Source organism: Nycticebus coucang, chromosome 14 (genome assembly GCF_027406575.1).
Source record: "Nycticebus coucang isolate mNycCou1 chromosome 14, mNycCou1.pri, whole genome shotgun sequence".
In the NCBI taxonomy this organism is placed as follows: Eukaryota; Metazoa; Chordata; class Mammalia; order Primates; family Lorisidae; genus Nycticebus; species Nycticebus coucang.
This window is the reverse complement of record NC_069793.1, coordinates 612,138-676,331: the sequence shown is the minus strand read 5'-3', so window position 1 is coordinate 676,331 and position 64,194 is coordinate 612,138. Positions and strand designations below refer to the sequence as shown.

At 57.2% G+C, this 64,194-nt stretch overlaps 2 protein-coding genes across 2 annotated transcripts in view; one reads left to right on the top strand and one right to left on the bottom strand.

Annotated features, from left to right (window-relative positions):
* Positions 1-16,368: 16,368 nt before the first annotated feature.
* On the top strand, positions 16,369-50,769 carry MUC5B (mucin 5B, oligomeric mucus/gel-forming). Its single transcript, XM_053561615.1, has 48 exons — positions 16,369-16,424; positions 18,352-18,408; positions 18,801-18,872; positions 19,200-19,461; positions 19,570-19,684; positions 19,813-19,903; positions 20,003-20,109; positions 20,657-20,858; positions 21,222-21,347; positions 21,727-21,844; positions 21,933-22,071; positions 22,331-22,441; positions 22,611-22,680; positions 22,888-23,028; positions 23,112-23,276; positions 23,536-23,630; positions 24,187-24,313; positions 24,559-24,814; positions 25,295-25,350; positions 25,604-25,704; positions 25,985-26,136; positions 26,408-26,657; positions 27,412-27,591; positions 27,940-28,179; positions 30,213-30,369; positions 30,518-30,646; positions 30,819-30,963; positions 31,068-31,111; positions 31,197-31,394; positions 31,708-43,200; positions 43,420-43,601; positions 43,811-43,982; positions 44,883-45,136; positions 45,342-45,528; positions 45,643-45,868; positions 45,950-46,119; positions 46,187-46,256; positions 46,566-46,666; positions 46,871-46,902; positions 47,204-47,384; positions 47,732-47,836; positions 47,924-47,961; positions 48,279-48,395; positions 48,660-48,746; positions 48,861-48,983; positions 49,160-49,205; positions 49,440-49,548; positions 50,117-50,769. Exons 1-48 carry the CDS (start codon positions 16,370-16,372, stop codon positions 50,316-50,318), a joined length of 17,856 nt encoding a protein of 5,951 aa, XP_053417590.1. The 5' UTR covers position 16,369; the 3' UTR covers positions 50,319-50,769.
* Positions 50,770-62,894: 12,125 nt separating this feature from the next.
* TOLLIP (toll interacting protein) overlaps positions 62,895-64,194 on the bottom strand; it is a 22,230-nt gene continuing 20,930 nt past the window's right edge. Inside the window, exon 6 of the mRNA XM_053560890.1 lies at positions 62,895-64,108. Within this exon, the coding sequence (XP_053416865.1) occupies positions 63,894-64,108 (215 nt within the window). The 3' untranslated portion in view covers positions 62,895-63,893. The remainder of the gene's footprint in view (positions 64,109-64,194) is intronic.

The window sequence follows — 64,194 nt, the reverse complement described above, 5'->3', positions numbered from 1 at the left end:
CATGACCCTTACTCTCCAACCTTCACCTTCCTAAGGCCTGGCCCACTCTCCTGTGGAGGTGGGTGTGGAGGCAGACACCCCCAGCAGCACTCTGGGCCTTGGCCAGAGGGCAGTGCTGGCTCTGCGTCCCAAGAGCTGGCAGAGGCATCTGGAGGACAGGCTACACCGGGGGGGTGGGGCTGGGAAGGCTGTGGTCAGCTGCCATCAGCCCAGGGCCAGGTTGGCATCTCACACTCAAATGCCATGGGGTTCAAGGGCTCCCTAGCCCCTTTCTGGGGTGGGCAGGTGGAGAAGTGGCAGTTCAGATGGACAGTGCTGGCCACCTAGGGACACACTTGGTCCTGCCTGGTCCCCATGCACCTCTGTCTGTGGTAGTGGGTGTAGAGCAGCCAGGAGGATGTTGGTGGTCAGCATGGTGGATATAGTAAGCTGGCCTCTTGTTCCCTGCCTGAGTATGCAGTTCCCAGCCTGGAATTTGATGGTGCCCACTGCTTCAGCTGCTTGCTCCCCCTCCTCTGTTACAGGAACCAGGCCAGGCGGGGTTGGGTCGGGGGCCACTTTGGGGGCAGCACCAACCTCCCACTTCCAGGAGCCCAGCCACACTCCCTGCAGCCGTCACCAGGGGGCAGCACCTGAGCTGCTGGGGGATCAGTGAAGGTCCTGGCTCTCTGCCTACCTTCTCCAAGGCTGGCCCTTGCCTCAGCCAAGGCAGAACTGAGGCCCCGAGTGAGGAAGGGGTTTGGGGCACCCAGGTCCCCGGCCAAGGGTAGGGACAGCACCCACAGGCTGGAAGGGGTGGGGCTGGGCCAGAGGACTTGGCTTCCCGCCCAAGCCCCATGTAGCAAGTCCCGCAAGTAGGGGACAGTGTTGGCCCCAAAGGCACCCGGGTCCCGCCTGCCTGAGAGTCACGTCAGAGTCCTCAGGCACTGCAGATCGGAGGGCACAGATGGACACTGGTTTTTGAGGGTTTCTCCAGTCACAGGCTGGCCTCTTGGCATGGTAACTCCAGCTTGGGCTCAGGTCTGGGAGCTGCAGGCTACCCCTAGACAGCCCCCAGCTGCCCCGCCTGGCCTGCTCCTGGGCACAGAGTTGACCTCAGAGCCTGTTGTGACCAGGGGGCAGAGGCAGCTCTTGGGCTGTGACCTGCATTCCCCTGGTGGCTGGGTGGGAAACACGGCCTGGGAGCTCCTGCTCCGTGTAGTCAGTTGACCCCACTGACCCCACAGCCTTTGCCAGTGTTCTAATCAGCACCATTGCCCCCCCCAGGCGGATCTGGTGTCTGAGCAAGATGCCTCCCCTCTCAGCATGGGGTAGATGCTGCTGACTAATCCCCCACCCCCCAGGGTGAGCACAGGCTGCCCAGAGGGCTGGGGCGGGCATGGTTCTACAGCAGGAAGTAACTGGATAGCAAGTCCCTAGTGGAGCAGCCGCCTCACCCCCCATTCCTCTCCCAGCCCCTCACAACCCCTGTGCAGGTTACATAAGCCACAGCTTCCGGAAAGTGCTGTGCAGCTGGGCACAGAGCCAGACTTGGGCAGCTCCTACTGTGTCCCTGCTGCCCAGTCCTTCTGGACACCAGGAACCTCTGAGGGTGTCAGGAGAAGCTGGGGACCAAGGTTGGCTCCAGAACTTGGCCAGGATGGAGGGCTGGACGTGCACATTTTGGGCCCTGCCCCCAAGGAGCCAGAATTGCCTGTCCAATGGGACAAGGTGTCTGCCCTCATGCTTGGGGCCATACTAGGGCCGGCAATGGGGAGCATCCTGGACAAGGGAGCAAGATGGACAGAGATGAGGCCTGGGGAGCCCATGGCCATGAGCTCAGGTCAACTCAGCCTCCTCCCTTCTTGTCCCTGGATACCCCCACCCAGAGCTATGGGATCCTGGTGTCCTCCATCTGCTCCTGACCACAGGAGAAGGCTGCTTGGTCTTAGGTCAGAGCCAGGTACTGGGCTCCAGTGGTCAGCCTGGTCCTAGGTCACAGGCAGGTGGGTGCTTGGAGCTCTTTGGCCACAGACCTGGGCCCTGGGCAGCAGTTTGACTTCCTTAGAGCAACAGGGATCTCGGGTACAGAGACCGAGATCCCTGTTGGGGACAGGGACACACGGGCTGGGACACACGGGACACACGGGCTGCAACCACCTCTGGTGGCCAGCTAAGCCCTGGGGACAGAGAGACCTGAGGACAACTTTAAGGAACCTTAGGTTTCTGTGAGGACTGCTCACCCTGAGCACAGCTCCAACTGGACACTGGACACACAGCCCTGCCCCAATCTATGCCTGTTGAATGGAGGCTTCCAGGGAGGGCAATGTGCTCACAGTGGGCAAGACTAGACACATTTAGCCAGTGACAAAACCTAGTAGAGACAGAAAACTGCAGAAGAAACAACTACCTAGGTGGAAAACCCAACCGGGTCCACAGATGAGCCCCTTGCACCAGAGAGGCAGTCTAGCAAGGTGGCCGGACACAAGGGCAGCCATCTGTCCACACTCTTGAATGCCACTGGAAAACATAATACAAAACACATCTCCAGTTGCGTCAAAGCTGAGGGTGAGTGACTGGCCTAGAAGAGAATGCCCACGCCTTGGACAGAGGGACCAGGGGACACGGGAGCGGGAAGGACGCCGCACACACAGGTGTGGCTCTCAGCTACCTGTAGCTGGTGAGACTTCAGAGGAAGTTGGCAACGCACATGGAGTCTGCACGGACTGACAAAGGTCCTCAAATATCCGGGTCAGCTTAGAAAGGGAAGAGTCGGGAGCTCACTGCCTGCCAGCTGGAGGGCTCCCCCCACCCATGGGGGTCCTGAAGCCCTGTGCACAGATGGCTGCCCACTGCGGCCAACTAAACCCTGGGGACAAAGAGACCCAAGAAGGACAACTTTAAAGAACCTTGGGTTTCTGTGAGGACTGGGTTTGAGGACCCAGAAAAGCCCTGGGTGTCTCTGTCCCCAGGGCTTAGCTGGCCACAGTGGGCAGCCATCTGTCCACATCCTTGAATGCCACCAGAAAACATACAAAACACATTTGGAACATAGGCTGGGAGCTGTGTGTGGGCCGCTTCCCTCCGCGTCTCTGAGTCTATGTGGCAGCCCCAGCAGGCTTCTGGGTGCTGCAGACTCAGGCCTGAGCCAGGTGGGATCCTGATCCCACCCTCAGGTGAGATTAACTGGTTAGAGTTTGCCCTCCATTTCCACAGGCAAAATAAAGCAGAAAAGACAATTCGGAGAAGCTGGGGTGTGGGGGACTGTGGGTACAGCAGCCACAGCCTGACAGACGGGGTACACAGATGGCTAGGGCTGTGAGGCTGGACCAGAGAAGGGCAGAGGCCCAGCCAGGTGCATCGAGGTCTCCCACAGGAGAGGGGCTGGAGTCCCATAAAACCCACCTAGTGGGCCACGCACAGATTTCTGTGTTTTCACAAAATAGAATAAAAAATAAATCATCGGAGGTGACTGTGAGGAAGCTCATGTGTCCTGGGCCCTGAGAAAAATGCATATATGGCTGAGTTTTCAAAAGTGTGGTCGCTGTGCCACCGAGTTCCCAGAGAACTGCAAACCAAGAACAGAAAACCCAAACCCAGCCCACAGTAGAGACTCAGGCAGCTTTGTGGGATGGAGCCCAGGAATGGGGGATCCATGGGGTGAGAGTGGGGCTCACGGTGTGGGAATAGCAGCTCACTGGGTAAGGCCCAGGCAGAAAGGACCCACTGGCCTCTCACTCCCTCTGGTCTTCCACTGTCACCCAGAATGACTCCATTTACCTGACCTGTACCCCACACTGTGGTCTCTCTGGCCCTGTCCTTCCCCTCAGAAGCAGAGGGCGATCCGCCCAGCCGGGCAGGACCCCCCGCACCAAGGGACTCCACCAGTTTCTGTAGAGGGGCAGGGGTGGGGCCCGCTGTCCTCCTGGCCCTGAGCCCTCAGGAGCCTGGTGGCTGTGGCGAGGCAGGGCTGTTTCCCTGCCCTCAGCGGAGCTGGGTCCCTTGCCTGATGGTCTTCCCCTGTCCCACCGGGGGCCTTTCAGATGACCCTGACCCTTGACACCTGCTACACAGGGTCCTCTCTGAACTGGCTTTCAGTCCAGAGTTCAGAATTCACTGACCACTGGCCTCAGGGCAGCTCTGACTTGCGCTGACCTGGATTGTGGTTGAATTCATGGTGGTCTGCTCAGGCCATGCAGGCCTTCTGGGTATCTGCCCCATCCCAGAGCCAGGTGGGTCCTGAAGAGGCAGGCTGCACAGAGGGACAGTGCCTGGCTAGGTGTCATGCCTGAGCCTGGGTCTGCCAGTCATGCAGGGCCCAGCTGGCAGGGGTGGGCAGGGGCCAGGTGTGGGTGCCTGGCCAGGCTTGGTCCCAGGTGCTCCGCTCAGCTCTAGGCTGCTGGAGAAGGTGGCCCAGCATGTGGGGCTGCGCTGGGTTCCTCTGCCACCCTATGGGCACCAAGTCAACACTGGGGTTCCTGGAGGGAAGGGAGGGCCTATTTGCCCGCTAACACTAGGCAATCTTTGGCCGGGTCCAGGCATTGTGGCCCCCTCCTATTTGTTCTTCCTCATGTTGTCTTAATCCTGAGCAAATATGGACCCGGGGGCCTGGCTCGTCCTCTGCCCACACCCGCCCCACATCCTCCCCTGCCTGCCTGCCCAGGCCACTCCTGCCCCACCCCTGTGAGCTTCCCCAAGACCCTGGCCCTCCATGGGTGTGGAAGACTCACCAGAGCTGGACTAAGGCCCTTCCAGCACCTGCCTTTGGCCTGGCCCCGGCGTCCTGGCCTTCAGCCCCTGCTGCCCACTCAGGCTGGCCCTGCCTGGAGACAGGTGCCTCCCCTCCACCCCCACCTCCCTCATGTCTCCCCTTTCCTCTTGCCCCTCCCTGCTCCATACCTTGCTGCTGTGTCCAGGATCACTGGGGCCATTGCAGGTCCCTTCTCTGGTCTTTTCTGCAAACTTCAACCAGCATGGAGCTTTCTGAGAAACTCTGCACTTTGAAATAGTTTTGAACTTTCAGGTATGCTGCAAAAGTAGGACAGAGGTCTCTGCGTGCCCTTTCCCCAGACTCACCAGGGTTCATATTTTGTTCCATGTGTTTTACTATTTGCTCTCTCTCTATCTATGTATTTTTTTTCTGAGCCACTTGAGTTTAGGAAGCATGCCCCTTCACCCCATATATGTGGGCATTTCCTAGAAGCAGAGCAGGGGCCGCAGCCAGATGAGTTAACAGCAGCACGACATGCAGCCCGGATTCAGGTGGCCCGTCCTGGCCATGTACATGCAGCTGCTCACCTTTCAGGGACACAGTCCCATGAATGCCCCTCTGTTTTTTTTAATCTGGAATCAGTGCTCAGCTTCTTTGTGTGTCTTCACCTTGAATCCTGTGTGGTGTGTAGGCTGACTACGCTGCACACAGCCCACCTGAGACCTGAGGAACCTCTGCCTGTTCTTGAACAACCCCTCTCCAGTGCATTGGTGGTTTTGGTCTTCAAGAGGCAGAGGTTCCTCAGGGGTCTCAGGTGGGGTGCGCTTTGGCAGGAGTCCCACAGAATAAAGCTATGTATATCCAGAAGACATGATGTCCAAGGGTCCCATTGCTGGGATGTCAACCTTTATCACTTGGTCCAGGGGTGTCGTCCAGGTTTCTCCACTGGAAAGTTACCAGACCCCCATTGGAATTAGTGAGTGCCTGTGGGAGATGCTTGGGGCCCACGTGGGTCCCTTCCTCTTGACCTGTGTGGCCTCTGCACAGTTAGCACCCATCAATGATGTTTTAATTCCTTCTACTTTTATTAGTTGGCATGAGCTATAGAAAGAGCTTTTTTCTCTTCCTTCCCATTTATTAATTTTTCACTTATCTTGGTATAGATTCATGAAGTCCTATTTCCAGAATAAGTCATTAAAAAGTAAACCAACCAATAAAATTCTGGCTCTAATTTTATACAGAAACATTGAAAAAATAAGCAGAAACTCTCGGAACCAATTCTGTCAGAGCACCAGAAAGCAGCCGAAGGTTTACAGACATCACGCTAATGTCTAATGGAGAAAAATCCATTTTCAAAATGGTAAGAATATTTTAGAATTTTCACTCATCCTCGAACCACCCCTCCCCAGTGCATTGGTGGTTTTGGTCTTTAAGAAGCAGTCCATTCCTTCTCCACCTGAACTCAGAAAAAGGAGAGAAGGCTATACTTGCAAACACTGTGTACATCTCTCTGCCCTATTTGGTGGGTATCTGAAGGGTGGTGCATACACAGAGAAAAAACAGCAAAATGACAATGGTGATTCCACCCTTATCCATAATCACTTTAAGTATAAGATTAAAACTCTCCATTTTAATGCAGTAGTGCATGCCTGTAACCCCAGCTACTTGGGAGGTGAGAATGGGAAGATATCCTAAGCTCAGGAGTTTGAAAACATCCTGTGGCAAGAAAACATCTGTAAAAAAATAAAATAAAGTAAAATGCAGAGATTGGCAGAATTTTAAAACCCAGCATCTAACTGTATGCTGTCTATAAGAGACTCATTTTGGAATTAAGGATACAAACAGGTCAAAAGTGAAAAGATTAAAAAGCTATCTGATACAAATAGTAATCAAAAATGAGCTGGGTGGCTATACTAGCAGACAAAACAATTAAGAGACTTTACAAGGGACAAGAAAGACATTATATATTGATAAAAGAGTCAATTCAGGGTGGCACCTGTGGCTCAGTGAGTGGGGCGCTGGCCCCATATACCGAGGGTGGTGGGTTCAAACCCAGCCCCAGCCAAACTGCAACAAAATAATAGCCAGGTGTTGTGGTGGGCGCCTGTAGTCCCAGCTGCTTGGGAGGCTGAGGCAGGAGAATCGTGGAAGCCCAAGAGCTGGAGGTTGCTGTGAGTCCTGTGACATCATGGCACTCTACTGAGGGTGGTAAAGTAAGACTCTGTCTCTACAAAAAAAAAAAAAAAGAGTCAATTCAAGGGCAGCACCTGTGGCTTAGAGGGTAAGGTGCTGGTACCATATACCAAGGGTGGCAGGTTCAAACTGCAACAAAAGAAACAGCCAGGTGTTGTGATGGGCTCCTGTAGTCCCAGCTACTCAGGAGGCTGAGGCAAGAGAATTGCTTAAGCCCAGGAGTTGGAGGTTTCTGTGAGCTGTGACAGCATGGAATTCTACCAAGGGCAATAAAGTGAGACTCTGTCTCTAAAAAAAAAAAAAGAGTCAATTCAACAAGAAGATATAATAACCATAAACATATATATACCAAGCAACAAAGCCTCTGAATACATGAAGCAAACATTGGCAGAATTAAGAGATAGAAAATTCTATAGTAATAGTTGGAGACTTCAATTCCACATGTTCAATAATGGATAGAAAAACCAGACAGAAGATCAATAAGAAAATAGAGGACCCAAACAAGATATATGAGGTCTGACAATTAAGTTCAGGAACACATCCTAGAAAAAGTGCTACATACCTCATTGTTGAATATCACTGCCATCATCTTGGAAATACTGCCCTTGGGAAGCTCTGCACTGAGGCCAGTGTCTAGTCTACCCTTCAGAGCAATTTTAGAACTCTTTTTCTGGAATGGCCATCAGAGCTGTTGTCATATTACCCTTGACATTCTGAATGTCATCCAGATGTCTTCTTTCATGGAAAAGCAAATATTCAATGTGCTTGATACTAATATGAAGCCAGAGTAGACAATATAATACATGCCCACATAGGAGTAAAAGTCAATTCAATTTAAGTTGGGGGGAGGGGGATTTGAGAGATTGGTGTGCTCCCACTTAATGGGTGCAATGTAGGGATGTATGGTACACCTTTTGGGTGTGGGACACAACTACAAAATGGACTCTACCTAACACATTCAAATACTGTGACCTAGTTGTTTGTACCCTCACATTAACCTGAACTTATTAAAAATAATAATAATAAAAGAAAGGAAGAAAATACAGATATGAATAAAGCTGAAAAAAAGTATTCTTTCAATATTTCCTTTATCTTCAGGTAAAGAAAAATGTCACTGGGGCCCAGATCAGGTGAGTAGGGAGGGTGTTCCAACACATTTATTTGTTTACTGACTAAAAGTTCCCTCACAGGTGGTGCTGTGTGAGCTGGTGCACTGTTGTGATGCAAGAGCCATAAGCTGCTAGGCAAGGTTTTCAGCGAAGGTTTTCCTAACCACTTTTCTATTGATGTTTACTTCGTCTGCTGTGTTTCTCACAGTCAGCCAATGATTTTGATACATAATTTAATGAATTTTTGCAATGTTTTAATCAGTTATGCTCAGTACTGGCAGCCCTGACCTCTCTTCATCGTGACTCTGTCTTTCCCCTCAGAAAAGTATTTAATCCATTTGTACACTGCCATTTTCTTCATGGCATTATCCACATAAGCTTGGACTAACGAGTTCCTGACTTCACTACACACTTGCCAAGTTCAATATGAAGTTTATGAATGTTTGTTACTCTAATTCAAGCTCCATCACTCTTGTGACAAGACGCAAGAACACAAAACAATAATGAGCACCACTCAGCAAACACCCCACACATCAACAGGAACACAGCGGTGAGACACTGTGAGTGCATGGTGGCAAGTTCACAGACTTAATTATCAGACCTCATAACAGACCACTCCCCCTATCAATAGCAGAATACGCGTTTTTCTTAAATGCACATGGAACATTCTCTGGGATAAATGATATTATTAGGATAAAAAAAAAGTCACAATAAGTTTTAAAAGTTCAAAATCATATGAAGTATTTTTTTCCAACCAAAAAGCAACAAAGGCATAATCAGTCATAGAAGGAAACTAAAATCTACAAATATGCGGAAATTAAAGATCACATTCTTTTTTTAAGTTTTCTTGACAGTTTATTTTAGGTCATTTAAAAACAAAGTTAAAGACTATCTGGGGAAAATGCACAGAATGCATTCATTAAACAACTAGGACAATTAAATCACAATAAGGGAAATGTGCTCTCTGCAACTATGGAAATAACTTCTGTTGTCCTGAAGGCTCTTATACTTCCAAATGGAGAAATAATCATGACAATTAAAGCTGCCTCTTAATAATGTAATTCTACAGCAGCAACCAAGTTTTTCTGTTCTTTCTAGTAAGTCTGTTTCTATCTTCAAACTGTGCCTTGTTTTCTAAAAGATAAGATGCTAGACATTTGGTGGGATTGGCAGTCTTTTCTTCACAAGCACAGCAGGTCCTTGTAGTCAGATGGGCACAATGGTCTGATCTGGGCAGGCATGAGTTGACAAAGGCTATAGACCCAGTCCATTTTGATGACTTTTCTGCATTAATCTTCTCATTCCTCCTATGCTTTCATCATTGTCTATGAGACTGTACTCAGAGTGAGGATCTTCTGCAACATGCATCTATGCCTCCAGCATCTGCTCCAGTTCTGTGGCAGAACCCCCAAGTCACATCCCTCAGATACTAGCCCAGGCTCAAGCCATCAGAGCCCTTCCTATCACCACAAACTCCCCACAAGATCACACTCCTGAACAACACCAGCGGGTCAAAGAAGAAATCTCAGTGAAAGTTAGACCAGACTTAATACTAAATGCAAACAAAACCCAATACACTGAAATGTATGGGATTACAACATAAGCAAAGGCAGTGACAGGAGGGAAAATTGTGGCTGTGAATGCCCACATCAAAGCAGAAGAACTATCTCAAATCAAGTCTGACCACACACTTTAAAGAACTGGAAAAGAAGAGAAAATTAAACCCAAAGCTAGCAAAAGGGAGGAAATATTATGGGTACAGTAGAGATAAATAAAATAGAGAATGTAAAAAACGGAAACTAATAAAACCGAAAGTTGATTCTTTGAAAAAGATCCATAAAATTGAGAAATATTTAGACAGATTACCAAAATCAGAAACAAAAGGGACATTACTACTAATTTTACAGAAACAAGAATGATCATAAGAGAATACTATGAAAAATTATTTGCCAACAAATTTGATACCTTAGAATAAACACACAAATTCCTAAAAACCACATGACCTAACAAAACTGACACATAAAGAAACAGACAAACTGAATAGATATGGACCCACTCAGGATGGTGAGCTGATGATCCAAATCTTCCCAGCCAAGAAACCCCAGGATCTGACAGATTTACTGGTGAATTCTACCAAACACTTAAAGAAGAATTAAGACCAATATTTCTCAAATTCTTCAGAAAAACTGAAAAGGGAGTGCTTCCTAACCCATTCTATGAATTCAGCATTATCCTGACACCAAAGCCAGACAAACACTACATAAAGAATGATAACTAGAGACCAATATCCCTTATAAATACTAATACAAAAAAAATCAATGAAATACTGCTGAACTGTCAGCAGCATATTAAAAGGATTACATACCATGATCGACTAGGTTTTATTCCTGGGATGCCAGGGTGGTTTAAGATACAGAAAAAAAAAATTGGTGAAATACACCATATTAACAGAATGAAGAGAAAGAAAAAAAAAACATGATTGGTTGGGCAGCACCTGTGGCTCAAAGGGGTAGTGTGCCAGCCCCATATACTGGAGGTGGCAGGTTCAAATCCCAGCCCTGGCCAAAAAAATAAAATAAAATAAACCATGATTGGCATGTATCAAACTTCAACACCCTTTCATGATTAAAAAATAAGGTAAGTAAAATAGGAATAGGAGAAAACTACTACTTTTCATATATGTGTCCACATATGAAAAACCCACAGGTAACCTCATACTGAAAACCTTTCCTCTAAGATCAGAACAAGACAATGATGCTTTCACCAAGCATGATTCACCACTTTTATTCAGCATAGTGTTAGAAGTTCTAGCCAGAGCAATAAGGCAAGAAAAATAAATAAATGACACCCAAATTGCAAAGGATGAAGTATCATAGATAACATTATCTTATACATACTGGTAGAATTCCACCCAAGAACTGTTAAAGCTAATTAAAGGATTCATATATTACCATAAACTAGCAATAAATAATCAGAAAAGAAAATGCAGAAAACAATTCCATTTATGTAGCATCAAAAAGAATAAAATACTTAGAAATAAACTTAACCAAGGAGACAAAAACTCAAAAGTACGAAATATTGCTGAAAAAAACGTAAATGTTCATGTGTCTGAAGACTTGATAAGGTAACAATATTACCCGAAGGTATCTGGAGAGTCCATGCAATCTCCACTAAAATCCCAGTGATATATTTGTAGAAATAGAAAAATCCATGCTAAAATTCATATAGAATACCAAGGGACCCTGAATAGCCAATATATTCTTGAAAAAGAACAAAACTGGAGAACTTAACACTTCTTGATTTCAAGACTGAGCACAAAGCTCCAGGAATCAGAACACTGTGCTCCTTGCATAAGAACAGACATATAGACCGATGGGCTAGAGCAGAGAGCCCAGAAATAAACCCTGGCATATATGGTCAATTGATTTTTGACTTGTAAAAGACTTCATCAAGATGAAAACCTTTTATGCAGCAAAAGAGAGTGAAAAGACAAACACTGGTCAGAAGAAAATGCCTGCAAATCATGTACCTGGTAAGCGATTAATATCCAGAATATTTTAAAACTCCCCAAAGTCAACAACAAAAGCCCTAAACAACCCAACTCAAAAACAGACAAAGGGGCTGGGCATGGTGGCTCATACCTGTAATCCCCACACTCTGGGAAGCTGGGAAGAGTGGATCGCCTGAGCTCAGGAGTTCAAGACCAGCCTGAGCAAGAGTGAGACCCTGTCTCTACTAAAAATAGAAAACCTAGCCTAGCATTGTGGGAGATGCCTGTAGTCCTAGCTACTCAGGAGGCTGAGGCAAGAAGATCGCTTGAGCCTAGGAGTTTGAGGTTGCTGTGAGCTGTGACATCACAGCACTCTACCGAGGGTGACACAAGTAGACATTTTCCCAAGAAGACACACGAGTCAGCACGTGGGAGGATGCTCAGCTCAGGAAGTGCTAACAGGGACCACAGTGAGATGCCACCTTCCACCTGCCATGTGGCTGAAGAGCAGGAGAAACTGGAGCCTGCGCACTGTGGGTGGGGCTGTGCAATGTGGTGGCTCCTCACCCCGTGGCCCATCAACTCCACTCTCAGCCCCAGGAATTCTTCCACAAAGCGTCTGAAAGCAGGACAGGCTCAGACACTGCTTGCCCGTGTCCATGCAGCGTGGATCACAGCCACCAGACCAGGCTCCGCCAGCACATGAGGGCGTAGAGTAAAGTCCATCCCACAATGGGGCACGACTCAGCCTCCGAAAGGAAGGAAATTTTGATGCAGCTACGACGCGACGCAGATGGGCCCTGAGAATGCAACGCTGAGCAAACGAGCCTGAGCCTGACGCAGACAGAACTCGAACCCATGTGCCTCAGCTCCCCAAAGGGGTCAGGCCATGGAGACAGGGGGCAGACGGGTGCTAGTGCTTCACAGGGGCAGAGCTTCCGTTTGGGACCATGAGGAAGTTCTGGAGGTGGACGGAGGCAATGGTCACACAAAATGGGAATGTGCTCATGTCCTTTTATGAATACTATAAATGGCTAAAATAGTAGATTTCTAATCATATACCTTTTACCACAGTAAAAAAATAAGCCCTATTGTTTTCCTGCTTAAAATGCTCTAATTGGTACCTCTCAGAGCCCCGCACTTGCCTTGCTGCCCCCAGCCCCAGTGCCTGCTCTGCTTGGCACCTCGGGACCCCCCACTGGGCCGGGTGCACGCTGCCCCGGGGCCTTTGCCCACCTGCCCTGGTTTGCTTCTTTTCTACTCCCTGGAAGCTCTTACGCTGCCCAGGCAGGTTGAGCTGTGGGCCTGTATAGGGCAGGCCCCACCACACAGTGCAATGCCAGGACAGCTGGAGGGAGGGACGGAATAGGCAGAGAACTGGGTCTGTGTGAAGACCAGAAAAAGGCAGAGACACGGGGTGGGTCACAGTGTGCACACAGGGCAGGGGCTGTCCTGGGGCAGGGTCTTTGTGTTCTCACAGCCCAGGTGCAGGGTTGAAGAGGGGGCACAGTCTTCCTCACAGCTGGGGCATCTGTTGCTGGACAAGCCAGGAGTCTGGGCCCATGATGGCCACCCATCCACTCCTGTTTCTTCTGGACACCAGGTACCAGCCCCATGTCCAGATCCTATGAGACCCTGGGTATGTCAGGAGAGGGCAGGGTCTGGTGGATCACCACACATGGGCCGGGGGGGCCAGACCATCCTCCCTATGGGGCTCAAGCCTGCCCACAGTCCTCTAGTCATGCACTGAGCCCCTCAGTCCACCCTGGGAGTGTGGGCCAGCTCACTAAGACCCTGCCTCAGGAAGGGTGCCTCTGGAGAGCAGGAGGGAATAGGTCCTGGTCCCCAGCACAGTCCAGGGCCTGGCTCCAAGCAGGCCAGAGCCCAGCTGGGCCACGACCCCCTAGGGGCATGTCCTGAGCATTCTGGATGCTCTCTGGTGCCAAGTGTGGAGCTGTGCAGACGGCCAGCACTCAGTAAATGCTTGGGGGCCAATGGACCGCGGGGCTCTGTCCTCAATCCTGCACTGCTAAGGTGGAGGAAGAGGGCTGGGTGGGGGCCAGTAGTGTCAATGGCCTCTGGAGGGGTCTGGGGGTCCTTGGCAGTTCCTTTCTCTGGTCTGCCCATGGCCAGAGTGAGGGACAATGGATGGTCCCACCTAAGTCTGGGCCATCCCAGGCAAAGCCGCAGGGCAGTTTCTCAGCACAGAGCAGGCTGGCTGCACCCCACGCCCCGGGAGGCTGCGGACCAGCCCCCCTTCCTGGCAGGAACCACTGTACCCACCTCCCCTTCCCTCACCTTCTGTCTCCAGCGCCTTCAACTGTGAAGAGGCGAACTCTGCAAACAGGCTGAGCAAACAGGCCGGACTCCCCAGGCCACATCCGGGATGTCTCAATAGCCGCGACCCTGACAGGCCACGGTGGCGGCCAGCTCCGCCGCCTCGGGGGCCCTGCCGACCCAGCCCTGCTCTGCTTGGGAAGCACTTGGCAGTGGGTGTGGGTAGAGGCCACACCAGGCTTCAGCTACCCCCACTGGGTGGTGCTGAGGGCCAGGTGGACCAGCCCCGACTCCATCCAGACAAGAGGTGGCCTCTGAATGGGCCGGCCATGTTCAGGGTGGGCTGGGGACTGGGCACCACATCATTACTGAGCACCAGCTTTTTTTCCCAGCCTGTGCCTGGGGCAGTCAGGCAGGTGGCACAGAGTGGGTGGGCTGGGGGCTGTGGCTGTGCCCAGGCATACAGTGCAGAAGTACCACGCAAACTGTCCCTTGAAATCCCTACTCTCTTTGATGCTAGAAATGACACAGTGGCAGGAGGAGCTGGTGCAACCTGAGCACAGCCCCTGGCTGGGTCGTTAGCCGGGAGCAGGGTCAGTAGTGGCGCTGAGACCTGGGGGCCCTGCAGTGCAGGAGGGCCGGCTTCCACCACGGTATCCACTGAGCTCTCAGCCATGGGGAAGGGTGACATTTGGCAAACCATGTCAAAAACTTTTTGAAATTGTTGCTGTGGTAAAAAACACACAACATGGTTGGGTGTGGTGGCTGACGCTTCAGTCCCAGCACTCTGAGAGGCTGAAGGAGGAGGATCCCTGGAGCCCAGGAATTGGAGGCCGCAGTGATCTGTTACAGGGACACTGTACTCCAGCCTGGGCAACAGAGAGAGACTGTCTCAAAAAAACACAACATTTACCACCTAACCCATCTGATGTGTACGGCTCCGCGGAACATCTCAGTGCTGTGTGGCCATCACCACCCTGTCTCCAAAACTTTCTGCTCGTCCCAATCCGAAGCTCTGTCCCCATTCAACACCAGCTCCCCAGCCCCTCTGGACCCCTGGCACCCAGCTGCTGTCTATCTCTGTCTCTGTGGGTGTGACATCTCTGGGGCCTTCATGGAATGCCCTTTAGTGACAATCGCACCTCACTGAGCACTACTGGGGCCTGTATCAGAATCTGCTTCCTTTCCAAGGCAGAGGGAGTGAGGCCTTGCTGTGAGGGTTGCCTGCGTTTCACCCACCCAGCTCCAGGTTTCTGTGAGAATGGGGCTGTGAGCCTAGTCTGCAGACATGTGGGATCCCTGGGGCGGAGGGGGAAGGGCCGGGTCACAGGCTCTGCTCAGGGGGTCGCTCACAGTGGCCATGCCCTTCACACTCCTGCCAGCGGCCTACCCGCTCCAGGTTCCCCTCGTCCTCACCAGCCTCTTTTTTTTGTTTCTTGGGTAACGGCTGTCCTGGTGGGCGTGAGGTGCATCAAAGCTGTAGGGCTGGCTTTCTCTTTGCCACAGCAATTTCACTTTAAAGAATTTGTCCTCTGAGAGACAAATGCAGGCAGAGTCCAAGCCGGGGCTGCAGTGACAGGGGATTGTCATGGGTGATGGGGACACACACCTGCTGCCATGCAGCTGGCACTTCCCTGCTGGAGTCCACCTGGACGCTCTCAGGCAAACCTGCTAAGGGCTGGGCAAGAAGGAGCCAGAGCAGAAACATCTCACACGCACGTCAAGTGGGTGAAGAAGCATTTGGGACAGAGCGTCCTGCTCACTCAGAGGGTGCACGGTGGGGGATGGCACTGTGGGGATCTCCCCTGGGAATCCCTGCCAGGGTCCCCATCGTCATGTGTGCATGTCACCCCGTGCGGTCAGCTGAGAAGCCCAGGGAGGTCCAGACCCCAGGAGCGGCTGCTTCCTTTGCCCCAGCTCAGAAAAGACAAGGCCAGATCGGGATCAGGAGCACCACTACCACTTAGGCCTGTTTCTCTGGGTCTTGAACCTCCAAGGGGGAGGAGCTGGAGCCCTCCTGCTTAGTTGGGCAGTAGTCTCTGGGAATAGAGCCTCCTTCTGGAACCCCACATGACACAAAGACTGGTACCTGCCTTGACACATGGCCACTCACGACCCTGAGTCAGCAGTGCCCCAGGGCTGCCCACTGCCGGGCTGGGCAGTGGTCATTAGTGCTGGCACAGTGCGCCATGGCCCCCTACTCTGGAATGCAGCAATGAGCACCTCAGCTCAGCCCTCCAGGTCCCCTGGGCTGAGGTCCCCTCTTCAGCCCACACCCAGCCAGACACTCCCATGGCTTTGTCACTCAGGGTGGCGCCAGCACCACCTTCAGGCAGCAGGTTGGACGGCCCCCCCTTCTGACTGTCAGAGCTGTGGAGGTGGGGGGGGGTCATCCCGCAAACCCTTCCTCCTCCGGGCCTCCCTGCCACGGCCCCTCCCTAACAGCAAACATACGTGGTGACTCTGGGGTGAGTAGGGCCCTGCATGGCCCAGGGGCCGGCGCCAGGCCAAGGCTTCCTGCTACTTAAGCCGGAGGCCCCCAGGGGAGCTGGCACCCGCCACTCTCTCCTCGCCCGCCTGCCTAGTCAGCCCAGCATGGGCAGCAGGGGCATGTGCCGGGCGCTGGCCTGGGCTCTCACAGCCCTGCTCACAGCACGGCCGGCAGGTAAGGTCCCCGTCCATTCCTGACCACATTCACGGCAGGTCCCCCAGAGCATCTCAAATACCACGGCCCTGGCATCAGGCCTTCATCCACTTGGGGAAATGTGGTGTCAGCAGACACGGAGCCCAGCAAGACACGAAGAGAGCAAGGCCAGGCCCGGACCAGGGGTCCACACCTGACCACAGGGCAGGGCCCTGAGAAACCACAAGCCAGCCAAGGGGGCTGGGGCTAGGGTTTCTGTGGCCGAGGGAGGGAGCAGGGCCTCCCCCAGCACAGGCTCTGCAGGAGACGGTCCACCCTCTGGGGGGTGTCACAGCCAGCAGGGCAGCCCCCATAGGGCAGAGACAGTGCAATGCCTGCTGCACAGAGCCCCTGCCTGGGCCAAGGCTGACTCCACAGGGCTGTCCTGCCATTTCAGCCACTAGCCCTCTGGGTCATACCTGCCATGCCCTTCTTGTGGTGGTTTCTCTTGTCTGTTGTTCAGGAAGAGCTGGGAGTGCTAATACTTGCTGTCAAGAGTAAAGATGTGGCCCCAGAGGAGGTGTCCCTGCCCTGCCTCTGCTCAGGGTCTGGGCTGGGCTGCTGGGGCCTCAACTCTTCCCCTGGGGAAGGGAGGCTGTGGAGGAGGTCCCCAGAGCCCCTGCCACAAGCCCCATTCTTGGTCTCTATCAGTGGTGCTGGGGGCAGGACGCTAGACTGCTAGACTCATGGGTACAGCCGTGTCCCTGCACCTGGCTCCTCCAGGATGGTGGCCAGGGCTCTGTCCACCACGGGGGTTGCCTGGAGGTGTTGGCCCCACCTGGTCCTCCCACTTTGCTCTTGTTGGCTAACGGAGCCCTGGGCAGAGGGTCCTTTTGTCACAAGGAGACAGGTACTGTGGCCCCTGGGGACTTGGCCAGGCCCCCACAGAACAGCTTTACATCGGCATGGGACATGTGGGTTTGCGTCCAGGGTATACACACCCAGACTGAGGGGTGGTGGGGGGTTGGCAGTGGGCCTTTCTCTGGCCAGGTGATGGAGCCTGACTTGCCTGGCCCCAGGTGCAGGAGGTACCCATAGGAGCAGCTGGGAGGGGCTGCAGGGGCGGCGGGATGGGGTGGGAGGAGAAGCTGTGTCCTAGGAAATGCCGTCAATGGGGCATCCAGGAGTGGCCAGGAGAGCCAAATGGAGAGCCAAGCAGCCCAGGTGCCAGCTGTCCCAGATCTTAGCTGAGTAGGGGATGAAGCTGGCCGCCATAGGCTGGTGTCCCCCAGTCCCCCTGCGCCATAACAACACCAGCCCCCAACTCCTCACAAAGTGTAGGGGTCCAGGGTCACAGGAAGGCCTGGCCTTGCAGAGAGTGGCCTGGGGGGCCCAGGGGTAGAGCTGCCCTGAGCCTAGAACCTAGCCCAGTCAGGCTGTGGGCAAGGCTTTGCCCTAAGACCCTGGCCGCCCCCAGCACCAACCACCTGCTCAACCTAGCCACAGCCCTGCTTAGCCGTCCTGACCTGAGTCTGCAGCTGGCCCTACTCTCAGGCTTCTGCTAGGTCATGCCTGGAAGCTGCTGCGTCCTCCCCAACAAAGCCCATCTTTGTCCTTTTCTGAGGGACATGTGGGTAGGGCTGAACACTTCCCCACTTGAGGTAGCTGCTGTGATAGCTTTTCCCAATTCAATTTTCCTGGTTCCCCACCCTGGAGACATCTGCAGATGGTCCAGGCGGGGCACAGAGCTGTGAGGGCCTCACCTAGAGGCCATGCCAAGCTCCCTCCTGGAAGCTTCTATCCTGAGAGGCCTGGTTTTCTATCTGGTGCAGGTGGGGGTTGGACCCAGGAGGGATTGTCAGGGCTCAGGTCAAGCTGGTGCCTGTTGTGACAACACTGGTAGTGTTGTCACAGGTAGTGCCCAACAAGGGCTGTGGGCTCCTCACCTCTCCCACCCCTTCTCCTGCAGAGACCCAGGATGGTGCAGAGCTGAACTGGAGCAGTGCAGGGCCCACTGCGGACAGTGGTATGCAGCCCAGGCCTGGGTGGTGGTTTCCTGACAAGTCAGAAGGGGCTGGACACTGAGTGGGATGGGGATTCCACATGGCCTCAAGCCACACAAAGAATCCCAGGCCCCCTGTGGGGACAGCGTAGGCGTCCACGGGGACAGGGTGTCCACAGGGTACAAAGGTGCGCAGCAGAGACTCACACCTGCGTGCGCACACACTGCCTGTGCAGATGGAAATGCCCAGGGCGGGAAGGTCCAGCAGTGACCAAGGGAGAACAGGGTGGCTCTACCTCAGGCCAGCTCACTAGTCCTGAGCTCCCTGTGGTCCCAGAGTGGCCAGTGAGGGTGGGGCCTGGGAAGGGGTGCCCTGGGCTGGCCAGGGCCCCAGGTGACCCAGCCCTTACCTACAGCCCACCTGATGTCCTCGTCCACCAGGCACATGAGCTTTGTGCCCCCCATCACTGTCCTCCCGGGCAGCTATGGTAAGTGGACGCCAGCCCTGCCTGCCAGAGAGGGGGTGCTCACCAGGCCCAGGAGTGGAGGGCCAGACCTGGAAGTGAAGCTGGCACAGTGTGGGCCATCCAGGCAGGCAAGGCCTTGTGCCTTCCCTGTAGGCAGTTCTGTGGGCAGTTTCCCACCCAGTGTGGGGAGGGCAGCTAGGCGGGGCGCTGCCCACATAGACAGTGGCCAGTCACCACTGGCTTCCTCGCACCAAACGTGGGTGCCTTGGCCTGGCAGGTGTCTGGGCACGGGGCGGGAGTGTGTGAATCTGGCATCCAGCAAGGGCCCCTTCATGCCCCTCCCCACAGCCCTGCATGCGGCACACAACGGGCGTGTCTGCAGCACCTGGGGTGACTTCCACTATAAGACCTTCGATGGTGACGTCTTCCACTTCCCCGGCCTCTGCAACTACGTGTTCTCCGCGCACTGTGGGGCTGCCTATGAGGACTTCAACATCCAGGTGCGCCGTGGCCTGGTGGGCTCCAGGCCCACCATCATTCACATCGTGCTCAAGGCCCAGGGGCTGGTGCTGGAGATGGCCAATGGCTCTGTCCTTGTCGATGGACAGCGGTGAGCGAGCACTGCCAGGACCAGGCTGGGTCAGGGTCAGGGGTAGCGGAAGCTCTCTGGGTCCTGGCTGATGGCCCGGCCCAAGAAGAACCAGAACTTATTGCCCAGGGAGGAGCTGCCCTATAGCCGTGCCGGCCTCCTGGTGCAGAGGGGCAATGACTACATCTCCATCAGCCTTCGGCTGGGGCTGACCTTGCTGTGGAACAGAGAGGATGGAGCCCTGGTGAGGAAGCTCCCAGCCCCCAGCCCCTCCTAGCCTAACCAGAGATGCCCCTGTGTGGTTAAAACTGGCAGGGGCCGTGAGGCCCGGCGGGCAGAATCTGAGCTGGCGCTGCCCCTGCCCTGCCCTAGCTGGAGCTGGACCCCAAGTATGCCAACCAGACCTGTGGCCTGTGTGGGGACTTCAACGGCCTTCCAGCCTTCAATGAGTTCTACACCCACAGTGAGTGGTGCCCAGAGGCCCTGGTGGTGTTGGGGTCCCGCTATGGCTGGAGGGGTGGTGGTGCCCTGGTGGTCATGCTGGGTGCTTTCCTTCCGGCAGACACCAAGGTGACCCCTCTCCAGTTTGGAAACCTGCAGAAGCTGGATGGGCCCACAGAGCAGTGCCCAGACCCCCTACCCTCACCAGCCAACAACTGCACAGACAAGGTGAGTCCTGCTTCCAGGCACAGCTGAGGACAGAGGCACATCCCCAGGTGCCTAGCAAGACAGAGTCAGGTGGGCCAAGGGCAGTGCTGCAGGAGCCCTGGACCAGAAGCCCCTCCTGTGGGCTGGGAATGCCAGTGGCCCAGAAACTCCAGGACACCTGGACCTGCAGAATCCTGAGACTCAGACCTTGATGTGACTGACAGCAAAGCCCTGGGAGCTCCTTCCCCACATGCAGCCTATCAGGGCCCTGGGGAGGTGGATACTCCCCAACAGCCGGGGGCCCAAGGCTGGGTGGCTACCTCCCACCGCCCTCCTCTGAGCCACCTCCCAAGCTGGAATCTGCACCCTTCTTGGGTGCTCATGCCATGGGCAGGGGTGTCCTGGAGCCCTGAGGGTTTAGGCAGCCCCAGAGCTAAGTGGAGCCCACAGCCATAGCAGCAAGTTCACATGGTTGGGGAGGAGGATGGGTAGGTGAGTGGGGGCGAGGCTGGGGATAGGAGGAACCCTGCAGGGAAGAAAGAGGTGGCCATCCAGCTGTGCTCCCCAGGAGGGTATCTGCCACCGCGTCCTGTCTGGACTGGCCTTTGAGGAATGCCATGAGCTGGTGGATGCCTCTGTGTATGTGGACGCCTGTGCCCAGGACCTGTGCCGCTGCCCCTCCTGCCCATGTGCCACTTTCGCGGAGTACTCCCGCCAGTGTGCCCATGCAGGGGGCCAGCCGCAGAACTGGAGGGGTCCTGGCCTCTGCCGTGAGTGTCCCTGCCAAGGCCCGAGTCAGGGTCTGCTGGGGAGACAGGGCAGGGGCTGACCCTCAGGGCCACAGCCAGAGGGTGCACAGGGAGAGGTCACGTAAGGTGAGTGTGGGCAGGGGAGAGGACCCCCTCTCCTCACCTCAGACTCCACCCAGGACCATCGGGGGACTGGGGCAGGTAGGGCAGGGGCTATCCAAGACCAGGGGTGTCTGGGCCGTCCTGGGCCTGGGACTGCCTTCCAGAGACCCCAGAGTCATGTGGAAGGTAGGATGCAGGTGGCTCCAGCTATCCAGGCTGAGCCCTGGGAGCGGGTGTGGGGTCTGGCCACCGTGGGTCCAGCTCTGCCTCCTACTGCTGCAGCCCGGACTTGCCCCCTCAACATGGAGCACCAGGAGTGCGGCTCGCCCTGCATGGACACCTGCTCCAATCCCCAGCGCTCCCAGCTCTGCGAGGACCACTGTGTGGACGGCTGCTTCTGCCCCCCAGGCAGGTCCCTGCATGTGCCCTTTGTTCCCATTTCCACAGCTTTTGCCGTCCCCAGCACCCAGCCCTGGCCAAGAAACTAAGGATCCTCTCAAGAGTCCAGGCAGGGTGGACACTGACTGCCATGCCTGCCCATCCATGGAGGCAAACAGGGCAAATGCTGGGGACCAGGTGGGGAAACCAAGCCCAGGAGTGCCCTGCGTCCTCCACAGCAGGAGCAGGTCTCAGGGCAAGGGCAGTGGCCTGGTCCAGGGCCCTTCCCATGGGAGGCAGCTTGTCCCCAAGGCTGGGTTTTCTCAGGGGCCAGGCAGGGGCCCCCTCTGTGCCTCAGTGTCCTCACCTGCTCATGGGTCAGCCCTGTTCTCATGCCCCTACCCTACAGGCACTGTGCTGGACGACATCACCAACTCAGGCTGCCTGCCCCTGGGGCAATGCCCCTGCACCCATGGCGGCCGCACCTATGCCCCTGGGGCCTCTTTCACCACCAGCTGCAGCTCTTGGTAGGTCCCAGACAGCCTCCCTCTGCGTGAGCCATAGGGAGTGAGTCCCACCTCACCTCCAACCGCCCTCTACTCTCATCTCCCCCAGCACCTGCTCCGGGGGGCTGTGGCAGTGCCGGGACCAGCCATGCCCCAGCACCTGCTCCGTGCAGGGTGGTGCACACATCTCCACCTTTGACGAGAAGCTCTATGATCTTCATGGAGACTGTAGCTACGTGCTGTCCAAGGTGCGTCCCCTGGGCAGGCCTGGAGCCCTGAGCCCCTCTCCCAATGGCAGTCAGAGGGATGAGTCCTTCATGCAAAAGGGAAGCCCTGAGTTCATACCCACTGAGCTTCACATGGTTGAGGGGCCCCCAGGCCTTGGAACCAGCTGCTGGGAGATGACAGAGGTGCTGGAGGCCACCTCCCACAGAGCCACACACCCACAGGCATCCTGGGCAGAGGGCCACCTAAGCCCACACCCTCATGGGTGGGTCTGCCCATCAGAAATGTGTGGATAACACCTTCACTGTGCTGGCCGAGCTGCGGAGATGTGGCCTGACGGACAATGAGAACTGCCTCAGGGCTGTGACGCTCAGCCTGGACCGTGGGGCCACGGTGAGGGGCCGCTCGGCCCGTGCTGCTCAGCCCTGGACTGGGAGGGGTGGAGACAGGAGAGCCATGGAGACTGAGACCTTGGCCCTGCATGAATCTCCCCTCCTCAAACCCCGGCTCTGCTCCCTGAGAGGTGATCCCGGCCACAGAGCTGACAATGCTTCTCCACCAGGTCGTCCGGATCCAGGCCGACGGCAGCGTGTTTGTGAACTCCATCTACACCCGACTGCCGGTGTCAGCAGGTATGTGGCTGCCTGGGGACCAGGCCAGGGCAGTGTGTCCAGGGTGGGCTCAGCTCCCAGGGCCTGGGCACGTCCAGCTCGGACCCTGCTTGCTCCTGGTGGCCTCGGGCAGCTTCTCACCTGCAAGGTGAGGTGGGGTGACAAGGCCATGCTGGCTGCAGGCGACTGCGTCTGCCCCACCTCCTCTGACACCTCCACCCCCTGCAGCCAACATGACCATCTTCAGACCCTCCACCTTCTTCATGGTGGCCACACAGCAGGGCCTTGGCCTGCAGCTGCAGGTGCAGCTGGTGCCCCTCATGCAGGTGTCACTCAGGCTGGACCCCTCGCACCGCGGCCAGACGTGCGGTGAGGATGGAGGGTGATGGTATTGCCCTGGCTCTGGCCAGCAGGCTGGACGCCGCCCCCTGATGTCTCCCCACTGCCCTCAGGCCTATGTGGGAACTTCAACCAAAACCAGGCCGATGACTTCATGGCCCCCAGCGGGGTGGTGGAGGGCACTGCTGCAGCCTTCGCCAACACCTGGAAGACCCAGGCCACCTGCCCCAACGTCAGGAACAGCTTCGAGGACCCCTGCTCACTAAGCGTGGAGAACGGTACCCTCAGCCCACCACCTGTGGTCACCCCAGGCTCACGTCCCACGGAGTCTGTCCTTCTTTCCCCTGGGCCACAGGACTCCTGGGACACAGCTTGAGGGAACCCCACGTAGGCAGGTGGTATGCATGGCCAGCAGGAAGGTGTGAGGGGGAGAGGCATGGCAGGGGGTGACCCTGATTCCAGTTCCCTGTTGGGGGGGGCTGGGTGGCATGAGTGGAGCCCCGAAATCATGCAGCACCCACTGGGCCCTCCCCCCAGAGAACTACGCCAGACACTGGTGCTCGCGGCTGACTGACTCTGCTGGCGCCTTCTCCCGCTGCCACTCCATTGTCGACCCCGCACCCTTCCACTCGGTGAGTGCTCATGGTTCCCACAGCCACAGGCCCAGGTCGGGGACAGAGCTGGGAACAGAGCTGGGGTGTCAGACCCTGTCGAAGCCTGGAGCCAGAGCATGTGGGCAGCCCCCGGCCGGCATCTGCGTCTGCATCCACACTTCTCCCATCAATACCAGGAGCTGGGCCATGGCCCTCCCTCGAGCTCGTCCTAACTTGGCTCCACTTGGGAAGACCCTCTATCCAATAAGGCCCTGTGCTCAGACACATTAGGACCCTGGTCCACCTTTTGAGTCAACAGTTGACTCACGACCACTTTCCTGCCCTAAAGCCCTAAAGAGCACTCAGCTCAGCCCCTCCCAATGGCCTCCCCAGCCCACCCAGGCCCCGGCCCCTCCCCTTGCTCAGAGCCCAATTTGCTCCCACACCTGGTGCCACTGCCCCTCACGGCCACGGTGACCTCCCGTGGCCCCATCGCTATTCAAAGCACCAGAAAGTTTCACCCCAGCCCCTAGCCCTGATGCAGCCCTCCTCCTGCCCCATGTGGGCTGGACCTTGACGCTGCCGCCGCCCCCAGCACTGCATGTTCGACACCTGCAACTGTGAGAAGAGTGAGGACTGCCTGTGCGCGGCCCTGTCCTCCTACGTACGCGCCTGTGCCGCCCGGGGCCTGCTGCTCCACGGCTGGAGGGACGGCGTCTGCAGTGAGTGTGGGGCGGTGTCCCCATGCCATGGGCCTCCTGGGGTTGTGGGGCCCTGGGCGGCAGCCATCACTCATGTGGCCCCAGCCAAGAGCACCAGCCACCCTCGTCCTGGTGTCCCGAGAGCCTCGAGTCCTCATGATCCCCACACCATAGATGAGGGCACCAAGGCTAGGATGGGGAGAGTGCCAGCCAGAGCAGGCCACCCCACCACTGACTGCACTATCCCCCCTTCCTGCTGTCCATAGCCAAATACATGAGCAGCTGCCCCAAGTCCCAGAACTACACCTACATGGTGGACACCTGCCCACCCACCTGCCGCGCCCTGAGTGAGGCCGACGTCACCTGCAGTGTCCCATTTGTGCCGGTGGATGGCTGCACCTGCCCCAAGGGCACCTTCCTGGACGATGCAGGAACATGTGTGCCTGCCCAGGAGTGCCCCTGCTACCTGCGCGGCACAGTGGTGGCCCCGGGAGAGGTGGTGCATGACAACGGTGCCGTGTGGTAAGGGAGCTCACCCTGGGGTCCCCTGAGCCACCCACACCCTCGAGCCACCCTCATACCTCCATGGGGTCCATGCCTGAGCCTCCCTACCTGCCCCAGGAGGCTACACTGGGGGCCCAACCCATCTGAAAGAGGCATGGGAGGCTGCTGAGGGTTCTGGCCACAGGGCTATAGGGAGTGTGAGCCTCAGCTGGGCCCCAACGCTTCCTGCACCCTGCTCCTCCCTGGCCTTGAAGGCTGCTCCTCACAGCTGGGAGCCAGTCCTAGTGCCTGAGGGTCTCAGTGGCCTCCTTGCCCCTTATGGGCATTGGCTCACTGGCTAGCTCTGCGGGGTGTGGGATCTTCATAGCAGCCCAGCAGCACCATCTTGCCTGACCCAGGCAGTGAGGTGTAGTGCCGGGCGCTGGAGTCAGGGCTGTGCAGCGTGGGCAGTCGTGATGTGTGGGCGGCGGGGCCAGGCCAATTGTCCATCTCTTATAGCTCATGCACAAGTGGGAAGCTGATCTGCCTGGGGGCCATACTGCAGACAAGCACAGGTAACATTGCCACTCATGGGCCCTACCCCGCCTGGGCACCATGCTGAGGGCTCCAGGAAGAGAAGGGGCTGAGCTGTCTGCAGAGGGTCTGGGCACCCTCATGGGGGGGTCATGGACCACTCATGGATGTTTCCAGCACCCAGCCTGGGTGGGCACTTGGCGGTCAGAGCACAGGCTGGGGTGCGTATGGCTGGCAGCCTGGGGCCCAGGGACTGCTGTTCCTTGGGACCCTCCCACCACACTCTGTCCCCAGGCTGTGTGGCCCCCATGGTGTACCTGGACTGCAGCAACGCCTCAGTGGGCACCCCTGGGGCTGAGTGCCTCCGCAGCTGCCATGGGCTGGATGTGGACTGTGTAAGTCTTGAGGACACAGCCAGGATGCCACCCACCATCCAGGCTGCAGGGAGGGCCCTCCAGGAGGGTGCCCAGGGTCTGGATGATCCCAGTGTGGGGGGATGGCCAGTAGCTGTGGTTTGCTGACCCCAGACACTGCCCCTGTGTGGCTTGTGCCCACCACGGTGCTGCCCTGGGAGACATCGCAAGGGCCTGTCCTGATGGCTGTGCATGCCCAGGATGGACAGTGCCCACTTGCCTTGGGGTCTGGGCCCTGACCGATGCCTGCCTACTCCCACAGTTCAGCACTCACTGTGTGTCCGGCTGCGTCTGCCCCCCGGGGCTGGTGTCGGATGGGGCGGGGGGCTGTGTCACTGAGCAGGACTGCCCCTGTGTGCACAATGACGTCTCCTACAAGCCTGGGGACACCATCAGAGTCGACTGCAACACCTGGTGAGGCCTGGGGCCCTGGAGGTGGCAGGCAGGGAGCCCTGGGACAGTGCCTGAGCCAGAGGGGGGCCTCACAGGAAGCAGGAGGTGCCAGGGTGCTTTCTGGACATGGAGGTCCTCCTGTGGAGGAAGGCACCAAGGGGACTGGCTGGACACCATACCAGCCTGTCCTTGTCATCGCCATGAATGTAGCCTGGATGCACGGGGCCTGGGCTGGCCTGAGGGGAAGAGCTCTGGGGCCAGGCTGCCCTGTGAGCATGCACCCTGTCCACAGCACCTGCAGAGACCGCAGGTGGGAGTGCAGCCACCAGCCCTGCCTGGGCACCTGTGTGGCCTATGGGGGCGGCCACTTTATCACCTTCGACGGCGCACGCTACAGCTTTGAAGGCAGCTGTGAGTATGCCCTGGCCCAGGATTACTGCGGGGGCAACACCACCCTGGGGACTTTCCGTGTCGTCACCGAGAACATCCCCTGTGGGACCACCGGCGTCACCTGCTCCAAGGCCATCAAGATCTTCGTGGAGGTAAGGGTGCCCAACCAGGAAGGTCTGTGAGGAGGTCCCCTAGCACCACGGGCCTCCAGCAGTGTGTGTTGTGGAGCTGCCACAAAACTTGGGGCCAGATAGCAGCAGACCCTCATCCTCTCACTGCCCTGGACACAGAGTCTGGGACCAGAGAGGGTAGAGCCCAGCTCCCTCCCAGACCTGGGGTCCCTTTCCTCCTCCCTAGCTCTAGGGCTCCAGGCACTTCTCAGCTTGTGGCTGTGTCACCCCAACTCTGCCTCTGTCTCCACGTGGCTCCTCCCATGTGTGTCTGTGTCTCCCGTTACTCATGAGGACACTTATCATTGGATTTGGGACCACCCAAGTATCTGGAATGATCTCGTTTCCTAATCACATCTGCAAAGATCCTTTTCCCCAATAGGGTCTCATTCACGGGTTTGAGGAGTTAGAATGTAGACAGACATACGTGGGGACACACACTTCCAGCAAGAGAGGTTGAAGTTCATCACAGGGCGGAGAGCAGGGCTATTAGCTGGGGTGGGGGAGCTCCCTGGAAGCGTGGGGAGTGGCTGGAGAGAGGCAGTGAGTATAGGGGCAGCAGGGCACAGGGCTGGTGGGGGGCAGAGGCACACACCCCACCCTGTTCCCAGCACTTGCTGCCTCGCCTTCTTCCAAACTTCCTCTAAGGCCCTCATGAGCCTGGCTCATGCCTCATACTGAATGTCCCCTGGGCCTTAGGCCTCTCCCAGCAGCTCTGCCTCTTGTGTTCCTCCAGAGCTATGAGCTGATCCTCCATGAGGGGACCGTCAAGGTGGTAGAAAGAGGGCCAGGTAGGGACCTGCCGTACAAGATCCGCTACATGGGCAACTTCCTGGTCATCGAGACCCGTGGTGGGATGGCTGTGTCCTGGGACCGGAGGACCAGCGTGTTCATCCGGTTGCACCAGGAATATAAGGTGAGCACTGGCCTTGCACTCCCGGCCTTGAGTGCTGTCCTGACCTGTAAAACCCAGGCTAGGGCAGGGCCATGCAGAGTCTCAGCTCCACACGGGTGCACCAGAGTCTCAACTGTCAGGTATCCCTGCTCTGGACTCAGGAAGGGCCAGCTGGCTCTCTGGTGATGCCACAGGGCTCACATAACCATTCCTGTCTCCTGCAAGGTCTCTGGGCACTGCCTAAGAGAACCAGGTGCCCAACCTGCAGTCCCCTGAGGGCGCTGGAGACCTCAGGCCAGGGTCTGTGCCGCCCCCACAGTTCCTATGGCCCCAGCTCTCAGGGCTCCGTCTGTCTCCCTTCTTCTGCAGGGCAGGGTCTGCGGCTTGTGCGGGAACTTCGACGACAGCGCCATCAACGACTTCACCACACGGAGCCAGTCCGTGGTGGGAAATGTCCTGGAGTTCGGGAACAGCTGGAAGCTCTCCCCATCCTGCCCGGACGCCCTGGCACCCAAGGACCCCTGCAGCGCCAACCCCTACCGCAAGTCCTGGGCCCAGAAGCAGTGCAGCATCATCAACAGCGCCACCTTCGCCGCCTGCCGCACTCAGGTGGGGCCTTGGGCTTGGAGGCAGGGGCCGGCGGGGATAGCGGTTGCCTCTTTCCCTGTGGGAGCCAGTCTGGGCTGGGCTTACGGCAGGTCTGTGGATGATTTTGACCCTGTTTCAGCACACAGCGCTGCTGAGATTTCCAGCTCTCAAGTCTGGCTCCTTGTGCCTGAAGCTATCTTCACTATTATGCTTTTTGGCCCTCAGTGTGGCCCTGACTACCCTCATCTGGGACCACACATCTGCCTAGTCCCCAGCATGAGCATGAGCATCCGTGGGGGTCCCCAATTTGGAAGAGGGTCAGTGGTTGACCCTCAGTAGAGACTCTTCCAAACAGCAGTTTCCTGTGGTTCTGAAAAATGCTGAGTACCCACCCAGGGGTGCAGCTGTGTCATCAGAACCTACTTGTGGGTGAGAAGAGACGGGTCATGCAGGGACACTAGCCGCTGACATCCCCAAGTTACTTTCACTGGTCCTGGCTGCTCTCCCAAGGAGGTCCCAACATCTCCCCTCGACACCCTGCTGACTAGATCAGATGGTGTTCTGGTCCCTGACAAAGCTGACCGCTGATTCCAGTGGTGCCTCATGATGGCAAAAATGAGAACTTGGTGCTAGGCATAGTGGGTCACATCTCAAATCTCAGCACTTTGGGAAGCCGAGGCAGGAGTTTAAGACCAGCCTGGACAATGTATCAAGACCCGAACCCAACAAAAAACAGGAAAAAATGTCCAGGCATGTGACACCACTCCCAGCTGCTTGGGAGGCTGAGGCAGGAGGATCACTATAGCTCAGGAGTTGGAGGCTGCCATGTGCTAGGCTGATGCCACTGCACTCCAGCCAGGCAACAGAGCAAGACCTTGTCTCAAAAAATATATAAATAAATAATAGTGAGAACCTGGGTCCACTCAAGGTCTGCTGCTGTGACTTGGAGGACTCACCCCACCTCGCCCTAAGGAAACAGCCCCTTGTTATCAGCATAGGTTAACAATAGGGCTCTTAGTGAGGGCAGGTCTAGAGGTGGGCCAGAGGCCCTGCAAAGCTCTGGCAGCAGAAGTACCCACCCTTCCCCTGGCCTGTTCTGCGTGCCATGCTCACCTTGGGAACGGGACAAAACCTGCTCTGAGGCTCGGAGCCCGTAGCACAGTGGTTACGGCTCCAGCCACATACACTGAGGCTGTCAGGTTCAAGCCCAGCCCAGGCCTGCTAAACAACAATGACAACTGCAACAGAAAATAGCTGGGCATTGTAGTGGGCACCTGTAGTCCCAGCTACTTGGGAGGCTGAGGCAAGACAATTGCTTAAGCCCAATAGTTTGAGGTTGCTGTGAGATGTGACGCCACGACACTCTACCGAGGACAACACAGTGAGACTCTATCTCAAAAAAAAAAAAAAAACCTGCTCTCACAGAGCTCACCCTGGGAGACCTGGGGGTACAGCGAGATGGAGGGCCCTGAGTGGAGAGCAGCAATCGCGGGGACGGCCTGCTGATAGAACAGGCCCCAATGGGAGGAGGTCAGCTCAGCTGGAATGGAGCAAGCCAGGGGCCAAGGGCAGGAGGTGGGAAGGGTGTAACCAGGGCTGCTGTGCCCAACGTGGGTGTGAAATGTGCAAGACCCCTGATAAGAGGATCCAAGGGCACACATGGAGAAGCATAGGTGAACAGACAGGAAATTAGCAAGTGGGAGATGGGAAGGTGAGCAGTGGCACAGGTAGGCTGGGGCACAGGTGGGCAGGGACAGAGGTAGGCAGAGATGGAGGTGGGCTGAAGGGACAGGTCATTAGCAGTGGCACAAGTGGGCTGGGGCACAGGTGGGCAGGTGCACAAGTGGGCTGAGTCACCGGTAGGCTGGAGAGGTGGTGGTGGAGCAACTCCCATTTGGGACATCTAAAGGCATCAGTGGCCCCAGAAGTCAAGGACGTTGGATTCCTGTTGTGAGAATTTGAAATGCAAGTGGCCCCAGGGACCCTCTTCTGGCAGCTGCTTGGCAGGGCAGGTGGAGCCCTCCTGGCTGAGCTGCACTTCTGCCCCGCCCCAGGTCGACTCCACCAAGTACTACGAGGCCTGCGTGAGCGACGCGTGCGCCTGCGACTCAGGAGGCGACTGCGAGTGCTTCTGCACGGCTGTGGCCGCCTACGCCCAGGCCTGCCGCGACTCTGGCGTTTGCGTGTCCTGGCGGAGTCCCGACGTCTGCCGTGAGTAGGGCTCTGTCCGTGGTGCTGACGGGTGGGCCCGGAGGAGATGGAGGGCAGGAGTGTGCGGGCAGAGCACCGTATCCGGGACCATGCCGCGCTCGCCTGCGCAGACCCCGCAGACCCCGCTTAGCCTCTCCTCTGTACCCAGCCCTGTTCTGCGACTACTATAACCCACACGGGGGGTGCGAGTGGCACTACCAGCCCTGCGGGGCGCCCTGCCTGAAAACCTGCCGGAACCCAAGTGGGCGCTGCCTGGTGGACCTGCCCAGCCTGGAAGGTGAGGGTGCAGTGGCCTCTCCCGGCCAAACCTCCCAGGGTTCCTTGGAGTGCGCGCGGGACGGGAGTCCCAGAGCTGCGGTGTGGGAGTTTCTGGGGCAGGACCCTGGGCAGCACCAGCCGGCCTGAGAGGTCACGGGGTTCCAGTGGTCTCTCCTCGCCCTGTGGCCCAGGCTGCTACCCGAAGTGCCCGCCCAGCAAACCCTTCTTCTCTGAGGACCAGATGAGGTGCGTGGCCCAGTGTGGCTGCTACGGAGAGGACGGGAAATACTATGACGTGGGCACGAGAGTCCCCACGACGGAGAACTGCCTGAGCTGGTGCGTGGGGCCCGGGGCGGGGCGAGGAGAGAGGGGGCCCAGGGCGGGGAGCGGGCGGGGCGGACACCTCCCCACCACCAGGCTCAGTCCTTCCCTCCTGCCAGCTCCTGCACGCCCGGCGGCCTCCGGTGCACCCACAGCCTGGCAGGTAAGGCACAGCCGGGTGGGTCAGCTGTGTCCGGCGGGGGCTGGGGTTGGGGGCGCCGGGTGACGGATGCCTGTCTCCTCCCCAGCCTGCACGTGTGTCTACGAGGGCAGGACCTACTCCTACGGCGACGTCATCTACAACACTACGGACGGGCTGGGCGCCTGCTTAATTGCCATCTGTGGAGAAAACGGAACGATTCTCCGAAGGGCCGTGGAATGTCCGGGAACGCCGTCCACGACGCCGTTCACCTTCACCTCCACCTCGGCCCCCCTCCCAACCTCGGGTAAGCCCGCCTGGTTCTCCTCTGACCTGCCACCTGTTAGTGACCGGAAAGGCCCAGAGGGACCACCTGCTTCCCCAGGCTCCACTGGGGGTCCACAGCCCCTCAACACTCTGGCCGTCTCCAGGACTTCCCAGGAAGTCTCAACAGTGGTTGGCAGGGCTGTCCCCCGGGGACAGTAAAACCTTCCCAGCCCACACGGGCTCCCTTCACACTAGGCTTCCAGAAGCCACCCTGACCCAGGCTCAGGCAGGCCCTTGGTCACCACCCAGCAGAGGGCCAGCCCAGGCTGAGTGAGGGCCCCTCTCGCCCCCAGGCCTGGTGCCCAGCGTCTCCACCGGGTGTGTCCGTGCGGTCTGCCACTGGTCTAACTGGTATGACGGGGGCCGTCCAGTGCCTGGCGATGAAGGCGGGGACTTTGAAACATTTGAGAACCTGAGACAGAGGGGCTACCAGATGTGTGGGGCGCCAGCCGACATCGAGTGCCGGGCGGCTGATTTCCCCAGCAAGTCCTTGCACGAGCTGGGCCAGAAGGTGGCCTGTGACCGGATGGAGGGGCTGACCTGCGTCAACCGTGAGCAGAGCCCCCCACGCTGCCTCAACTATGAGCTGCGGGTTCTGTGCTGCGACTACGTGCCCTGCGGCCCCTCCTCAGCCCCAAGCACCAGCCCCCGACCCTCTCACGGCCCCTCCACCCAGACTCCAGTAACCAGAGAGAACACCCCACAGGCAACACCCAGCTCCTCATCGATGGCGGCTCTGACCTCACAGACCAGGTCCAGCTTGCCTGCCGTGACGGTCACCCACTTGGTCAGCAGCCCCCTGAACCTGAGCACCACGACTTGTCAGCCCCGATGTCAGTGGACAGAGTGGTTTGATGAGGATTATCCCAAGTCAGAAAGCGCTGGGGGGGACATTGAGTCTTATGATAAAATCAGGCGTGCGGGACGGGACTTCTGCAAGCGGCCACAGGACATACAATGCCAAGCCGAGAACTTCCCCAGCTGGACCCTGGAGCAGGTGGGCCAGCGAGTGCACTGCAACATCCGCTTTGGGCTGGTGTGCCATAATGCGGAGCAGGATGGCCTGTTCAAAATGTGCTACAACTACAGAATTCGGCTGCTGTGCTGTGACACTGCTCACTGCAGGGGACACACCTCCACCCTGCCACCAGCCACGACGCCGGGGACAGCCAGCATAGTCACCTCCACCCTGCCACCAGCCACGACGCCAGGGACAGCCAGCACAGTCACCTCCACCCTGCCACCACCCACGACGCCGGGGACAGCCAGCACAGTCACCTCCACCCTGCCACCACCCACGACGCCGGGGACAGCCAGCACAGTCACCTCCACCCTGCCACCAGCCACGACGCCGGGGACAGCCAGCACAGTCACCTCCACCCTGCCACCAGCCACGACGCCGGGGACAGCCAGCACAGTCACCTCCACCCTGCCACCAGCCACGACGCCGGGGACAGCCAGCACAGTCACCTCCACCCTGCCACCAGCCACGACGCCGGGGACAGCCAGCACAGTCACCTCCACCCTGCCACCACCCACGACGCCGGGGACAGCCAGCACAGTCACCTCCACCCTGCCACCACCCACGACGCCGGGGACAGCCAGCACAGTCACCTCCACCCTGCCACCACCCACGACGCCGGGGACATCCAGCACAGTCACCTCCACCCTGCCACCAGCCACGACGCCGGGGACATCCAGCACAGTCACCTCCACCCTGCCACCATCCACGACGCCAGGGACAGCCACAGTCCCCAGGATATTGCCCTCAAAACCACAGCTCGGGACGAGCACAGGCCTGACATGGACTGCCACAGTCAGTACCTCACCTGTGCCCACTCTCTTGAAAAGGTCAACATTGCCCAGCTCTACGGCTCCTCCAGGCTCCACACACTCCACCTGGCCAGGGATAACCACATCCACCCTTTTAGCTCACTCAACCCCACCAGGGACCCCAGGGGCCACTGGCACATGGGGCCCCACACAGTCACTTACTACAACAATGCAAACCACAACAGCTCACCTGACAGGCACAGTCAGCACCATCTCTGAAGAGCCTCAGACCTCAGGCCCGGAGGTGATAACGCACACAAGCCAGCCATACACCTCCTATCCCGAGACCACATCCCCAAGGGCAGAGACACCACTCCACAGCTCACCCAAGGCTACCACCAGCCAGGGCAGGACTGGCTGTCAACCCAAGTGTGAGTGGACAGAATGGTTTGACATGGACTTTCCAATCTCAGGGGTTGAAGGTGGGGACATGGAGACCTTTGAAAACATCAGGGCTGCCGGGGGCAAGATGTGCCCGGCACCGGACAAAGTGGAATGCCGCGCAGAGAACTACCCAGAGGTGAGCATCGACCAGATCGGGCAGGTAGTGACCTGCAGCTTGGAGACAGGGCTTGTCTGCAGGAACGAGGACCAGGTGGGCAAGTTCAACATGTGCTTCAACTACAACGTGCGCGTGCTATGCTGCAATGACACCAGCCACTGCCCCAGCACAGTGCCCACACCTACGCTCACCTCCACTGCATCTGCCACCCTGACGGAGAGCCCAGTGCCTACGTTCACCTTCACAGCATCCACCACCTTCATACAGAGCCCCTCAGTGACCACTTCTGTGCCCACTATTTCCCTGAAAACTACCTCTTCACCCAACACCTCCCTGGGAATGAAATCCTCGGCCACCACCTCCACAGGGATCTCCTCTTCCGCCCACTCCCTGGGAAGAACCTCCTTGGCCACCACATTCACAGCCACCACTTCACCATTCACCAGGTCATCAGTGGTAAAAGGATCCTCCACCACACCCTCCTCCCCTGGGATCACCAAAACAGTTAACCTCTCCACCATACAAACACGCATCACCTCCTCCAGGATGACCGAGGGGCCTTCCGTCTCCAGTCCCTCTGCTCCACTACCCTCCACCACCACCCTCTTCCATAGCACGAGGCAGCCCACCTCTGGAACACTGACCACATCCACCAGACCACCCTCAACTGGCACCCCACACACAGCATACTGGGTGACCTCCAGCTCCGGGTCCATCTTCACGACCACCCTCCCCTCCAGCCACCCATCTCCCAGCACGGCCTGTGTGCCTCAGTGTGCCTGGACAGACTGGTTCAATGAGGATTACCCCATCCCTGGCCCCGAGGGCGGGGACTTTGAGACCTATGCGGTCATCCGCTCAGCTGGCCACACCTTCTGTGAGCACCCCGAGGACATCCAGTGCCGGTCCGAGAAGCAGCCGGACTGGCCCTTGGAGGAGGTGGGGCAGGTGGTCCAGTGTGATGTACGCTTCGGGCTGGTGTGCAGGAACCGCGACCAGGTGGGAGAGTTCAAGATGTGCCTCAACTACCTCATCCGCGTGCGATGCTGTGATTACAGTCACTGCCCCCAAACTCCAACCACCACCACAGCGGCTTCCCCAGGGACGAGCCTGACCTGGAGCACCCCATTGGCCCACAGCACCACAGCTGTGACCGTGTCCACCCGTGGCCCTACGTCCTCCAGTACAGGCTTCATAGACATTTACACCAGCTGCAGGCCCACCTGCTACTGGACTGCCTGGCTGGACACTGACCAGCCCCAGCCTGGCCGCTTTGGGGGCGACATCGAGACCTATTACCAAATCATGAACACAGGTAAGCAGCTGTGCCTGGAGCCCAAGGACATTGAGTGCGAGGCTGTGCTCTTCCCAGGTGTGCCTGTGGGGCAGCTGGGCCAGGTAGTGCAGTGTGATGTGCGCTATGGGCTCATATGCCGGAACCACAGGCAGAAGTCAGGACAGACCTGCCTCAACTACCACATCCGTGTACAATGCTGCGACTACAGCCACTGTGCCGGTACCACCAGCTCCGTGCCCACTTCCACATCTGTGAACACAGTCCACAGCACACTCTCCACATCCAGGTCATCCATGGGGCCTGGAAGCTCTCTCATCACCACCACCAGCCCTGGAACCACAGAAAGAGTGAAAGTCAGTACCACCCAGACAAGCATGCCTTCCACGGCCACCACCCCCTTGACCACCAGCTCACCATCCACCACATCATCAGGGGTAACAGGACCCTCCATCACACCGACCAACTCCCCTGGGGTCACCAAAACAGTCAACCTCTCCACCGTGCACACAGGTGTCACCTCCTCCAGGACAACCGAAGGGCTCTCCATCTCCAGTCCCTCTGGCCCACTGGCCTCTACCACCACCCTCTTCCACACCACAAGGCAGCCCACCTCTGGGACACTGACCACATTCAAGAGGCCACTTACAACTAGCAGCCCCCACATAGCCCCCCTGGTAACCTCCAGCTATGGGTCTACTTTGAAGACCACCCTAACCATATCTATCAGGTCACCCTCAACCAGCAACCCTCATACAGCCCCCCTGGTGACCTCCAGCCCCAGACCCACCTTCACGACCATCCTCCCCTCCAGCCACCCATCTCCCAGCACGGCCTGTGTACCTCAGTGTGCCTGGACAGACTGGTTCGATGAGGACTACCCCATCCCTGGCCCCGAGGGTGGGGACTTTGAGACCTATGCGGTCATCCGCTCAGCTGGCCACACCTTCTGTGAGCATCCCGAGGACATCCAGTGCCGGTCCAAGCAGCAGCCAGACCGGCCCTTGGAGGAGGTGGGGCAGGTGGTCCAGTGCGACGTGCGCTTCGGGCTGGTGTGCAGGAACCGAGACCAGGTGGGAGAGTTCAAGATGTGCCTCAACTACCACATCCGAGTGCGCTGCTGCAACTATAGCCACTGCGCCAGCACCACGAGTTCTGTGTCCACCTCCACACCTGTACCCACTGTCCACAGCACATTCCCTACGTCCAGGGGCCCGTGGTCATCTGTGGGACCTGGGTCCTCATCCACTGCCTCCATCACCCCAGGAACCACTGAAAGTGTAAAAGTCCTTACCACCCAGATAAGCACCACCTCCAGGGCCCCCATGTCCACAGCCTCCACTTCCCAGGGAAAGATCTCCTTGGCTACCACTTCCATGGAAACCACCGCTACGGCCACCCGTTCCACTGTTACTACCAAGGGAACCACCTCCATGGCCACCACCTCCGCAGAAAGTACATCCTCAGCTACCAGCTCCCTGGGAACCACATCTTCAGAGACCACCACCCTAGGAACCAGCTCCCCAGCTAGCACCTCCATAGGAACCACCTCTCCTGCCACCATCTCCAAGAGCACTACATCCACGGGGGCTACATCCCCTGCCACCACTTTCATAGGTACCACCTCCAGGGTAACCACCTCCCTGGCTATCACCTCCCCGGCCACTTCCTCCACAGCCACCACCTCTCTGCCCACCACCTCCATGACCACCACATCAGAAGTGGTGACAGGACCCTCCACCACACGCACCACCTCTCCAGGGATCACCAAAACAGTCAACCTCTCCACCATGGAGACAGGCGTCACCTCCTCTAGGACCACTGAGGGGCTCTCAGTCTCCAGTCCCGCTGGCCCACTGGCCTCCACCACCACCCTGGTTCACACCAGCAGACAGCCCACCTCTGGGACACTGACCACAACCAAGAGACCCCTTTCAACCAGCTCAGCCCCGCTATTGACCTCCAACTATGGGTCATCCTTTGGGACCACCCTGACCACCTTCGCCAGACCACCCTCAACTGGCACCCCACACACAGCACAGCGGGTGACCTCCAGCTCCGGGCCCATCTTCACGACCAGCCACCCGTCTCCCAGCACGGGCTGTGTGCCTCAGTGTGCCTGGACAGACTGGTTCGATGAGGACTACCCCATCCCTGGCTCCGAGGGTGGGGACTTTGAGACCTATGCGGTCATCCGCTCAGCTGGCCACACCTTCTGTGAGCATCCCGAGGACATCCAGTGCCGGTCCGAGCAGCAGCCAGACCGGCCCTTGGAGGAGGTGGGGCAGGTGGTCCAGTGCGACGTGCGCTTCGGGCTGGTGTGCAAGAACCGAGACCAGGTGGGAGAGTTCAAGATGTGCCTCAACTACCACATCCGAGTGCGCTGCTGCAACTATAGCCACTGCGCCAGCACCACGAGTTCTGTGTCCACCTCCACACCTGTACCCACTGTCCACAGCACATTCCCTACGTCCAGGTCATCTGTGGGACCCGGGTCCTCGTCCTCTGCCTCCATTACCTCAGGAACCACAGAAAGTGTAAAAGTCCTTACCACCCAGATAAGCACCACCTCCAGGGCCCCCATGTCCACAGCCTCCACTTCCCGGGGAAAGATCTCCTTGGCCACCACCTCCATGGAAACCACCTCCATAGCCACCCGTTCCACTGTTACTACCAAGGGAGCCACCTCCATGGCCACCACCTCCACAGAAAGTACATCTTCAGCTACCAGCTCCTTGGCCACCTTTTCAAAACCAGTGTCTGAACTCACCTCCCTGGCTACCACCTCCCCATCCACTATCCCGACGGCAACCATTTCCCTGGCCATGACCTCCACAGCCACCACCTCCCTGGGAACCACATCTTCAGAGACCACCACCCTAGGAACCAGCTCCCCAGCTAGCACCTCCATAGGAACCGCCTCTCCTGCCATCATCTCCAAGAGCACTACATCCACGGGGGCTACATCCCCTGCCACCACTTCCATAGGTACCACCTCCAGGGTAACCACCTCCCTAGCCACCACCTCCCCGGCCACTTCCTCCACAGCCACCACCTCTCTGCCCACCACCTCCATGACCACCACATCAGAAGTGGTGACAGGACCCTCCACCACATGCACCACCTCTCCAGGGATCACCAAAACAGTCAACCTCTCCACCATGGAGACAGGCGTCACCTCCTCCAGGACCACTGAGGGGGTCTCCGTCTCCAGTCCCGCTGGCCCACTGGCCTCCACCACCACCCTGGTTCACACCAGCAGACAGCCCACCTCTGGGACACTGACCACAACCAAGAGACCACTTTCAACCAGCTCAGCTCCGCTATTGACCTCCAACTATGGGTCATCCTTTGGGACCACCCTGACCACCTTCGCCAGACCACCCTCAACTGGCACCCCACACACAGCACAGCGGGTGACCTCCAGCTCCGGGCCCATCTTCACGACCACCCTCCCCTCCAGCCACCTGTCTCCCAGCACAACCTGTGTGCCTCAGTGTGCCTGGACAGACTGGTTCGATGAGGACTACCCCATCCCTGGCCCCGAGGGTGGGGACTTTGAGACCTATGCGGTCATCCGCTCAGCTGGCCACACCTTCTGTGAGCATCCCGAGGACATCCAGTGCCGGTCTGAGAAGCAGCCGGACCGGCCCTTGGAGGAGGTGGGGCAGGTGGTCCAGTGCGACGTGCGCTTCGGGCTGGTGTGCAAGAACCGAGACCAAGTGGGAGAGTTCAAGATGTGCCTCAACTACCACATCCGAGTGCGCTGCTGCAACTATAGCCACTGCGCCAGCACCACGAGTTCTGTGTCCACCTCCACACCTGTACCCACTGTCCACAGCACATTCCCTACGTCCAGGTCATCTGTGGGACCCGGGTCCTCGTCCTCTGCCTCCATTACCTCAGGAACCACAGAAAGTGTAAAAGTCCTTACCACCCAGATAAGCACCACCTCCAGGGCCCCCATGTCCACAACCTCCACTTCCCGGGGAAAGATCTCCTTGGCCACCACCTCCATGGAAACCACCTCCATAGCCACCCGTTCTACTGTTACTACCAAGGGAACCACCTCCACGGCCACCACCTCCACAGAAAGTACATCCTCAGCTACCAGCTCCTTGGCCACCTTTTCAAAACCAGTGTCTGAACTCACCTCCCTGGCTACCACCTCCCCATCCACTACCCCTAAGGCAACCATTTCCCTGGCCATGACCTCCACAGCCACCACCTCCCTGGGAACCACATCTTCAGAGACCACCACCCTAGGAACCAGCTCCCCAGCTAGCACCTCCATAGGAACCACCTCTCCTGCCATCATCTCCAAGAGCACTACATCCACGGGGGCTACATCCCCTGCCACCACTTCCATAGGTACCACCTCCAGGGTAACCACCTCCCTAGCCACCACCTCCCCGGCCACTTCCTCCACAGCCACCACCTCTCTGCCCACCACCTCCATGACCACCACATCAGAAGTGGTGACAGGACCCTCCACCACACGCACCACCACTCCAGGGATCACCAAAACAGTCAACCTCTCCACCATGGAGACAGGCGTCACCTCCTCCAGGACCACTGAGGGGGTCTCCGTCTCCAGTCCCGCTGGCCCACTGGCCTCCACCACCACGCTGGTTCACACCAGCAGACAGCCCACCTCTGGGACACTGACCACAACCAAGAGACCACTTTCAACCAGCTCAGCTCCGCTATTGACCTCCAACTATGGGTCATCCTTTGGGACCACCCTGACCACCTTCGCCAGACCACCCTCAACTGGCACCCCACACACAGCACAGCGGGTGACCTCCAGCTCCGGGCCCATCTTCACGACCACCCTCCCCTCCAGCCACCCGTCTCCCAGCACGGGCTGTGTGCCTCAGTGTGCCTGGACAGACTGGTTCGATGAGGACTACCCCATCCCTGGCCCCGAGGGTGGGGACTTTGAGACCTATGCGGTCATCCGCTCAGCTGGCCACACCTTCTGTGAGCATCCCGAGGACATCCAGTGCCGGTCTGAGAAGCAGCCGGACCGGCCCTTGGAGGAGGTGGGGCAGGTGGTCCAGTGCGACGTGCGCTTCGGGCTGGTGTGCAAGAACCGAGACCAAGTGGGAGAGTTCAAGATGTGCCTCAACTACCACATCCGAGTGCGCTGCTGCAACTATAGCCACTGCGCCAGCACCACGAGTTCTGTGTCCACCTCCACACCTGTACCCACTGTCCACAGCACATTCCCTACGCCCAGGTCATCTGTGGGACCCGGGTCCTCGTCCTCTGCCTCCATTACCTCAGGAACCACAGAAAGTGTAAAAGTCCTTACCACCCAGATAAGCACCACCTCCAGGGTCCCCATGTCCACAGCCTCCACTTCCCGGGGAAAGATCTCCTTGGCCACCACCTCCATGGAAACCACCTCCATAGCCACCCGTTCCACTGTTACTACCAAGGGAACCACCTCCACGGCCACCACCTCCACAGAAAGTACATCCTCAGCTACCAGCTCCTTGGCCACCTTTTCAAAACCAGTGTCTGAACTCACCTCCCTGGCTACCACCTCCCCATCCACTACCCCTAAGGCAACCATTTCCCTGGCCATGACCTCCACAGCCACCACCTCCCTGGGAACCACATCTTCAGAGACCACCACCCTAGGAACCAGCTCCCCAGCTAGCACCTCCATAGGAACCACCTCTCCTGCCATCATCTCCAAGAGCACTACATCCACGGGGGCTACATCCCCTGCCACCACTTCCATAGGTACCACCTCCAGGGTAACCACCTCCCTAGCCACCACCTCCCCGGCCACTTCCTCCACAGCCACCACCTCTCTGTCCACCACCTCCATGACCACCACATCAGAAGTGGTGACAGGACCCTCCACCACACGCACCACCTCTCCAGGGATCACCAAAACAGTCAACCTCTCCACCATGGAGACAGGCGTCACCTCCTCCAGGACCACTGAGGGGGTCTCCGTCTCCAGTCCCGCTGGCCCACTGGCCTCCACCACCACCCTGGTTCACACCAGCAGACAGCCCACCTCTGGGACACTGACCACAACCAAGAGACCACTTTCAACCAGCTCAGCTCCGCTATTGACCTCCAACTATGGGTCATCCTTTGGGACCACCCTGACCACCTTCGCCAGACCACCCTCAACTGGCACCCCACACACAGCACAGCGGGTGACCTCCAGCTCCGGGCCCATCTTCACGACCACCCTCCCCTCCAGCCACCTGTCTCCCAGCACAACCTGTGTGCCTCAGTGTGCCTGGACAGACTGGTTCGATGAGGACTACCCCATCCCTGGCCCCGAGGGTGGGGACTTTGAGACCTATGCGGTCATCCGCTCAGCTGGCCACACCTTCTGTGAGCATCCCGAGGACATCCAGTGCCGGTCTGAGAAGCAGCCGGACCGGCCCTTGGAGGAGGTGGGGCAGGTGGTCCAGTGCGACGTGCGCTTCGGGCTGGTGTGCAAGAACCGAGACCAAGTGGGAGAGTTCAAGATGTGCCTCAACTACCACATCCGAGTGCGCTGCTGCAACTATAGCCACTGCGCCAGCACCACGAGTTCTGTGTCCACCTCCACACCTGTACCCACTGTCCACAGCACATTCCCTACGTCCAGGTCATCTGTGGGACCCGGGTCCTCGTCCTCTGCCTCCATTACCTCAGGAACCACAGAAAGTGTAAAAGTCCTTACCACCCAGATAAGCACCACCTCCAGGGTCCCCATGTCCACAGCCTCCACTTCCCGGGGAAAGATCTCCTTGGCCACCACCTCCATGGAAACCACCTCCATAGCCACCCGTTCCACTGTTACTACCAAGGGAACCACCTCCACGGCCACCACCTCCACAGAAAGTACATCCTCAGCTACCAGCTCCTTGGCCACCTTTTCAAAACCAGTGTCTGAACTCACCTCCCTGGCTACCACCTCCCCATCCACTACCCCTAAGGCAACCATTTCCCTGGCCATGACCTCCACAGCCACCACCTCCCTGGGAACCATGTCCTCAGAGACCACCACCCTAGGAACCAGCTCCCCAGCTAGCACCTCCATAGGAACCACCTCTCCTGCCATCATCTCCAAGAGCACTACATCCACGGGGGCTACATCCCCTGCCACCACTTCCATAGGTACCACCTCCAGGGTAACCACCTCCCTAGCCACCACCTCCCCGGCCACTTCCTCCACAGCCACCACCTCTCTGCCCACCACCTCCATGACCACCACATCAGAAGTGGTGACAGGACCCTCCACCACACGCACCACCTCTCCAGGGATCACCAAAACAGTCAACCTCTCCACCATGGAGACAGGCGTCACCTCCTCCAGGACCTCTGAGGGGGTCTCCGTCTCCAGTCCCGCTGGCCCACTGGCCTCCACCACCACGCTGGTTCACACCAGTAGACAGCCCACCTCTGGGACACTGACCACAACCAAGAGACCCCTTTCAACCAGCTCAGTCCCGCTATTGACCTCCAACTATGGGTCATCCTTTGGGACCACCCTGACCACCTTTGCCAGACCACCCTCAACTGGCACCCCACACACAGCACAGCGGGTGACCTCCAGCTCCGGGCCCATCTTCACGACCACCCTCCCCTCAAGCCACCCGTCTCCCAGCACAGCCTGTGTGCCTCAGTGTGCCTGGACAGACTGGTTCGATGAGGACTACCCCATCCCTGGCCCCGAGGGTGGGGACTTTGAGACCTATGCGGTCATCCGCTCAGCTGGCCACACCTTCTGTGAGCATCCTGAGGACATCCAGTGCCGGTCTGAGAAGCAGCCGGACTGGTCCTTGGAGGAGGTGGGGCAGGTGGTCCAGTGCGACGTGCGCTTCGGGCTGGTGTGCAGGAACCGTGACCAGCTCAGGGCCCTGAACTACTGTGACAACTTCCATGTGCGCATGTTGTGCTGTGATGACTACAGCCACTGTGCCACCACACCTGCAGCCCCCAGTTCCTCAGCACTCCCTTCCTCTGCCCCAGGGACCACGCATACCCCTGTTGCTCCCCCCCGCAGCCTGTCGACCTTCAGCATGTCCACTGGGTCTACCTCAGTCCTCACCACCCTGAAACCCACTGGCTCCCCCAGCCCACACTTCTCCCAGGTGCCGTGCTTCTGCCATGCCTTTGGACAGCTGTTTTCACCTGGTGAGTCTCTGGTGCTCCCCCAAGTACCTCGCCTGCCTGGGTCTGTCTCAAGAGCTTGTTGGTTTCTCCCCACCAGCCACATTCAATCCCCACCCTCTCTGGGGGTCCTGCTTGTGACAGCTGCTCCCTCCTGCCCTGACCTCTGCGTGTGCTGTCCCCAGGCCCTGACCAGCTGGCCACTGGGTGTGGCTACATCCTTCTGTGTGTTCTCCTCCACAGGGGATGTCATCTACAACAAGACTGACAGAGCCGGCTGTCAATTCTACGCAGTCTGCAGCCAGCACTGTAACATCGACCGTTTCCAGGGGCACTGCACCACCACCCCACCACCAGCCTCCCCCTCTGTTCTGCCCCCCACGTCCCCACCCACTGGCTGCAGTAACGCCAACCCTCCCCGACAGGTGGGTCACACCTTCTCCCTCCACCTCTCTTGTGTGCTCAGGGTCTTAGTCTGAGAGGAGCATAGCCCAGCTTAGCAGCTGTCTCAGTGACCCTACCCAGGCAGGTTCTCATGGGGATGGATGACCTGGGGCTGCAGGTGATGCAGGTGGCAGGAGGATGTGTCCCCAAAGCCAGCCCAGGCAAGCACTGTGCATGTTCCCTGTCCCAGGTGAATGAGTCCTGGACCCTGGAGAACTGCACTGTGGCCAGATGCGAGGGTGACAACCGTGTCGTCTTGCTGAATCCAAAGCCCGTGGCCAATGTCACTTGTGTGAACGGGCAACAGCCCCTCCGAGTGTGGAACCAGAGCCAGCCCTGTGACTCCCACTACGAGTGCGAATGTGAGGAGACACAAGTGTGGCTCCCCACGTGATGCGCCTGGGCAGAGCTGCGCTGCTAGCCAGGCTTGGGGGTGGGGCGTGACCTGGGGCTGGGAGGTCGGCAGCCCCAGCCCTGGAGACTGGGGTGCATTGCCGCTGCTGATGCCAGTCCTTGGATCAAAAATGCTGGTGCAGCCACACGAGGGCCTGAGGCTCCCGAGCACAGACGCAGCAGGTCAGACTGCGTGACAGGGAGCCGGCAGAGGGTCTTAGACCAGGGGACATTCAGGATGGATGTGGGGGTCATAACGATGGCCACCGTTACTGAGTAAGGTGCTGCTGCTTCGAGGTAGTGGCTTCTTATCCCTTCTGTGCGTGTGTCCTGGGGCTGCTGGAGCAAACAACCACAAATGCGGGGCTGTACAGCAGTAGACCTCGTCCTCTTACAGCCCTAGCTGCAGAGTCTGGGGCCAGAGGTGGCCAAACCCAGCGCCCTCCCATCCCTTGAGGCCCTTTCCTCCTCCCCAGCTCTGGGGCTCCAGACACTTCTTGGCTTGTGGCCGTGTCATCCCAACGCTGCATCTGTTTTCTGTCTCCATGTGGCTCCTCCTATGGGTCTATGTCTCTCTCCCATTACTCACAAGGACACTAGTCATTGGATTTGGCACCACCCAGATAGTCTAGAATGTTATTTCCAGATTTGTCCCCTAAACATATATGCCAGACCCTTTTCTACAATAAGATCCTATTCCAAGTTTTGGGGTAGACGTGGCTATCAAGCATTTGGTGCATTATGCTCCTTTTATAGACAAAGCAACTGAGGCCTGGGGGCTCAAGAGGCTCCCCTGAGGTGACAGTCATGTTGGTGATGCTGCACCCAGGAGGCCCTGCCTCCCTCTGTGTCTGTGTCTGTGTCTGCAGGCTCCTGCAGTGGGTGGGGCGACTCCCACTACTCCACCTTTGACGGCAGCACCTACTCCTTCCTGGACAACTGCACCTACGTGCTAGTGAGAGAGATCCACCCACGCCACGGGAACCTGAGCATTCTGCTGGACGGCCACTACTGCGGGGCCTCCGCCACCCCCCCCAGATGCCCCCGCGCCCTCATCGTCCACTATGAGTCCATGGACATCGTCCTCACCACCACCACCGTCCGTGGGAAGGAGGAGAGCCTGGTGAGCCGGGCGGTGGTGGAGCGGCCGCACCCCTGGTACTCTTGCCAGGGAGGGAAGGCCAACTGCAGACCCACCAGAGGCAGCTCCTGAGGGGGCAGAGCACCCCCACACCCCAGAGGGCTGTCTGGAGACCCCAAGGGGGAGGCTGGGTCTGGGGTGATGGTGCCGGCCCTTCCTTGGTCATGGGTCCCCTGGATGTCCCCAGGTCCTGTTTGACCACGTGCGGGTGAGCAGGGGCTTCACCAAGCACGGTGTGAGTGTGATCCTGACCGGAGTCCAGACCATGGGTGTCGACATTCCTGCCATCGGCGTGAGCGTCTCCTTTGATGGGCACACATTCCATATCCGGCTGTCCTTTGGCCACTTCGGCAACAACACTGAGGGCCAGTGTGGTGAGTGGCACGGCTGGGTCTGCAGGGCCTCAGTGCCTAGGGACGGCAAGCATGGAGGGACAGGGGGTCACAAGAGGCTTCTTAGAGCCAGCCCTCAGCAACCCCTCTCCCCAGGCACCTGCACCAACAACCAGGAGGATGATTGCCGCCGGCAAGACGGCACCCTGGCCCCCACATGCCAGGACATGGCCAGGTCCTGGCTGGTCCCTGACAGCAACCAAGAGGGCTGCTGGGGACCAACAAGCCCACCACCGACTGCCAGTCCCACATCCCCAGCTACCAGTGTGCCCACCACTGCCCCGTGCCTTCCAGATCCCCTCTGCGAGCTCCTGCTGGGCCAGTAAGTGATTCTGGGAGGGGGCAGACCCAGGATTGGCTCTCTGGGGTGCCGTGATCCTGGCCCTGACTGCCCCATCCACAGGGTCTTTGCCGAGTGCCATGGCCTCATCCCACCCGGCCCGTTCTTCAGTGCCTGTGTCAGTGACAGCTGCCACCCCAGGGCACCCTGCCAGAGCCTGGAGGCCTACGCAGCACTCTGCCGCTCCCGGGGCACATGCAGTGACTGGCGCAATGCCACCGGAGGACTGTGCGGTGAGTTGAGGCAGCCCCGCGTCTCCAGCCTCCCTGGCCTGCCTGACAACTGTTTACATGCCCACAGACATCACCTGTCCGCCCACCAAGGTGTACAAGCCCTGTGGCCCCGTGCAGCCTGTGTCCTGTGACTCAAGGTGAGCAGGGGTGGGGGGTGGCAGGCTCCTCCAGTCCCCAGGCTACCCTGACAGGTTTGGGGGAAGCCAGGAGGAGACCAGCAAATGGGCAGTCTCTGAGCCCCAGATCTAGGGCACCTCTGACCCCAAGGCGCCTGGAAAACATCCCTGGCCTTGCAGACGAGTGCTGACCCATCCTCCCATCCCAACCCTGAACCCTTGAGCCACTCCATCTATTGTCCCGTGTCCTGTCACAGGCGTCCACATAGGCATAGGTAAAGGAGGTCTCCCAAATCATGCAGCCCCAGTACCACTCTTCTTTCTGTGCAGGAAGCAGTACCCACTGAGTGGGGGGCTGGCTGAAGGCTGCTTCTGCCCTGAGGGCCAGATCCTCTTCAATGCACTCACAGAGATCTGCGTGCCCACATGCCGTAAGCTGCGTTCACATGCCAGGGGCATGGCACAGGCTGGGGGGGAGGGCCTGGGTGGGAAGGCCCTAGCTGAGCACTAGGGGAAGACAGTTTGGGGCCTGGGGGGGCAATAGCCAGGCAGAGAGCACGCTGCCATGGCCCGTGGCCTCTGTCTGCCGACCTGGACCCAGCATCCTCAGTGACCCTTTGCTCCTTTCCTTCTAGCCTGTGTGGGACCTGATGGGCTTCCCAAATTTGTGAGTGGATCCATCCTCCCAGCCCCACTCCTTTCCTCAGGAAGTGGGGAGGGGGAAGGAGACGGAGGGAGGGAGGTAGCCAGCACCTTCATCTGGGGTCAGCTCTGCTGCAGCCCTGGGTGTGTTGGGTGTGGGGAGTCAGCCTGGGAGCATGACATGGTCATGGTCTGCGGTGGACATGGCTTCCTGCCTGTCACTCCGGGCTGCTCCACAGACAGCAGCCTATGGGGAGTGTCCCCAGAGATGCCCAGAACTGAGCTTGTTCTGAAGCTCTTGGGGATCCTGACGTGGTCTATTCCAGCCTGGAGAGCAGTGGGTCAGCGATTGCCAGGCCTGCGTGTGTGACGAGGGCTCAGTGTCGGTGCGGTGCAAGCCCCTGCAGTGCGAGCCCCAGGGCCAGCCCCCGAAGTGTGGCCAGCCTGGCTTTGTGGCCCTGACCAGGCCCCGGGTTGACAAACCCTGCTGCCCTGAGACGCTGTGTGGTGAGACCCCCCTGGGCAGCACTGAGTGGGCGGGGGCAGAGGAGGCTACAGCGTCCCAGCTTGACCACAGCTGAGGGCCTGGGCAGGACAGCCTCCAGGCACCCATCTGTTTGCCTGGAGATAAGGCTGGTGACCTCTGGCCAGCCCAGGTACACCTGGGGACTTGGAGAGCTCCAGGGAGGTGATAGAGGGAGCCTTGGCGGGAACTGAGGAAGGCTGCAGACAGTAAGCAGCCTTCACATAGAAATAGCTGGCAATGCGGGGAGACACTGTCCTGCCAGGAACATGTCAGGGCAAGGGTCGAGGCCGGGGCAGACAGTCCCCTGATGAGCCCATTTGCCCTGCAGTCTGCAATACCACCACCTGCCCCCAGAGCCTGCCCAAGTGTGGGCACAGCCAGGTGCTGACTCGTACCCAGGAGGAGGGCGAGTGCTGCCCTGTCTTCCACTGCCGTGAGTGGTGCTGGGGGGCAGGCTCTGGGTCTGACCGCTGAGACACAGGGCACAGGTTGCCGTGAGCTCAGCCCTCTTTCCTTTCAGGACCGAAGCTGTGCACATACAACGGCACTGTCTATGGGGTAAGGGTGGTGCCTAGGAGGGGTGGGTGTGCTAAGGTGGAGGGGTACCTGAACCTCTATGTGGGATGGCCTGTGTCTCTCTAAACCCGCATCCTCACCTCTACTCTCCTGCCAAGGTGGCAGATTGGCAGAGGGGCTCTGGGGGAACTTGCTCCGGACACCTGCTGCCTGTGGGTGGGAGGGGCCTCCCTGGGTGGGTGGGGCTATACCTGGGAGGGGGCAAATCCACACTCCATTTGCGAATGAACAAAACGTCCATGAGCCTCACCTGACCCCATGTCCCTCAACACTTGGTGCCACTCTCCTGCCCATTGCAGGTTGGTGCAACCTTCCCAGGGGTCATTCCCTGCCACACCTGCAGCTGCCTCTCCTCAGACACCCAGGACCCAACCGTGCAGTGTGAGGAGGATGCCTGCAACACCACCTGCCCCCAGGTGAGCCGCCCACAGGGACTAGGTTCTGTGGAGTTCTCCACCTCAGCCTACACTTGGGTCCTGCTTTTCCCCAAAGTGAGGGGCACAGCCAGAAGCTAAGGGAATGGGCCTGGCGTGGAGGTCCAGGAAGGCAGGGGGTGAAGAGGGATGCTGGAGGCTGGGGTGAGGCTGAGCCAGGACAACTGGGTAGGGCCACGGGGTCGTGGACGGGGGGTAGGGGGGCAGACCAGGCTGGAGTGGGCTGACCAACCTTCTGTTCCACAGGGCTTCACGTACACAAGGGTGGCCGGGCAGTGCTGTGGGCAGTGCAGGCAGAATGCCTGTGTAACGCCCGATGGCTGGCCTGTCCAGGTAAGAGAAGGGGCATTTGGGGCATTTCAGCCCCTTCAGGGAGGCCCTAACCTCCACCAGCTCAGCTCAAAAGGTAATCCCCATCCTGCCTCCACTCTCTACCCTGCATTTCAGCCCAATGGAACCTGGGTCAATAGCCAAGTGGACAACTGCACTGAATACCACTGTGAGGTCAAGAACGGGCAGCACGTGCTGAGCCCTCGGCCATCACCCTGTCCTGATGTATTCAGCTGTAGGGTGTGTGCTAGACACCGCCACACACCCCGAGAAGCCCCACCTACCCAGGGATAGCCCCACCCACCCAGGGAGGCCCCTCCCACCCACTGGAAAGCCATAAGGCTGCACACACTCCAGGGCTCTTCCCTGGCAAGGAAGCCACACCCTCAGACACCCCTCTGTCCTTGGCCCTGCAGGGGATCCTCAGGAGAACCGGCTGCTGCTACTCCTGTGAGGAAGTAGGTAAGTCGAGGCCCACCACCTTCCCGTGCCAGTCTCCAGAGCTGTCCAGTCTCTGCCCACAGGCTCCTGTCCAGATTTCTCCCACTGGGAACACAGCGATTGTGGTCCCCAGTTCCCACGCAGAGTCCTGGGTGGTCATGGAGAGGTGGTCCTGCGTGGAAGGCCAGCCACACCAGGTCCATGTGCTCAGAGTGGGGGTCCGGTGGTTCTCTGCACCCGCCTCTCCTCCCCTAGACTTGTGTCAAGTCCGCGTCAACACCACAGTCCTACGGTACCGGGACTGCGTGAGCAAGGGGGCAGTCAACATCACCTTCTGCGAGGGCTCCTGTCCTGGAGCATCCAAGTGAGTGTGCCCACAGTGGTTCCTCCTTCTGCACAGAGCTGGTGGCCACTCCAATCACGAAGTACCCACGGGGCCTGTCCTCACCCTGCCTTAGGTCAGGAGGACCCACAACTGCTACAGGAAGGAGGGGAGGGGGACCCGTGCCCAGGGGCTTGTGGAGCACTGCCCACCTAGGGAGGGTAGGCAGGACCAGAACCTTCCGTGGATGCCCCACGGCTCAGGCTGTGGCCAGCTATGAGCAGGAGTAGCCAGGAGAGTTGAGAGCCCTTGGCCTGTGAGGCAGGAGGAAGGGTGAAGGCTGGCTTGAGGTCTCAGGGGAGGGTCTCCAAAGGAGGGGATCTGCCCAGGGTCAGCAAGATGGAGAAGTTGGTTCTAGGGAAGAACCATGGCAGGCCACAGAGGACAGAGCAGGGCTCGAAGTGACCCTGATACCCAGGGAACTGTCTGTCCCAGGAAGGGAGGCCCTATGTGCTGTAAGAGCAAAGCCACTTGTGGACAGCTCGGGGAAGCCATCTCAGGACCCTAGAAGCCCACATTGCTGGTCCTGAGGGCAGCCCCGCATCTGCAGGTACTCAGTCGAGGCCCAGGCCCTGCAGCACCAGTGCACCTGCTGCCAGGAGAGGCGGGTCCATGAGGAGGCCGTGTCCATGCAGTGTCCTGACGGCTCAGCCTTTCTGTACTCCTACACCCACGTGGACGAGTGTGGCTGTGTGCCGTCCTGTGTTCCCTTGCCCACAGTGTCCACAGATGCCCCTGTTCGCCCAGTCTAGGGGGCCCCATCCCCTCTCCACCTGCAGCCAGGACACACATGGGCCTACCAGGAAAAGCTAGGCGGCCTACTCCACAGGGCCCACGCCGCCCTGGGGCCCTCCTGCCTCTGTGCACCTTTTTCCCACCCTGTGCATTAAATGAGCCAGGGCAGACCCATTTGGGGAAGAAGAGGGGGGCTGCCCTCACACATCCTGAGCCCTGTCTTGGCTACGTGCCCTGCCACAGGCCCTGCTGTCCTGGGCCTGTGGAGCACAGATGCCCAGCTAGCCTCCCCCAGCGGCCAGAGAGCAGACAGGCCAATCCAGGCAAGGCCAGCCACCATCAGGGAGCCTCACCCAGCCAAGCAGCTGCCTGCCCAGGCCTTCTGGGGGTCTTAGAGGTTGGGGTCACAATGGCCAGGTCAGAGAGGGTTCAGCCCCCAAAATCCCTGTGCTCACCCAACTCCAGGTTTGCAAATAAACTCCGAGCATTGTGTATGTCTCCTGTCTTGCCATCTTTTCCTGTCCACTGTGTCCCTGAGCTCTCCCATCCCTCTGGGGCAGCTGCCTGGGGTTCCACAGGCTGCAGAACATCCCTTTAGGGTGGTTCTGGGCCAGGCGAGGAGCTGCCTGGAGAGACCAACAGGTGGGGCAGAGCAGTGCTTGGCCATCCACAGACCTGGGGGGCAGTCTCAGCTGTGGGCACATTGGCCAATGAAGGGGGTAGCTGTTATGGCAATGCAGGGGCTGCCCAGGAAACCGGCTCAGGCAGAGAGACGCAGACGCCAGTAGGGCCCAGCAGGCAGCAGGGATAGCAAACACAGGCAGGTGCCTGGTGCTGGCAGAGCCCACAGGACACCGATTAGGGGCCTGAGGGGCCACATTAATGCCCACATTTTGCCCACACTGTCAGTGGTGAATTTTTCTCAGGGCACTTGTCGCAGAGCACTCCTGTCTGCCTCTCCTCCTCCTGAGGGCAGGGATTTCTGCCCTTCCTTCAGCTGCTCATCTAGCAGCTGCATGGCAGCCTGTAGAGGCACAGGCAGGATGCCTTGGGATGCAGAGGGCTCCGTGGCTTGGCCTGGCTGTGTAGGAGGGGTGCTGACAACCCCCTGGTAGACAGGGTGGGCTGGGAGCCTGTGCCCAGGGAACTGGCCTCCACCCTCTGCTGGCCCAGTGATGAGGGCCTGGGCTCGCTCTCTGGCCACTGCTAGTGCTCCAGCCTTGGTCTGGCAGGACAGGCCACTCTGGCACTGCAGAGATGGCTGGGGGGCTGCAGTGGGCAGCAGGCCAGAATGGCTGCCTCTGGAGGTCATCTGCTGTAAGCCGGCCCTGCACCCTAGAGCCACATGACAGCCAACAACAGCTCCTCAGGCCCGTCACTGACACACAGGTGTGAAAGCCCAGCGCTGACAGGTGGCAAGTGCTTCCACCTGCCAGGAAACTGTCTCATTGAATCCTGGCACAGCCCTGAGCACCATGCACCATTACCTCCCACTTTACAGAGTGGGGATATGAGCTACAAAGGGATGGGAGAACTCACTCTAGCCAGGGGCAGAGCTGGACTCCAGCCCAGGCCGTGACTCTAAACACAATGAATGAAAACAAAACAGTGTTACTTAGACCTTAAACTTCACTCACTCTGTCTCCCTGGGTAGAGGACCATGGCATCATTGTTCACAGCACCCTCAAACTCTTGGACTCAACCCATCCTCCTGCCTTAGCCTCCCAAGTAGCTGGGACTACAGGAGCCCACCACAACACTTGGCTAGTTTTTCTATTTTTAGTAAAGACAGGATTTCACTTTTGCTCAGGTTGGTCTCCCAAGCTCAAGCGATCCACCTGCCTTGGCCTCCCAGAGTGCTGGGATTTCAGGTGTGAGCAACTGTGCCAGCCGAATTATTTTTAGAAGGGATTTTTGGTTTCAAGATGGAAAAGAGGACAATCTTCCCCACAGACACTGACTGTGAATCAAAAGTTTGGTTTATTACATCTGAAACAAGCAGCAGTACGATTAAAGTTTGCACCTAAACAGCCACACCAGGTTGCCCACTTAACAGCAGCTTATTTACGCCAGTGGAGAAGAAGCCTGGAGAGTGAGTGGGATGAAATCGTAAAAGGTGTTTCCAACAGCTTGTTGAGAACTGGGTATTTTTTCTGACAACCAGTGGTCCAGGGCCTGGAAGAAGTGGTAGTCAGTTGGTACAAGGTCTGGATGACAGAGTGTCTAACTCCAGCCCCTGTGGTGTGAGCAGCGATGTTTTACAAGATGGGGGCAAGCGCTGTCCTGCGAGGGGACTGGCCCATCGCTGTTGCCCAGTCTTGGCTGCTCACTCACAAGCATCTGTACCACGTCACCTGGCTGGTTGTGTGGACGTCTGCTGTGATGATGACCAGGTTTCATGAAGCCACAGCTTCTGTGGGTAAATATTCGGTCTGTGACTGCATTTGGACTCTCCATCTTTATCCACCCATTGTGACAAACACTTGTGATTGTCAAAAAGAATCTATTTTTCATCAAACATAACAATATGGTGCAGAAACGGTTCGCCTTTACATCATGACGGCAAAGGAAGGTGAGCTTTAAGATGATTCCTCCTCCGGCGCCCCTTTACTTCACACGGAACCCATCTACCAAGCTTCTTAGCCTTGCTCATTTTCATTTTTGATGGTCCGATCACAAGAATGGAACTTCTCAAACCATCTGCATACTATGTTCATTAGCCACATCCTTCCAAACACTCTGTTGATATTTCAAGCTGAGCTGCACTGTTTCCACAACAGAACTTGTATTCGAAAATAATACACATTTTTGACCTATCCATGGTTTCCCAAAAATTGCTCTAAAAATCTTTTGAAAGATAAACATAAGCCCAAACATGCATGTGAAAGAGTGAGGATCTACCTTCACAATAAAAATAAAGTAAGAAGGCTCAAAGCGAAACCATCACACAACTGTCAAACTCTACACTTAAGGGAACTGGACATTTCATGCTTAATAACCTAAAGAAAATGGGCATCGGGCGCCAAATCACCATCATCTCCAAGCAGCCAATATCCTGAAGGAGGCAAGAGCCCAGAACCAAAGATGGCGGGGCAAGTATTCATGTTAGCAGGAATCACAGGGTGAATTTTTTTAAGACTTGAGGAATAAAGGGTGCGTGTGGTGGCTCACACCTGTAATCCCAGCACTTTGGGATGCCGAGGCAGGTGGATTGCTTGAGCTCAGGAGTTCAAGACCAGCCTGAGCCAGAGCAAGACCCCAACTCTAAAAATAGTCAGGCATTGTGGCGGGCGCCTGTAGTCCCAGCTACTTAGGAGGCTGAGACAGAAGATCACCTAAGCCCAAGAGTGTGAGGTTGCTATGAGCTGTGATGTCATAGCACTCTACCCAGGGCGACAGAATGAGACCCTGTCTCAGAAAAAAAAAAAGATGTAAAGATGCAGAAGACAGATCTAGGAATCTCAACATTTCCCTAATGAGCTCTGAGAAGAAAGAACAGAGAAACGTGAGCTCCCAGACTGCAAGCTCCCAGTGAGTGCCGAGAAAGCAAGGAAAACTAAGTCCCCTGAAGGCACAGTGTGCCACAGAAAGAAAAGGTAATCACCTCCCAGACACAGCAGTGAGGTCCTGGAGTATCAAGGGAGAGAGGGGACAACTTGGAGCCCCCAGAAAGACGAAGCGGCTCACCCCAGAGGGGAAGAGCCCCACAGGCTGGCCCTAACAGGGACGTTCAGAACCAGGGGTTGGGCCCAGCCAGGGACAGGGACTTGATGCTGAATTCTACACCCAGCCACACTGACGTTTAAGAGTGACAAGGTCATTTTCCACATATAAGGACTGCAAAGGTCACCTCCTCCAGACCCTCTGTGGACTGAGGTATCTGACGTCCAGCAAGAGAGCCCGTGGCTACATGCAGAGGCATGCGAGCAGCAGAGGTGAGCGAGACCTCGCTGACAGGGTGTCAGCTCCAACAGGACATGTGCTCACAGAGGCCCCGGCCAGGCCCGGGTGCTCGCTCTGATGGCCACCCTGCAGTCAGTGCTTCCAAGTCCCACTGAGGGAAACCCTACCAGCCTCAGGGTCAGGGCACTGTCTCCTAGGGTATCTCCAAAAATGTCTGTGTTTTGCCTTCTGCCTTTATATTTTGGATCCACCCAGAATTGGAGTTTGGAAGTGGCACGAAGCAGCATTCCGGTATCACGCACTGCCGAGTCCCCCGTGCCCCATTGCATCCCCCAACGGCCTCCTTCCTACCCTCTGCACAGTGGCCTCTGTGGTGGTGACCTCCATAAGCGAGGGTCTCCATGCCACACTCCTGTGACAACAATGTCTTCACTCTTCTTAGCTGTATAGGACCAGCCTATTGAGCTTTACAAAAACTGCCATTAAGACAGGACTTGTGGGACTCTGGGATTACATGGGCTGTCACCTGAGAGCAGCCCTGTGCTCCTCCACTTACCCTTCCAGGGCTCTCGACAGGGCTGTGCTTGCTGTGTCACCCCTTTGGTTCCCCTTTGTCATCTTTTCTTTCTTTTATTTTTTGAAACAGTCTCAAGCTGTTGCCCTGGGTAGAGTGCTATGGCGTCATAGCTCACAGCAATCTCAAACTCTTGGGCTTAAGCAATTCTCTTGCCTCAACCTCCCAAGTAGCTGGGATTACAGGCGCCCACCACAACACCTGGCTATTTTTTTGGTTGTAGTTGTCATTGTTCTTTGGCAGCCCCAGGCTGGGTTCAAACCTGCCAGCTGCAGTGTATGGCTGGTGCCCTAGCCACTTGAGCTATAGGTGCTGAGCCCCTTTGTCATCTTCTCAGAAGTTGAGGAAGAATTGTTTTTTTTTTTTTTTGAGGCAGCATTTCACTTTGTTGCCCTCAATAAAGTACTGAGGTGTCACAGCTCACAGCAACCTCAAACTCTTGGGCTCAAGTGATTCTCTTGTCTCAGGTGACTGTCCCAGTGCCTGGCTATTTTTAGAGATGGGGATCTCGCTCTGGCTCAGGCTGGTCTTGAACCTGTGAGCTCAAGCAATCCACCCGCCTTGGCCTCCCAGAGTGCTAGGTTGAGGAAGAATTGGTAAACATATGTTGTCCAGCATTTTGGGCTGTCTCTAGCAGGAGGGTCTCATTACACCTGTCGCCCTGTGTTCCTGGGAAGAAGTGTCCCTTCTCAGGACAGGACGCAGGCCTCAGAGGAGCAGTGGCCACGTCTCGGGCCTCTGGAGGCTCCCGAGAGGGCCACGCCCCGTCCTCCGCGAGTCTGCTCTTGGGGGCCATGCCTGCACATCTGCACCCACAGAGCAGCCTGGCCTGCCACCACTGGGCAGCTGTCCTGAGAGAGGCCTTGACACTGCACCAGCACTGGTCAGCCCTACAGTCCCCCAGGGGAGAGTTCAGCAAGCACAAGATGGTGTCTTGCTCGTGGCTTGTCTGTAGCCGGCCTCCAAGCGCATAAATGCCCTATGCTGCTCTCAGCCAGAAACATTGCACCCACTTGGTTCCTTCTTCTCCGCAGTCAAGAACATCCCCGAGCCCCTCAGAGCGAGAGGAGAGGCTCCACCAGGGCACCCCATGGGCCCTACGGGGCTTGGGGCCCAGGGCTGCATCTCAGCTCCTGGACGGACACCCTCTCTGTACACCCAGCCCTGGGCGCAGGGCTCCGACTGGATCTTGTGGTCCTGTCCTCTCAGACCCTGGCTCTGGGCCTTGGGAGGCCCTGGTCCAGCAGAAGGGACCCTGGCCTGGATTCTGCAGGGACCTCCCTAGCCTGGGACGCAGCTATCAGGATGGCTGCACATCTACTGTCAGGCTCACCAGAGGGAAGGGGCTGCAACAGGTGAGCCCATAAGCTGCAAGCAAGCTCAGAGGCTGACGGGACTCACCAGGGGCCAAGGGGTGTGCTGACCAGCCTGTCTCAGAACCCAGCAGCCAGACCCTGTCTACCCCACATTCCTGGGAAGTGCTGTCCTGTTTCCCCCTACCAGGACCTTCCTTGACTCTCCTGACAGTGCTCACAGCCATGTCTCCGACAATCTCTGTGTAGCTAAATCCAGATCAGGGCTCGGCCTGAACCCTCCGTGCACCCACATTCACACCACCCTGGGATCTGTGGGTGCGGCATGCCCTCACCTTTTCCCTGTGTCCCTCCACAGCTTGAGTGCAGCCAGAGTGGCCTTGGGTGGACACACGTGGATGGCAAGCTCTTATGACCTCAGCCAGCCTTGGGGCCGGGGAGGTAGGTGAAGCCAGTTGTTTCCAAGTAGAAAAGCCAGAGTGGACATAAACCACTGCACCCAACCAGGGATCATGCAGGCGATGGGTGGCGCAGTCCGTGAAGCCGACATGCAGCCGCCAGCAGCCTTCACCCACCCTGATGACACCCATTTGGGGACAAGAACAGACCAAACAGCTGAAATAAAGTGACAAGACAAAGGACCCCGAAACGAATGTAACAGAAAGGGAGTGTTCCCGATAGACCTGAGTGCACAGACAAGATGTGCTGGGGCGTAAAGGTGGTGACTGCCCTGTTACAAATCAGTCCCAACAAAACAGTGACATTTTTGTTCTCAAGCTAAACAAATGTAACAAGTTCTTTCAAAAGTTCCAACAAGAATGGCTAGAAAAATGCTAACAGTAAAGGGATGGTGTGGCCGAGTCTGGCCGGACCCCACTGTTGTGAGGTGTGAGGACGGATGGGATGGGGAGACGCGCAGTGAGAGAGGACTTGGACGCCAGGGCCCCAGGAGGCGACACATTGGAACCTCCCTTCCCACCGCACACCAGGATAAACCCAACTGGGTCATTGACTTAAGTGCAAAAGAAAAAGAAATTAAAATACATAAGTGGTAGAAGACAACATGGGATAAATTCCTTTAAAAACGAGATGTGGAAAAAAAGTTTCCTAACTACCAACAGAAATCCAGAAACTCTAAGAGTAGTAAATTTCATACTTAAAAAACAAAAGGAAAACTTTTGCATGTGACAAAATCAACAGTAGAGCTCCGGCCAGGAGAGAAAAGACCAGGGAGTGGCCCCATAGGAAACACAGGTAAAATGTGGCGGCCTGTCCCCCAGGGACAGAAAGTGCCCCTGAATGGTGACAGTGTGAGCGTCTCACACTGCAGACCAGGAGCTCTGGCTCACGCCTGTAACCCCCGCACTCGGGGAGGCCAAGGGAAGTGGATCGCTTGAGCTCAGGAGTCTGAGGTTGCTATGAACTGTGACACCACTGCCATCTACCCAGAGTGCCAGAGTGAGACCCTGTCTCCAAAAAAAACCCCCAGAAATCCACATTGCAGCTGCTGGGTCAGGCAGGGCTTTGCCTAAAAGTGATGAGGCCATCTCCGCTCAAGGTCCCTTACCCAGGGACCTGCCCCAGAGACAGATGGACATCAGATATCACAGCCACATTGTAAACAATGCCCTGTTCAGGGATGGGACACGCACAAACGCAAGGATGACATCCTGTATCTGTAACCCGAGGAGACACTCACATCTGCACCAGGTCAGGGAGGACACGGCAGAGAAAGGAACGCCCCCTGTGGTAGAGGACTCGCTGTGAGTGCCGCCCTGCTGGTGCTGTGTGTGGTCCGCCATCTGCCTGGATCTCTGCAGGCAGCTCTCCTCCGCAAGCAGGGTCTCTGCAAGTCCATGTTTTACATTTTAACCCTGGACCATAAAGTCCATATAGTACAGAACAAAATCAAAAATTAAAAATGAGAATATTTGAAAATCAAAACCAGTATGATCAGGGTGAGCAAAGGACTTGAAGAGAAACTTCTCTGAAGAAGACAGGCGCACGGCCTGTAGACATGAAAAAATGCTCATCATCCTTAATCATCAGAGAAATGCAAATCAAAACTACTTTGAGATATCATCTAATTCCAGTAAGATTAGCTTGTATCACAAAATCCTAAGACCAGAGATGTTGGCGTGGATGTGGAGAAAAGGGAATACTTCTATGCTGCTGGTGGGAATGCAAATTAATACATTCCTTTTGGAAAGATGTTTGGAGAACACTTAGAGATCTAAAAATAGACCTGCCATTCCATCCTACAATTCCTCTACTAGGTATATACCCAGAAGAGCAAAAATCACATTATAACAAAGATATTTGTACCAGAATGTTTATTGCAGCCCAATTCATAATTGCCAAGTCATGGAAAAAGCCCAAGTGCCCACTGATCCATGAATGGATTAATAAATTGTGGTACATGTATACCATGGAATATTATGCAGCCTTAAAGAAAGATGGAGACTTTACCTCTTTCACGTTTACATGGATGGAGCTGGAACATATTCTTCTTAGTAAAGTATCTCAAGAATGGAAGAAAAAGTATCCAATGTACTCGGTCCTACTATGAAGCAAATTTACAGCTTTCATATGAAAGCTATAACCCAATTATAACCTAAGAATATGGGGAAAGGGGAAAGGGAGGGGAGGGGAGGGGGTGGATGGGCGGAGGGAGGGTAATTGGTGGGATCACACCTATGGCGCATCTTACAAGGGTACATGTGAAACTTACTAAATGTAGAATATAAATGTCTTAACACAGTTAACTAAGAAAATGCCAAGAAGGCTATGTTAACCAGTGTGTGATAAAAATATTTCAAATTGTATATAAATATTTCAATTGTATGCTGCCCCATCATTGCATTAATGTACACACTATGATTTAATAATAAAAAAAATTTTTAATTAAAAAAAAAAAAACCAGGATGAAACAAATGTACCGTGTTAGGTGCAAAGCTTAAACACAGAGAAGATGACTTCAGAAGACAAGTGAAGAGGATGGGGAGCCCACATCCAGAGCAACAACTGTAGGTGCCCCCCACCCCCGCACCACACTCAACACCCCTGCGCTCTCCCATTCCCCACCAGCTGAACACCCCACACCTGCAACTGCCGGGTCATCTTGGGCTCTGCCCCCAAGTCTGCATTCCCTGGCCTGGAAGTGATGTGTGGCTACACCAAGGTCTCCCACAGCCTGCTGGGCCCCATCCCTGTCTGATCCCTTGCTCCCCATTAGCACCCCCCAATCCAGTTGCCAGTACTGGAGGCCTGGTGTCAGGGTCTGCCCTGGGGATGAATGTGACCCATGACCATGGGTCCCAGCAGACAGAGCTGGACATGGGGTCTGCAAGGGCCCCTCAGTCAGATGGCAGCAGGGCTTTCTGGCAAGCACTATTTTGCAACCTCCGAGCCATCTCCTGTGGCTGCCTCTGGCAGCCGGGATGGAGACAGATGGCCACTGCAGGACCAAGGGCTGGCTGACCACAGAGGTGTAGAAGGCAGGGGCCTCTGAGGTGTGGTTTAAAGCCACCGGCACTTGCAGCCAGAGGGCGGGCCACGTGGAATGCAGGGCCCAGGACTGTGAAAACAGGCACTGCCTTGAGCTGCCCCTGCCAGGGCCCGAGGTTCCCCCAGACTGCATGGCCCCTGTGGGGCCTGCTGCCAGCCCAGGCTCCTCACAGTGGCCAGTGAAAGGGGCCAAGGCCCAGCAGCAGCTGACGGAGGAGGTTAGGACCACTGGTGAGCCTAACCAGGAGGGGTGCTTGAGTTCTGGCCCGGCTGGGCGGATGGTCCCGTGCATGGTCCGCCATCTGCCTGGACCTCAGTAGGCAGCTCTCCGGAGACTGCAGCCCGTCCCCGCCTCCGCCAAACCCACAGGCATCTGTTCAGCGTCAGTCCGTGCTCATGGTCTCCATTCTAAGATTTCACCCCATTACACACGCCATTTGCTTCTGTGTTCCCTGCAGCTCACTGGCATTCTATCTGGGGATGCATCTTACCAGTTTGAGAACATTCTCAACCCTTGTCCCCTCCCCTTCTCACATTCTGAAACTCCAGCCTGACACACATTTTCTCCATGTTTCTTAATCTATAGCAGGTTTCTGCAGCTTTGCCTTCCAGGTCATGACTTTTTTCATCTGTGGCCAGCCTGCTCCTCCACCTGCCATGAATGTGCCAATGCCGAGGATGCCACTTCTCAGTCCTGCTGGTCCCACTCTCTGCGTGCGGTTGCACTGAATGTTCTGGCACTGTACTGCATCTTGTTTTTAAAGCCCATAAAAACCCGCTGCATGCTCACCAGGAAGTTCTGGTGGTTCTGCCCCTGGAGGCCACACTGGCCCTGCTGCCCCGGCCTCCAGTCTCAGCACGGTGGCTTTCTGCAAAGAAAGCACATCTTGCTGCTCCTTTCAACCTGGATGACAGGACAGATCCCTCCCTAGAGATTTCTTGGACCTGGCAGGAACACTCTGAGGCCAGTGTGGGGAGGACCTGGGTCCCCAGTGTGGCAGCTTGAGGAGTCTTATTCTTGGGCCCAGGCCACATCCACTGACAGTGGTTGTGTAGGGCTCCTGCCTGGCCTCCGAAACACCCGGCACTGTGGCCCTCTGTACTCACTCTGCGCAGCCTGGCCAAGCCCCCCACAGTCCTGGCTTGGTGCCCATTGTGCCCACTCCCCGACCCCCATCTTGGGGTCTCATTTCTGGAGGTCAGCTCTGCATGTAAGGTGAGGCCGTCCTGTATGGCATTTTCGCGTTTTGTTGTTTAAAGTGTCCCTTGTTTCTTGGCTTCGTGTCCATTACCAACAAGCTCCACTTTAGCTATTTGGGACAAAAAAATTGACCCACAGAACTCACGGCTGGAAAGCGACTGTGGAGCAGACACAGAACTCATGGCTAGAAAGTGACTGTGGAGCAAACAGAACTCACGGCTAGAAAGCAACTATGGAGCAAATACTCGGCAGAAACACTGCACTAAATGCAGCTCAGCAGCCCCCAGTGCCAGGTGGGCAGCACAGAACAGAGGCGGCTCTCACACTGGTTTGCGTTGTGGCAGCATGTGCCTGGATGGCCACAGAGCTGGCAGTCAGCATGTCACCAGCACAACACAAGGCCATGCCCGGGCTGAGCAGGGAGCTCAGCGCCTCAGCTCCCGATACACTGCACCCACCCCACTAGCAGTGAAGGACACTTTGCTTTTAACTTCCTGCTCCCCAGAGGTTGCCCATTGCACTGGAGACTCAGCTCCCAACGGGCTCTTGTGGAAAGAGGGACACGTCCCATGCTAACTCCCATGTTTTGGGTGGATGTTCTGAATGTACCTGTTAGATTCTGCCTCCCCTCCCGCCTCTGGAGTTCACTGGCACAGCCTCAGATGAGCTCGCTAGTCCTGACTGGCTCATTACTCCCGTGTCATCAGCTAAGTTAGAAAATACTCAGGAACAAAAACGCTGAACTTCCCCTTAAAGAACTTTATTTCTCTATTTTTATATGGATCATTTATTAAATTAGAAGGCTAAGAAGTAAAAATATACTTTACAATCAAGGAAAAAATATGGATGCTGGACCCCAAAGAAAAAATCAGAAACACCAAGTTCTGAGTCAGTCCTGCCAACACCGCAGAGCAGCATGGCTCAGCCAACAGAGGACACAACACCTCCAGGCACTGTGAGGAAGATGTGGGAAGGACCTTCCTCTATCCACTTACTCAACTGTCACCAGCTGACCCAGATGGACTGAAGCCAGTGGCCACTTAGACCCCAGGTGCACTCTGGCTCAACTCCCACCAGCCCCCACTGAGCGGCAGAAAGCAGAGATGGCTGGGTCAAGCTGTTCTCACTGGCCACTACCGTGATGCCTGCTGACCACCAGGACCTTCAAGCCCAGGAGCAGGGCCAGCCCCCGGAGACTAGGGCTGTCTATGCTCAGGCCCCAGGCAGCTGGGGCCTCCCTCAGTGTGATGGCCTTTGGTCTACACTGGACGTGGCACTGACAAGACAGGACAGTGCTGCCCTAGAAGGACCTACATGTGCCAGGAGCCCTTTCCTGCTGCCCTCAGTGACCTCCAAACAGGAAAATGGAGCATAAAACAAGGAAAAGGATTATCTTATTTAACTAAGGGCCCTATAAATGCGACCCTTCTTTCATCTATTAAAAAAATAAAGTGTTCATTAAAAAGAAAGATAGGAGATGGAGTACGTGTGAATCACCTTAAAACTGTCACTCTCCCTGGCACCAAGAGGCCATGTGCCCTGGGACAGCATCATTAAGGCAGAAACCTCACTCCTGGCCATACCTGGGAACCCAGACACCTCTGGCGAGGGGAGGCCCAGAGGCCCAGGCCCATTAACATAACCAACAAGTATCCAGACAGCGTCCTGACACGTCCTGCCCCCAGGAGGACATGTGCGCGTGGCACAGACCAGAGCATGAGGTGGAGGACCTAATGACCCAGGCTGTTGAAGCGAGTGGCCCAGGCTGCTGAACAGAAGCTGCGCTGTCCTTGCTCCCACCTGACCAGCACCCTGGAGGACCCACAACCAGGGGCAGCACTGAGCACCCCCCCATACTCTCCTTCAGGATTACAGAAAAAACTATCAATATGTTTGACAAAAAAACTTCCCCAACAGGTGGCAGAAAGCCCTGTCTTCTAGCTGACATGCAATTTAACTAATTTTAGAGGGAAAAGGACTGACCCTGGTACTAACTCCTCCTTCCACATCCTTCCTTGAAATGCGAGGTTCAGCATCACCTGCACATCCACACCAGCAGGACTGCTGTCTACAGGCTGGGAGCAGACACTTCAAAGACCAGCAACTGTGATTTAATGCAGAACCATGGACATTACAGATGTGTGACGGGTGCGCTAAATGCTGTTATTTAAAGTGCATCACTCCTGAGAAACCTCCCAAGTCCCTGATTTCCACAACTAGGCATCCCCAATCTGTCCCACGACCCACTATGTTCCACATGGTGACTGGCAGACCAGAGCTGTGGGTGCCTCCAGCCTGAACATTACATCTGCCAGATTTCCACTCCTCCCCAAACCCATCTGTAGCACAGGTGCCAGCAGAGCCCAGGCCCCCTGAGCAGGTATAGGGCTGCGCCTGTGATCCCACCCTCGCCTGAGCCCTGCTGCAGACTCTCGAGGAGCAGCCTGCGGCAGGACGGGCAGGACACAGGCACAGGGCAAGGGGACAGGCAGGAGTGGCTGCCACACGGCTCCCTCCACATGCTGGGGTGGCCTCCCTCTGCCCTCACACAGGTGGGTGGCAGGACAGTGACGCGGTGGGAGGCAAGAGACAGCCCCAGCTCAGCTCGTAAGGATCAGACACAGGGCGGCCGGGCAGACAGAGCATTGGGGAAGGATGTGAGTTTCAGCTTGGCAGTTCCAAAAATAACCCACAAATCACTGTGAATGGATTCTGTGTGCCTTAAAATTAACAAGTCTGTCCCAACTAAGTCAAATAACTGACACTGATCAGATCTGAAGGGTGTCCAACAATTCCTGACAGCAATCACTTTCTACAAGAGTGTTTTCCAGTAACAGCAAGAGGGAAGACACCAGCCCCAATCAACAGGGGAGTGAGCGCCAGCAACGGGCCCACCCCCCACCCCAGACCAGGCGGGACTTGCCCTCTAGGACCAACAGAGAGCATGAAACCCACATGCGCCCCAGAGCAGGTGTGAACAGGGTGGCACAGAGGTCCAAGGGCCATGGGGGCTTTTCATAGGAGTCTTGTTGGGACAGAGCTTCCTGGAACCCACAGGTGGCGGGTCCAGTGGGCCGGGCAGTACAGGGTGGGCCTATGACTCCTCGCCCATCTGGAGCAGGGAGTTGATGGCAGCGTCCTTGTTCCCTCTCTGGGCTTCCAGCACAGAGCGGATCACCTCCCTGTCCATGTTGGGAAACATGTCCTGGATGGCTTTCAGATCCTCCTCGCTGCAGCGAGGCTGGGCATTCACGGCTTGCGGTGGCACAGCTACAGGCATCATGCCAGGGCTGCAGACAGCAGGCATCCCTGGAAAGAAAGACAGAGTCTGGTAAACATCAGAGCTCAGGTACAGTTAGGGGATGTCACGCAGGTACAGTGCTAAGGGGACGTCA

What these genes read in the sequence shown, in the direction of transcription:
- MUC5B (XM_053561615.1), top strand. Translation starts at nt 16,370, where the DNA reads ATGTGCCGGGCGCTGGCCTGGGCTCTCACAGCCCTGCTCACAGCACGG. An exon ending in CCAACAACTGCACAGACAAG is followed by an intron (nt 20,110 to 20,656) that starts GTGAGTCCTGCT and finishes TGTGCTCCCCAG; the next exon opens with GAGGGTATCTGCCACCGCGT. An exon ending in TCGCCGCCTGCCGCACTCAG is followed by an intron (nt 28,180 to 30,212) that starts GTGGGGCCTTGG and finishes GCCCCGCCCCAG; the next exon opens with GTCGACTCCACCAAGTACTA.